The sequence below is a fragment of the Oncorhynchus gorbuscha genome, linkage group LG14 (assembly GCF_021184085.1).
Source record: "Oncorhynchus gorbuscha isolate QuinsamMale2020 ecotype Even-year linkage group LG14, OgorEven_v1.0, whole genome shotgun sequence".
Classification (NCBI taxonomy): domain Eukaryota; kingdom Metazoa; phylum Chordata; class Actinopteri; order Salmoniformes; family Salmonidae; genus Oncorhynchus; species Oncorhynchus gorbuscha.
This window is the reverse complement of record NC_060186.1, coordinates 32,361,610-32,422,557: the sequence shown is the minus strand read 5'-3', so window position 1 is coordinate 32,422,557 and position 60,948 is coordinate 32,361,610. Positions and strand designations below refer to the sequence as shown.

The 60,948-nt window shown below is 45.6% G+C and overlaps 2 protein-coding genes across 2 annotated transcripts; both read right to left on the bottom strand.

The window, feature by feature from the left end:
• Positions 1-1,807: 1,807 nt before the first annotated feature.
• On the bottom strand, positions 1,808-22,351 carry LOC123995515 (protocadherin Fat 4). Its single transcript, XM_046299162.1, has 13 exons — positions 22,343-22,351; positions 13,875-17,991; positions 13,466-13,567; positions 12,963-13,112; positions 12,650-12,801; positions 12,419-12,504; positions 10,568-10,747; positions 10,198-10,325; positions 9,741-9,967; positions 4,655-4,714; positions 4,313-4,520; positions 3,524-3,667; positions 1,808-3,430 (listed from the first exon to the last, which is right to left on the bottom strand). The coding sequence occupies exons 1-13, from the start codon at positions 22,349-22,351 to the stop codon at positions 2,094-2,096; spliced, it is 6,900 nt and encodes a 2,299-aa protein (XP_046155118.1). The 3' UTR covers positions 1,808-2,093.
• Positions 17,876-48,072, bottom strand: LOC123994797 (protocadherin Fat 4-like). Its single transcript, XM_046297789.1, has 11 exons — positions 47,954-48,072; positions 47,356-47,608; positions 46,554-46,901; positions 30,141-30,568; positions 29,247-29,462; positions 27,327-27,596; positions 26,652-26,823; positions 26,100-26,280; positions 25,735-25,985; positions 25,348-25,574; positions 17,876-17,998 (listed from the first exon to the last, which is right to left on the bottom strand). The coding sequence occupies exons 1-10, from the start codon at positions 47,972-47,974 to the stop codon at positions 25,375-25,377; spliced, it is 2,340 nt and encodes a 779-aa protein (XP_046153745.1). The 5' UTR covers positions 47,975-48,072; the 3' UTR covers positions 17,876-17,998; positions 25,348-25,374.
• Positions 48,073-60,948: the final 12,876 nt, after the last annotated feature.

Here is a 60,948-nt window from a genome sequence, read left to right as displayed (position 1 = left end):
TCCAGTGCAGCTAATCAGTGGACGTTAGCTAGCTGGCTAGTGAAGACTAGTGAAGACTACGTTAGGACGGCGAAATACGATAATTACGCAATTATCTTTTGATACAAAGACGGCTATGTAGCTAGCTGAGAAGAAATTGCTAAGATAAGACAGATCAAACCGTTGTGATATAATGAAATATAATGAAAAAGTTATACTACCCATTGGAGCGACGTGCTCAGACTTGTTGATTACTTCAGAGCTCTCTACAGATTGGCGTACCTATAGCAAGTAGAGCTAGTCAGCTCTCTACAGATTGGCGTACCTATAGCAAGTAGAGCTAGTCGGCTCTACAGATTGGCGTACCTATAGCAAGTAGAGCTAGTCAGCTCTCTAAAGATTGGCGTACCTATAGAAAGTGGAGCTAGTCAGCTCTCTACAGATTGGCGTACCTATAGAAAGTAGAGCTAGTCAGCTCTCTACAGATTGGCGTACCTATAGAAAGTAGAGCTAGTCAGCTCTCTACAGATTGGCGTACCTATAGCAGCACAATAATCTCCTTTCCCCTTCTGAACCAGGTGGCGATTCTGATGTCTGGCAGACATATCAGTGTGATGACGGATCACCACCTCAAGCTGTAGAGCTCTACAGAATGGCGTACCTATAGAAAGTAGAGCTAGTCAGCTCTACAGATTGGTGTACCTATAGAAAGTGGAGCTAGTCATTTGACACTGGGGGGGGGGTTGTTTATCAGGCCCGGGTTACCCCGGTGGGAGGAGTTTGAATTGGGTGAAAAGTGACTGCCCCCCGGGCTTGAGCCAGGTACCCCGCTATGGCCAATGGCAAAGTCGGCTCAAAACAAAAGTGACGTAATTAAGTACATGGAGTGATGCGTAGGATTATGTGATTTGTTTTCTCACTGCTTTATCAAAATTAAAACTAGTTCATTTTCTGGCAAAGAGATGTATGTTTCTGGACGATGCACCATGCTGCCTTGTTGACAACATGACCGAGCTGCGCAGATTACTGTTAGATCTGAGAAGGGTGCTCTTCCCTCCCAGCTTTCGCCCGATGATGTAACGGGCCGTTGCCCGGTTCAACCCGGGCCAGCGTAATAAAACTCCCTCAATGTAAAGAACAGTAGCCCTGGTGCTGAACTGTTTCTGCGTTCAACTGCACTGTTTCCTATTAAAGTGAGACAAAAGTGATCTAAATCCAAAACACTAACTAACCAAATGGAAGGTAAACAACACAATGATGCACAGCTTTGAGTAACATGAGACTATTTCAATGCAACAGTCAGTGAAAATAAATGGGTGGGAAATGGGTGCTCCAGTTTCAACTGTTCTGCCTTACTATTATTCAACCATGCTGGTCATTTATGAACATTTGAACATCTTGGCCACGTTCTGTTATAATCTCCACCCGGCACAGCCAGAAGAGGACTGGCCACCCCACATATGCTCTCTCTAATTCTCTCTTTCTTTCTCTCTCTCGGAGGACCTGAGCCCTAGGACCGTGCCCCAGGACTACCTGACATGATGGCTCCTTGCTGTCCCCAGTCCACCTGACTGTGCTGCTGCTCCAGTTTCAACTGTTCTGCCTTATTATTATTTGACCATGCTGGTCATTTATGAACATTTGAACATCTTGGTCATGTTCTGTTATAATCTCTACCCGGCACAGCCAGAAGAGGACTGGCCACCCCACATAGCCCGGTTCCTCTCTAGGTTTCTTCCTAGGTTTTGGCCTTTCTAGGGAGTTTTTCCTAGCCACCGTGCTTTTACACCTGCATTGTTTGCTGTTTGGGGTTTTAGGCTGGGTTTCTGTACAGCACTTTGAGATATCAGCTGATGTACGAAGGGCTATATAAATAAATTTGATTTGATTTGATAGGATGTTTGAGAGCATTGCATTACAATATAAATATAGTCATTCTGCATACAGTACATTCTGCTGTCCTCAATACTGTCAACACACATTGCCAGGGATGTACTTTACCCTCAATTACGATGCAAACACCTGCATGAATAAAAGCAAACTCATTCCCTGGCAGAGCTCTTACAATGAAACAATCTTTACCATAGTTCTTGTACATTTCTTTTCATGATCTGTCATATGATCTCCTCCAGATCGCTTTGCCTGTCCCAGTCAGGTGGTTGTTCCATTGGCAGCCCTGCTATGTCCTCAAACACTGGGGCGTAGGTGTGGAAACACACACACATGTTCAGGAGCTGCTCCCAGTGTTGAGGGGAATCTCCAGAGTCGGCCGTCCTAGTCCTGTACTGGGCCTGAGAGGGGGGCACAGGCAGGCTCTCCACTGGTTCTCTGGGGGTAGTGATCAGTGTCCGCTCCTGTAACAAGCCCTGGGCGCTTAGTAGAGCGAAGTCCCTGTCAAAGTCGACCTCTGAGCAGGTAAAGGAGCTGTGGGTGTTGCCGTCCATCCCTCTGATTATCCCTCTGGTAGGTCTGCCAGGCCTGGGCCATTGAGCCAGTTGATGTAACTGAACACCCACAGGGCTGTTCAGCTTCCTCACCTCCTCCACAGAGAGACAGGGAGGAGGACCCCTCAGCCCTGGCACTACCAACCTCCCGGGGAAGCGCTGCTCTTCATCAGCTACCTGGCTCAGTGGCCCACTGGCCATACCACATCCTCCGTCTCTGGAGACTCTTTGGTCAGGGTGTGTCAGGGGCCTCTGCCACAGCTCCACTGGCCTCTCTCGGTCATCTGGATTTGGGGAATCTGGCGTTTTCTTCTGACATCCCCTCAATCCTCCCCTCACTCCAGTCTCTGTCATCTCCCAATCTGTGTTGTGGAGAGACCCAGTGAGCCTTAGAGAGCCAGTCTCAGATTGGAACACACTGTAGACACTGTCTATCTCGTAGTATTCCAGCTCCTCACTGTGTCCACCAGCCTCCACACCTGGCCTGGCTGTACTGTAGCCGTCCTGGACAGCCTCCCTCAGTTTGTCCGCCCGGATCCCGTCAGGTGGCTTCCCTCTCACCGCAGGTACAGAACTAGTGGTCCTCGGGCCTTCAAAACAAAACGCTCCATTGTCCGTCCCTTCCTCTCCACGTTGCGGTGAGCCACTTTCAGCCTGACGCTTCTGTGTCCGGTGGCAGCAGGCGTTAGCATTGCGTCTCCCCAGGCAGAGGAACACACCCAGGCCCAGGAGGAAGGAGGTGATGGGGAGAACCACGCCGATGACCCACAGAGGAGCGGAGGGGCCCCTGAGGGCCTCATCAGAACACACTCCTGCTCCTCCCTGGAAGTCCTCTGGTGGAGGGGAGGAGCAGAGCTCACAGGAGCCAGCCGTGAGGCAGATACAGGAGCTGTTCCTAGTGCCAGCCGAGCCACCGCAGGCTGGAGCAGTGGGACAGGGCAGAGAGAGGCAAGGTAGTCTGGCGTTGGTGGGGACATCCTCAGGGCAAGTGGTGGAAACACAGGAGCCTGGATGTACCAGAGGAAATGTGTGTTACAGTATGGACAGGTAAGAGGAGGAGCCTATCTGTTAGATTTAATGTGTGTGTGTCAGTGACTCACATGAGGGAAGACAGGAGCCTGGGGACTCACAGCTGGACTGAAGAAGGGTAGAACTGGGCCAAACCTCCACTATCAGACTGTAGCCGCTGACTGGCAGTAAATGGCCATTGTATCGGACATACTCCACACAACCAGAGAACCCTACTGAGGGGAGACAGAGGAAACATACTTGCCTGATCCTAAAACATGCCCCTAACTGCTAACCCCCTAAAACTGGATGTGAATCAATATGGTATGATTGCTCCACTTTGCCTTCAAAGAGGTCAAGTGTATTTCTGGGATGGGAGTTCATCACTTTATTTATTTTTGATAAGACAGATATAAGTAAAGATTGAGTGAAGCAGTGAAGGGCAGACAGTTGGCAGACCCGGGGCTTGAACCCCCATCGTTAAGGGGGAAACGAGTTCAGAGGCGGGAGCTTAGACTGCTACACCAGACACTCCAGCACAATAATGTACATTTTTGACCATATTGCAACACCTATCCAATCCACTCGGATCTATGAAACTACATAGGAGGTAGGATTTGGGATTGGCTGTACATCTTCACACTGCAGGTCATGACACATGAACACTTAATACCCTGAGAACACGATTACAGTAATACACTGTTAATGAATACACAGCTCAGCAGTATGTCATTGACTGACAAACTGAAAGGTATTCCGATCTGGGGTGAAGTCTAGGATTTCCCTTCCCATTTCTAACCATAACCATTAGTTGGGAAAATGCTAAACTGACCGAAGATCAGCATCTAAGGGCAACTTCATCCTACACCATTTCTTCCAACCTGGGCGCTTGATTCTCGTGTCTCGGGGTGGTGGTGGACTTGCTCCAAGGACGATCTTCTCCACATTGACAGCACTTAGGTCCAGAGCTCCGTTATTGCTGGTGTTCGTGACTGTCTGGCCGTCCATCAGAAGGACAGTGCTCTTTCCAACTGTGGAAAGATGGAGGACATGCCAGTCCCCGTCTGCCATGCTGGTCTCTGAGGCTACCTAGCATGATAAATAATGCTATTTAGGTTAAAGCACTGACCAGCTAACACATATATTGAGAAAGAGGCCCATGCAGGAATTGAACCCCAACTCTGGTGTTGTCAGCAGCACCATGCTCCAACGCTGGTGGTTACCTCTGAGAGGACGTCTGACCTTCTGTCTCTGGAGACGTACAGAAGGTTTCCATCCATCACCTGAACGTGTCAACGGAAACTTGGTTTAGAATACGGACAGCTAAGAATTAACACTTTACTCCGGAAATGCAGACTCCAACAGTACATTTGGAAAGTATTCAGACCCCTTGACTTTTTACACATTTTGTTATGTTACAGCCTTATTCTAAAATGGATTAAATAGTTTTTTCCCTCAATCTACACACAATACCCCACAATGACAAAGCAAAAAGTTTTTTTTATAAATGTTTGCAATTTTATTAAACATAAACACATTTATTTATTTATTTACCTATTTATTTACCTATTTAGACTATTTGCTATGAGACTCAAAATTTAGCTCAGGTGCATCCTGTTTCCATTGATCATCCTTGATGTTTCTACAACTTGATTGAAGTCCAGCTGTGGTCAATTAAATTGATTGTACATGATTTAGAAAGGCACACACCTGTCTATTATATAAGGCCCCCCATTTGACAGCGCATGTCAGAGCAAAAACCATAAGGTCAAAATAATTTTCTGTAGAGCTTCGAGACAGGAGGCACAGATCTGAGGAAGGGTACCAAAACATTTCTGCAGCATTGAAGGTCCCCAAGAACGCAGTGACCTCCATCATTCTTAAATGAAAGAAGTTTGGAAGCACCAAGGCTCTTCCTAGAGCTAGGCAAACTGAGCATTCGGGGGAGCAGAGCCTTTGTCAGGGAGGTGACCGATGGTAACTCTGGCAGAGCTCCAGAGTTCCTCTGTGGAGATGGTTGTTCTTCTGGAAGGTTCTCCCATCTCTGCAGCACTCCACTAATTAGGCCTTTATGGTAGAGTAGCCAGACGGAAGCCACTCCTCAGTAAAAGGCACATGACAGCCCGCTTGGTGTTTGCCAAAAGGCACCTAAAGGACTCTGACCATGAGAAACAAGATTCTCTGCTCTGATGAAGCATTTTGGTGGCAGCATCATGCTGTGGGTATGTATTTCAGTGGCAGCATCATGCTGTGGGTGTGTATTTCAGTGGCAGGGACTGGGAGACTAGTCACGATCGAGGGAAAGATAAATGTAGCAAAGTACAGAAAGATCCTTGATGAAAACCTGCTCTCTGACTGGGGAAAATAAAGTTGATGACCTACTATTAAGATTATCCTACCAACGGGACATTAAAAACTGTAACATCTTATGTTTCACTGAGACGTGGCTGAACGAAGAAACAGACAATATAGAGCTGATGGGATTTTTTATGCACTGGCAGAACCGAGATGCTACCTCTGGTAAGATGAGGGGTGGGGGTGTGTGTCTTTTTGTCAATAACAGCTGGTGCCCGATGTCTAATATTAAAGAAGTCTCAAGGTATTGCTCGTCTGAGGTAAAGTACCTTATGATAAGCTGTAGACAACATTATCTACCAAGAGAGTTCTCAACTGTATTATTCGTAACTGTCTTTTTACCACCACAAAGCGAAGCTGGCACTAAGACCACTCTCTCCCTCAATGTGAGCAAGACGAAGGAGCTGATCGTGGACTACAGGAAAAGGTGGGTGTAACAGGCCCTCGTTAATATCGACGGGGCTGTCGTGGAACGGGTCGAGAGTTTTAAGTTCCTTGATGTCTACATCACCAACGAACTATCATGGTCCAAACACACCAAGACAGTCATGAAGAGGACACTACAAAACATTTTCCCCCTCAGGAGACTGAAAAGATTTGGCATGGGTACCAAAATCCTCACAAGGTTCTACGGCTAGACCTCCCGGGTGGCACAGTGGTCTAGGGCACTGCATCGCAGTGCTAGCTGTGCCACTAGAGACTCTGGGTTCGAGCCCAGGCACTGTCTCAGCCGGCCGCGTCAGGGAGGTCCATGGGGTGACGCACAATTGGCCTAGTGTCGTCCGGGGTTAGGGAGGGTTTGGCCGGTAGGGATATCCTTGTCTCATCGAGCACTAGCGACCTGGTTAGCGCGCACTGCGCGCGGCCCGCCACAGGGCACGGTGTTTCCTCCGACACATTGGTGCGGCTGGCTTCCGGGTTGGATGCGCGTTGTGTTAAGAAGCAGTGCGGCTTGGTTGGGTTGTGTTTCGTAGGACGCATGGCTGTTTTCTCTGCTACCGCACGGCAAGCGGTACTGGAGTGCCAAGTCTAGGACCAAAAGGCTTCTCAACAGCCTCTACCCCCAAGCCATTAGACTGCCGAACAATTCATAAAAATCGCCACCGGACAATTTACATTGACACCCCCCCTGTTGCTACTCGCTGTTTGTACAGATTACCACAACTAGCCTGTACCCCTGCACATTGACTCAGTACCGGCGACTCGTTATTGTGTTACTTTTTATTATTACTTTTTATTTTAGTCTACTTGGTAAATATTTTCTTCTTCTTGAACTGCACTTGGTTAAGGGCTTGTAAGTCAGCATTTCACGGTAAAGTCTACACTTGTTGTATTCCGCGCATGTGGCAAATAAAGTTTGATTTGATTCGGGGCGAAGGTTAAGCTTCCAACAGGACAACGACCGTAAGCACACAGTCAAGACAACGCAGGAAAGGCTTCGGGACAAGTCTCTGAATGTCCTTGAGTGGTCTGACCAGGGCCCGTACTTGAACCAGATCTAACATCTCTGGAGAGATTTGAAAATAGCTGTGCAGCGACGCTCCCCATCCAACCTGACAGAGCTTGAGAGGATCTGTAGAGTAGAATGGGAGACACTCCCCAAATACAGGTGTTCCAAGCTTCTAGGGTTATACCAAAGAAGACTCGAGGTTGTAATCACTGCTTAAGGTGTTTCAACATAATACTGAGTAAAGGATCTGAATGCTTATGTAAATGTGATCTGTTTTTTTGTGTTTTTTTTACAAATTTTCAGAAGTTTCTAAACAGTTTTTGCTTTGTCATTATGGGTATTGTGTGTAGATTGATGAGGGAAAAAACTATCTAATCAATTTTAGAATAAGGCTGTAACATAAAATGTGGAAAAAGTGAAGGGGTCTGAATACTTTCCGAATAAAGTGTATAGGATTCATCCCAAATGGCACCCTATTGACTTTATAGTGCACTACTTTTGACCATGGCTCATAGTTTACTGTCAAAAATAGTGCACTACAGAATAGTGTGCCAATTGGAACCACAGATCACCCAAAGAATGTAATTTAAGAAGCTCTCTCCTCCCCTCCATTGCAAACTCAATTTTCCGTGTCCTATAACTAAACTGTCTACAGTGGCAAGAAAAAGTATGTGAACCCTTTGGATTTACCTGGATTTCTGCATAAATTGGTCATCAAATTTGATCACAACAATAGACAATGTGCTTAAACTAACAACACAGATATTGTATTTTTCTTGTCTATTTTGAATACATCATATAAACATTCACATACTTTGTAAAAAAGTATGTGAACCCCTAGGCTAATGACCTCCAAAAGCTTATTAGAGTCAGGAGTCAGCTAACCTGGAGTCCAACCAATGAGACGAGATTGGAGATGTTGGATAGCGCTGCCTTGCCCTATAAAAAAACACTCACAAAATTTGAGTTTGCTATTCACAAGAAGCATTGCCCGATGTGAACCATGCCTCGAACAAAAGAGATCTCAGAAGACTTAAGATGAAGACTTTTTGAGTTGCATAAAGCTGGAAAGGGTTACAAAAGTATCTCTAATAGCCTTGATATTCATCAGTTCATGGTAAGACAAATTGCCTATAAATTGAGAAAGTTCAGCACTGTTGCTACTTTCCCTAGGAGTGGCCATCCTGCAAAGATGACTGCAAGAGCACAACACAGAATGTTCAATGAACTTAAGAATCCTAGAGTGTCAGCTAAAGACTTACAGAAATCTCTGGAACACGCTAACATCTCTGTTGACGTGTCTACGATACGTAAAACACTAAACAAGAATGGTGTTCATGGGAGGACACTGTGGAAGAAGCCACTGCTGTCCAAAAAAACATTGCTGCAAGTCTGAAGTTTGCAAAAGAGCACCTGGATGTTCCACAGCGCTACTGGCAAAATATTCTGTAGACTACAGACACTACAGTTTAGTTGTTTGGAAGGAACATGCAACACTATGTGTGGAGGAAAAAAGGCACAGCACACCAACATCAAAACCTCATCCCAACTGGAAAGTATGGTGGAGGGAGCATCGTGGTTTGGGGCTGTTTTGCTGCTTCAGGGCCTGGACAGCTTGCTATCATTGAGGGAAAAATAAATTCCCAAGTTTATCAAGACATTTTGCAGGAGATGGTTAGGCTATCTGTCCGCCAATTGAAGCTCAACAGAAGTTGGGTGACGCAACAGGACAACGATCCAAAACACAGAAGTAAATCAACAACAGAATGGCTTCAACAGAAGAAAATATGCCTTCTGGAGTGGCCCAGTCAGAGTCCTGACCTCAACCCGATTGAGATACTGTGGCATGATCTCAAGAGAGCAGTTCTGAACTGAAACAGTTTTGTAAAGAGAAATGGCCCAAAATTCCTCCTGACCGTTGTGCAGGTCTGAGCCGCAACTACAGAAAACGTTTGGATCAGGTTATTACTGCCAAAGGAGGGTCAACCAGTTATTGAATCCAAGGGTTCACATACTTTTCCCACCCTGCACTGTGAATGTTTACACGGTGTGTTCAATAATGACATGAAAACATATAATTTTGTGTGTTTATTTATTTAAGTAGACTGTGTTTATCTATTGTTGTGACCTAGATGAAGATCGGATTAAATTAGATGAAATCCAGGTATTTCCAAAGGGTTCACATACTTTTTCTTGGCCCTGCACATTCAAATCCTCTGAACACATACCGGTGTTAACATTATCGGTATTTCACTGAGAAATATCTCTAATCTCACATGAAAGTATCTCATGTGAGGCAGGTAGCCTAGTGGTTAGACCATTGGACTAGTAACCGAACGGTTGCAAGATCGAATCCCCCAGCTGACAAGGTAAAAAAATCTGTTGTTCTGCCGCTGAAGAAGGCAGTTAATCCACTAGGCCGTCATTGAAAATAAGAATTTGTTCTTAACTGACTTGCCGTGTTAAATAAAGGTAAAAAATATAATAAGAAATGTGCAGCTCACCCTGAGCTCAAAGTGTCCTTTCCTTCCCAAAACGAACAGCAACACTGCGTCTCTCTCCACAGTCTTCACCTTGACTTCTATCTCAGAGAGATCTCTGCTGGTCTCTGTCTGTCCTCTGTCTTCGTTCAGCAGGTCTCTCAGCTGCTGCTCTCTCCTGTAGCTCTCTCTGACCACATATTCTATGTAGCCGCTACTGCCCAGCCGTAACACATGCTCCTCTGAAATTTCTGTCCGAAATAAAATACTTAGTCAGTGGAGCTGCGAGTCATTGAACAGGTTGGTCACCATGAACAGAAGCACAGTCAGGTTTAGTGGTACTGTCGTACCAGGAAGGCTGGGTTAATTTGGTTTTTAATTCAGTCAATTCAGGGAGTAAATTGTGTAAATTGCCCATTGTTTTTGATAAATGTTTTCTTGAATTGAAAGCGGCATTGTCCCCATGTGTGTAGGCCAGTACCTGTGTTACAGGTGGTTCCAGTGTAGTGGTGTGTACACTGACAGATGTAGTGAGACCAGAGGTCCTGGCACACTCCTCCGTTCAGACACGGACCACTGAGACACGGAGACACTGCTGCTCGAGGACACCTAGTGACCATACCATCCATTGGTTATACTGTATGTTAACTGTCAATAGGACTATACCATCTATCTGTTGTACTGTATGAATTCCCTCATCTGACTTAAGATTTTTACAACAACAGGTGGCTCCTCTACAGCTACGACAACTGTTACATCCCACCATTTTAGGCTAAATCCTGAATGGCACCCTTTTACCTATATAGTACACTTATTTTGGTCCCACAAAGGATGTAAATCTGAGCTCATACCTCTCCAAGAAGTTGTAGGCCGCCAGAGCTTTGGTAAGCCCTAAAGGTATACCATTTACTTTCATGTTTCTCACACAGCCAACAAAGTCATGAGTCTGGACTTGACCAGGACGCAGCAGAACAGACTCAATAGATCTGACTCCCCCAAACGTCATGTTACTGCCGCCAACGTCCAGGGTCCTGGGAGGGACAGCAGGGACCAAGAACACAATGTTGTAAATGAGAATGAATAAAACACATTGATATGACATTAAACACAACCCACATAAACTCTGCAAAAATAGAAACGTCCCTTTTTCAGGACCCTCTCTTTCAAAGATAATTCTTAAAAATCCAAATAACTTCACAGATCTTCATTGTAAAGGGTTTAAACACTGTTTCCCATGCTTGTTCAATGAAAATGCACCTGTGGAACGGTCGTTAAGACACTAACAGCTTACAGACAGTAGGCAATTAAGGTCACAGTTCTGAAAACTGAGGACACTAAAGAGGCCTTTCTACTGACTCTGAAAAACACCAAAAGAAAGATGCCCAGGAGTCCCTGCTCATCTGTGTGAATGTGCCTTAGGCATGCTGCAAGAAGGCATGAGGACTGCAGATGTGGCTAGGGCAATAAATTGAAATGTCCGTACTGTGAGACGCCTAAGACAGCTCTACAGGGAGACAGGACGGACAGCTGATCGTCCTCGCAGTGACAGACCACGTGTAACAACACCTGCACAGGATAGGTACATCCGAACATCACACCTGCCGGACAGGTACAGGATGGCAACAACAACTGCCCGAGTTACACCAGGAACGCACAATCCCTCCATCGGTGCTCAGACTGTCCGCAATAGGCTGAGAGAGGCTGGACTGAGGGCTTGTAGGCCTGTTGTAAGGCAGGTCCTCACCAGACATCACCGGCAACAACGTCGCCTATGGGCACAAACCCACCGTCGCTGGACCAGACAGGACTGGCAAAAAGTGCTCTTCACTGACGAGTTGTGGTTTTGTCTAATTTATTTTTATTTTAATTTTACCTTTATTTAACTAGGCAAGTCAGTTAAGAACAAATTCTTATTTTCAATGACGGCCTAGGAACAGTGTGTTAACTGCCTGTTCAGGGGCAGAACGACAAGCTAACCAGGGGTGATGATCAGATTTGCGTTTATCATCGAAGGAATGAGCATTACACGAGGCCTGTACTCTGGAGCGGGATCGATTTGGAGGTGGAGAGTCCGTCATGGTCTGGGGTGGTATGTTGACAACATCATCGGACTGAGCTTGTTGTCGTTGCAGGCAATCTCAACGCTGTGCGTTACCGGGAAGACATCCTCCTCCCTCATGTGGTACCCTTCCTACAGGCTCATCCTGACATGACCCTCCAGCATGACAATACCACCAGCCATAATGCTTGTTCTGTGTGTGATTTCCTGCAGGACAGGAATATCGTTGTTCTGCCATGGTCAGCGAAGAGCCCGGATCTGAATCCCATTGAGCATGTCTGGGACCTGTTGGATTAGAGGGTGAGGGCTAGGGAGGTGGGTTTAATATCTCACAGTAAGAACTGGCAAATCTGGTGCAGTCCATGAGGTGGAGATGCACTGCAGTACTTAATGCAGCTGGTGGCCACACCAGATACTGACCGTTACTTTTGATTTTGACCCCTTCTTTGTTCAGGGACACATTATTCAATTCCTGTTAGTCACATGTCTGTGGAACTTGTTCAGTGTATGTCTCAGTTGTTGAATCTTGTTATGTTCATACAAATATTTACACAATGTTAAGTTTGCTGAAAATAAACGCAGTTGACAGTGAGAGGACGTTTCTTTTTTAAAGTTTATAATGTAATAATGAGTAGACGAGTACCTTTTGGAGCCAATGCCATTACTTTGAGAGAGACAAAATCCAGTAGCCTTCACATCAGGACAGTGGTCCACTTGTAGAGAGCCTATCTGTAAGATGAAAACAAAAATAAGTGTGTGCGTGCATATGTATGTGTGTTTATGTCTGCATGTACCATATGTGTTTATGTCTGCATGTACTATTAACGTGTGTGTGCGTGTGTGGGCCACGCACACGCATGCCCTTGGGACTCACATTTCCTATCCTCCTGACGGTGATGCTGTGAAAGCGTCCATCAGCCACCTGCCTTTCCGTCTGCAGACGGACAGCTCCAGAGCCCAGGTCGTATGAGAGACGGACCCTCCCCTTCACAACCTCCAGTGCCAGGTACTCTACACTGCCCGAGCCTTATACCATGGTCAAGGACCATAAATGAACATTTATTTTTGTTGGTGTTATCCTCAAGAATTTTACAACAATACAACGTTATCAAACACAGAGTTTTTAAATGCAGTGTTTCACTGTGTAGTTTTTACATAGTGAAAATAAGTCAAACCAATCCATCTACCTGCAGGGTTATACAGCAGCAGGCTGTTCTGCTGCAACGTGGCCAGCTCCAGGGAGATGAAGTTACTCCTGGGATCTAGAGGAGGAAACTCCATATATGACAACTCCTCAAAGCCAAAGCTGTCCTCTTCGCAGTGGATGCCACTCACACCTGAGGGAGAAGACAAAGGCAAATCTAGAACTAACAAGAATTCTGAAAATTTTTGAGTGGAGGATCAGGACTGAAATTTTGTAGGGATTCAAAGAAATCCTTTCAGCATTCTGATGACACATTTTAAGGACTGAGCACCCATTCAGTAGCCTCGCAAAGCCGCCTGATCTCACGAGTTTACATTAATGGTTCGCTACACAGTGTAGCACAACAATTAAGTCAAGTGCATGTATGTTGGTGTGACAAGCGTTTACAGCTAGTTTAATGCCATACAATCATATGAGTGACTTAACCAATGTGCTGCCCAGCCTGGACAAGAAGTGTGTACGTTAATAGCTTGTATCATTTCTCACCAAAAGGGCAATGACATGTGTATCCTGTCAGACCATTGGTGCAGTTGCCTTGGAAACAAGGTGCTGAGGCGCAGTGGTTAACGGAATGCTCACAAAAGTCTCCTGAAAAGAACAATGGGTCAAAGAGTTAACACTCCAAATCCTCTCTCTATCTCTGTTTTCAGACAAATGTCAAAAATAATTCTGTATAGTATTTGGAATTGCTACAGTACTGTTTGTGTGTAAAGCCATTGTAGAATGCCGGTGTTCATCTGACATCTTAGTGTTGTGATAACAATTTGTCTATTAGTAAGTTGATCTGAGAATTGGAACCTCCAATTCTCAACCCTCAGTTTTAACATGAATTTGCCGTGACTGGATTACATGCATTATAGAGTCAATGTTGAGATTCAGGTTCAATATGACTTACCCTCATATCCAGGACTACAGTCACAGTGAACCCCATCCTCCGTGTTCAGGCACGTTCCTCCATGTTGACAGTGGACCCCAAGGCAAACATCCAGGTCAGCTGAGCAGTACAGGCCAGAGAAGCCCCTCCTACAGTGGCAACGGAACCCTCCTGGGTTATTAACACACACGCTCTGTTTCTCGCAGGGTCTCTCGTCACACTCATCCACATCTAATTCACACAGTGTGCCGGCGAAGCCCGCTGAACACAAACAATTAAAGATCTCATTCTGCGGCGACACAAAGATGACCGACGGGCTCTCCAGGACGAACACCTCTGGGCCGATGTGGACATTTTTGTTGCAGGTGGCGCCATTCAGACAGGGGTTGACGAGGCAGGGGTCGCTGGTGATGTAGGACAGAGTGATGTTGCTCTGAGCCTCCAGGAGTTTCTGGTGGGCAGCAGAGATACTGCTGGCGACCTCTCCATTCAGGTACTGACCGTTGTAACTCTTCACCGCAGCCAGGAGCAGGACTTTATCACCTGTAGGCTTAATCCCAAACATGTGAGTCTTGGAGGCCTGCAGGTTGAACAGGCTGTCTAGGGCTTTGACAAACTTCAAATAATTGAGAGACAAGAAGTCTTTGACCGAGGTGGACGCCACATAGAACAGTATACAGCTGTCCATGGAAGCGTTGGTGAAGCCTTTGTAGTTCACGTAGATACTGTTGTTAATGGGAGGGTGGAGGTGGTTGGTGGCCTCAATTGTGATGTTGTACGTAGCTTCTCCCTGGTATGGAGAAGACCAGATATCGCAGGTGCCTTCAGGGATTGTGAACATGTTAAGAGGTCCGTTTCTGATGCTGCAGTTAAACGTGTCCACCACATCCTGGTCCTCGGGTCTGACGTCGCCGATGAAGCCGCCGGGGAAGGCACTGCCATAGTACTTCACCTCGATGTAGACGTTCCTCGGGACCGATGGGTTATCGTTCTCATCCTCGACTCTGACATTAAACATCGTGGTGGAGGACAGCGGAGGAGTCCCTGCGTCACTGATTACCACCGACAGATGAAACACAGAGTTGACCTCCCGGTCCAGAGGTCTGGAGGTGGAAAGGACTCCATCAGAAGTTAGGGTGAAGCTCCTCCCTGAGGCAGGCTGGACGATCCAGTAGGAGAATGGCCCCTGGTTGGGAGGTAGATCAGCATCAGAGGTGTTGAGCCTGGCCACTATGGTACCAGCAGGCTGGTTCTCCTTCACCTGTCCATGTATGTTGACTAATGTGGGGGCGTTGTCATTAACGTCAGTAATGGTCACCACAATTTGAGCAGTCCCAGTGGCTGGCGGAGAACCCTGGTCTGTGGCTTTCACAGTCAGGTTGTATAGGGGCCACAGTTCTCTGTCCAGGGGGGCACTGACAGACACAAGTCCACTGACAGGGTCTACAAAGAAGGATGAGTTGACATTTCCATCCGGGATGCTGTAGGAGAAGCGGCTCCACTCTGGGACAGAGTCCTGGTCCAGGGCAACCACTCTGATAACAGGATTCCCCACAAGGCTGTCCTCCCTGATCTCCGCACTGTAGAGCCCCGAGGAGAACTCTGGTGGGTCGTTAGTGTCCACTATATTGATGTGGACCAAGGCTTCGTCCACGTCTAGCCCTGTGATGACGCCTCGGTTCTTAGCTAGGATTCTCAGGGTGACATGGCTGTAGCCCTGCTTCCTCAGATCAGCGGTGATGTAGATCTCTCCGCTCTGTTCATCTACGTCGAAGCCTGTCCATCGGCTTTGTCCAATGAGCAGGTAGAAGACCAGTCCGTCCAGGCCTTCGTCAGAGTCAGTGGCGGTTACCTTGCCAACTCTAGTTCCAATAGATACATTCTCGGAGACAGACAGGTTGAACTTGTGCTGCAGGAACGCTGGGCTGAACTCATTGACTCCTGAGACTTGGATATTAACGTGCGCGATGCTGAATGAATGGCGGTTTTCTGCGTCTGAGGCCTTGACAGTTATTTCGAAGGACCGCTTGAGCTCAAAGTCAAATATATCCAGAGTGGTGACAGTGCCGTTCCTGGAGTCGATGGCAAACTGGCCAGAGTGTCCACTGGCCATCAGTGAGTAGGTAATATCTGCATTGGCGGTTGAGTCTGCATCGGTAGCACCGACCTGGAGGACCGGTGTCCCAACCGCAGAGTTCTCCAGCACTGAGGCTGTGTACTGTGACAATGTGAAGACCGGAGGGTTGTCATTCACGTCACTGACATTCACGGTCATGATTACCGTCCCAGTCTTAGAGATCCAGCCTCCATCTTTGGCGGTGATCTGAATACGATAAACTCCTTGTTTCTCATAGTCCAGCCTTTCGACTAGGGTAATCAACCCTGACCTCTGTCCTAAAGAGAACGGTGAATATTTGTTTCCTGACGTTATAGAGTATGAGAGCACACCATTGACACCATCGTCTCCGTCTTCGGCCTGGACTTTCCCAATGACTGACCCCACTAGCAGATCCTCAGGGACGGAGAAGGTAACATACATCTCTGAAAACTGCGGAGAAAACTGATTCTCTCCTGTAACCTCAAATTGAACAACAGCCTGTGATGAGAGAGGAGGGAACCCCTGGTCCTTTGCTGTAACTATGAGCATCAACAGTGAGTTAATGCTTTGCCTCAATGTCCTATTAAGCATCAGTCTCCCATCGTCCATGTTTATTACAAAGAAATCTGATACGTTACCTCCGGCGAGACTGTATTCTATAGTAGTGTTGCTTTTGCTGCGATTGGAGTCCCGGTCCACGGCTGTTAGCCGCACCACCTCGGTTCCCATGGTGATGTTAAAGGGGATGGACAGGAGAGGCGGGAAAGGCAGGAAGCTGGGAGGGAAGTGGTTATACTGAACAACGGTTACAATGACCATGGAGTTACTGTATGAACGAACATTGCCACAGTCAGAGGCTACAACCGTAATACTAAAGCTCAGAGAGGCAGACTGATGTAGTAAAGATATGGGTTGCTTGGTGAGAATATCCCCAGTAGACGCATTGACCCAGAAGTGCTCACTGGGAGGGTCGATCAGATACACAATCTGACTGTTTTGTCCCAGGTCAGCATCCATAGCGAGAACTCGCATAACAAATACTTCCTGGGCCCTGGTCTCAGTGACAGTAGTGGTGTAGACCTGTTTAGTAAAGACAGGTTTGTTGTCATTAACATCGGTTACGTCTATTGTCACGTCTGTACTAATGGTCCAAGCTGAGTCGTTGGCATTGACTTTCATCACATAATGGTCCTGGGTCTCCCTGTCCAGGGACAGCAACACTGTTATACACCCACTAGTCTTATCAATACTGAAGGGAAGAACGTCATCCCTCTGGTCAATTATGGAATAAGTCATCACAGCATTGGCACCGATGTCGTCATCTGTTGAGACGATCTGTAAAATGGTGTGTCCGATAGGAGAATCCTCAGTTACCTCAGTGAAGAAGATCTGTGTAAACCGAGGTGCATGGTCGTTTGTGTCCACAACCACCACTAGCATGACTGCAATGTCTTTATAGAAACTGTTGTTTTTGTCTGCCGCTACGATGGTTAAATTGTACTCAGGTATTTCTTCGCGGTCTAAACTCGTTGTTGTGCTCAGCATGCCATTTTCTGAGTCGATAGTAAAAACATGGTCAATGTTGTTCCACTCTAAAATGCTGTACTGCACCTTTCCATAACTCCCAGAGTCCGCATCGATGGCGAGCACGTCACACACCCACGTCGCTGGAGAGTTCTCCAGTACCTCACACCTATATTCACGCTGAGTGAATTGCGGTGCGTTATCGTTCACATCAGTGACATTCACGTGAATCTCTGCATAAGAAGAGAACGGTGGGGAGCCTGCATCTCTGGCCTCCACCAGCAGTAGAAACTCTTTGTTGGTCTCATAGTCCAGAGGGTGGTGGATGGTCAACTGGCCAGTGGCTTGGTGGAGGCGGAACAGGTGGTCGGAGTCTCCAGACACCAGGTAGAAGGAGACTGGACCTGCTCTGGATGTCCCGGCTGAGACCAGAGCTACCAAGGTTCCCTCTGGGTCCTCTTCAGAGAGAGATGGTCTGAGAACATCTACACCAACTGTGGGGAACTCTGAGGCATTCTGAAATCTGGTATGGAGAGAAAAAGAAGAAGAGGAAAATGCAGTTGGTGATGTGCTGGCTGGCAGGTCATCACCACAGTTAAAGAGCAACCCCCCCTTTATTTTTGTTTCAAATATTTTTATTAAACACACACAAGAATGGTGTATAGGTATACATGACAGGTATACAATTCTTATCTAAACATAAAAGAGCATACAGGAACAACAAGACCCAGAGTTCTGGGTGCAGAACAAATAATACAGAACACGACATACAAAACAAGGACACGAAAGAAAGAGGGAAGATGTCCCCCTATCCCCATTCCCCCCTCCCAACTGCTCGGGTGGTAGGGCCAGCACACGCTGCCCAAAGGTAGATAAAAAATTTACCATTGAGAGTGCGTTAATAAGTACAAATTCACAGCGCCGACTCGTCCAAGTAGGAGAGGAAAGGCTGCCAGATTTTATCAAATGTTGATAATTTATTGTTCAGAATATATCTAATTCTTTCTAAGTGTACAGTGTTTGCCAATTCATTGAGCCATAATTTGGTAGAGGGCGCTTCCTCCTTTTCCAAAACAACAAGATTAGTTTTTTTGCCGAGATGAGACCATACGAGATTAGTTGTTTTTGGGGGTTGGTTAATCTGTTTAGGGACTCAGATACTCCCAGGATTATCAGAAGCGGGTCTGGATCTATTGAAGTCTCCAAAACTTCAGAGAGGATCCTAAAAATTCCACACCAATAACCATGCAAGCTAGAGCATAGGGCAAAGCAGTGGAGTAGTGTACCCTGCGTGGCCTGACATTTATCACATGTAGGGGATGTAGTATCAGGAAATATCCTATGCAGTTTAGTTTTGGAATAGTGTAATCTGTGTAATACCTTGAATTGTATGAGACGATGTCTGGAATTAATGGAGCATGTGTGGATATACTCCAAGCTCTCTTCCCAGTCTGCCACTGAGATGTCAGTCCCTAGTTCTTCCTCCCATTTTGCCTTGATGGCATCAGTAGAAGGTGTGCTAACAGATTGAAAAGCATCATATAGACGCGATATCAGTTTATCTGAGGTGGGGCATATTTTTATGCATCCGTCAAACATGGAAGGTTTAGCATTCTCAAATGTTGGGAGGTGTTTTCTAACGTAGTCTCTAATTTGTAGGTATCTGAAAAAATTACTTCTGGGAAGATGATAGGTTTCCCTCAGCAGCTCAAAGGAAGCAAAGGTCCCTTCTATGTATAAATCCCCTATGGTGCTTATCCCCAACTCTCCCCATCGCTCAAAGGTGTTATCAAGGTTAGAAGGGGCAAAGGAGGGATTCCTGGCGATAGGGAGCATGAATGACATTGGTCTGAGCTCAAAGTGGACTTTAATTTGCTTCCAGATTCGGACTGTGCTATGTATTATAGGATTGTTACAATAAAGTGACATCTCCAGATTGACAGGCGACAAAATCACAGCGCCAATAGAGAAGGGGTGACACTCCTCCCGCTCCATACTAAGCCAGCTGGATGCCGGGAGTACGTCATCCAACAGAAACGTAACAATGCGGAGGTTAGCGGCCCAGTAATAAAATATAAAATTTGGGAGAGACAATCCTCCTTCCATCTTGGATTTACAGAGATGTTTTTTACCTATCCTGTGTGTTTTATAATCCCAGATGAAAGGATTGATAATTGAGTCCAGTTGTTTATGAAAGGATTTAGGTATGAATACTGGGATGTTCTGATATAGGTAGAGCAGTTGTGGGAGGAAGACCATTTTAATGGCATTAATTCTTCCGAGCAGAGAAATTGGGAGAGTTCTCCAAAATAGTATGTTTGCTTTGAGTTTTTGTATCAGAGAGGGGAAATTCTCTTTAAATAGTAAGGAGTATTGTTTGGTAACTACAATTCCTAGGTAGGTAAATTTTTCTGAAGATAACTTAAATGGGAGATGTTCTAGCCAGGAGGTATTTTGCGACCGTATGGGCATTAATTCACTCTTGTTCCAATTTATTCTGTATCCCGAGAAGGTACCAAACAAATTGATCACATCAAGAATAGCTGGGATACTAGCCTGGGGTTCTGTTACATAGAGGAGGATGTCATCTGCGTATAGGGAGATCTTATTTAGAGTATCTTTAGTATTATAGCCGTGTATTGCTGCATGAGATCTAATCGTCTGAGCGAGCGGTTCGATAATTAGGCGAAGAGCAAAGGCGACAGCGCACAACCCTGCCTTGTCCCCCTGTTGAGGTTAAATCGGGGCGACAATGATTGGTTAGTGAGTATTCTGGCACAGGGGTTCCTATATAAAAGCTGGATCCAATTTATGAACCCATCTCCAATATTAAATTTCTGTAGGACCTTGAATAGATAGGGCCACTCAACTTGGTCAAAGGCCTTTTCGGCGTCAAGAGATATGACGGCAAGGTCCACGTTGGGTAACCTCTGAGAGTACATAATATTGAAGAGGCGCCTGAGATTGAAGAATGAGTTTCTGTTAGGGATAAAGCCGGTCTGATCCGAATGGACCAATTTGCCAATTAAAGTGCTAAGCCTGTTAGCCAGAGTTTTTGCTAAAATCTTTTGGTCTGTATTAAGGAGAGATATTGGTCTGTATGACCCTACCTCTTCTGGATCTTTACCCTTCTTATGTATAACTGTAATGAACGCTTCATCCAAAGTAGAAGGGAGAGCTCCATCCTCATTGGCCTGAATCAACATTTTGTGCAGATAGGGGGAGAGCGTGTTGCTGAATGTTTTATAGAATTCACCAGGGTATCCATCTGGGCCCGGGTCTTGCCACTCTTTAGAGATTTAATTGTTTCTCGGATTTCATCAAGAGATATTTCCTTATTCAGGAAGTTGGAATCTTCCTGGTTCAGGGCAGGAAGATTACAGTCCTCCAAAAATGTTTGCATAATTAAGGGGTTAGGATCCGCTTTAGATGTATATAGAGTCTCATAAAACTGCCGGAATCTGTCATTGATGTCTTTGGGGGAAGAGAGTAATTCCCCAGATGCAGATTTAACCCTGTGAATCATTCGGTCACTCACATTTTTTCGAAGTTGTCTGGCGAGTAATTTGTGTGGTTTGTCACCAAACTCAAAATATTTTTGCTTGGCATAGAGAAAAGATTTAGCGATTTTAGCTGAGAGAATCTGATTATATTCAAATTTTAAAGAGGTAATTTTTTTATGTTTCTCCATAGATGGGTGGCTAGCATTCTCCCTATCCAGTAAGTGAATTTGTCCCTCTAGTTCTTCCAGTTTTCCTCTGTTTTGCCTACTCCTGGCAGCCTGAAAGGAGATGATACAGCCTCTCAGATAAGCCTTCAGTGTTTCCCACAATAATGCTGGGGAGGTCTCTGTGTTGTCGTTGGTATCAAAGAAAAATTTAATTTGGTCTTTAAGATATTCACAGAATGTTGGTTCTGTGAGGAGCTGAGGATTCAACCTCCAGACCCTCTCGTTTGGTACAATGTCACCCAATCTCAGGGAGAAGGTGAGTGGACTGTGGTCCGAGATTATAATATCATGATACCTCACATTACAGGTATAGGGAGTAGTCTAGCATCCAACAAAAAGTAGTCAATTCGAGTGTAAACCTTGTGAACATGAGAGTAAAAGGAGTATTCCCTACCCGTAGGGTTGGCGATCCTCCATATATCAAATAAGTTTGAATTTTTTATGTAGGTATTCAAGAATTCGCTTGAATAGGAGGTAGGGGTTCGCCGGGTAGAGGATCTATCCAAATATTGGTCTAGCACACAGTTAAGGTCCCCTCCAATGACCAGGTTAGTATGGGAGATATCTGGAATCAGGGCAAGGACTCTTTTGAAAAAAGAGGGGTTGTCAATGTTTGGCCCATAGATATTTAGTAGAGTTACTGAGGTAGAGTGGATTTCTCCTATTGCGATCACATACCGACCCTCTTTATCCGCAATAGTGGTTTTATGTAGAAAGGGAATTCCTTTCCGTACCAGAATCGCTGTGCCTCTCGTTTTGGCAGAGAAGTTAGAGTGATACACTTGCCCCACCCACCTACACCTAAGTCTGCTATGAGAGTTATTCTTCAGATGGGTTTCTTGCAAAAATATAATATCAGACGAGAGTGCTTTCAAGTGGGCTAGGACCTTGCCCCTCTTAATTGGTTCGTTTAAACCCTTGACATTCCAGGAAGTGAATGTAAGCCCCACCCTCCTCTCGTTTGTAGTTCCTATGGTGGCCTGCATATCATGTAACTTGATAAAAAGGTAAGAAAGCGCACCAAACCATCACGATCAGCATATGTAGCACCCACACCCGAGCAGTATCCAACCCACCCCTCCCCCCTGCAAGCACCTTTACTTCCCCCCCTGTTCCCCTAATTTCCACAACACTTACCCCCCCCATCAACCCACCTTTAACAGGAATGTACAAACAGGAGAGAAAAAAAAGGAAAAATAAAAATAATAAACACATTGTCTGGCCGATGCCAAAAAGCACGGCGCGACCTCGAACCAGAGGTAAAACAAAAATAAAATACCAACTATACGTTCACCTCTCACTATCCTAGAACTTCTACTAACATATGAACTGAGGAGGCTCCCGCGAGTTAAGTGTTCAGTTAGCATCTAATAAACCTAAACCGAATAAGTTGCAACTTAAACATATTGCGCCTTTAAGCGTTATCCTGGGTCAATCCCAGAAATAAGCAAGATATAGCCTCAAGATAATATTGCTAAGCACTGCCGGTCAAAAAATAAACCATCCGCAACCGACCTAGTCAGCCGTACCTTTACATACTGTGGGTCAGGAGATCGGAACAAGGATTTGTTAAATTAAACGTTCCCCCCATAAAAAAATATGTTTAATAAAAAATAAGTAAAAATATATACCTTATATATATATATATATATATATATATATATATATATATATATATATATATATATACATACACACATACACATGCATACACACACACACACACATATATACATACATACATACATACACACACCCATATGTATCCACACACACACACACACACACATATATATATATATACATACATACACACACCCATATATATATATACATACATACATACACACATACACACACATATACATATATATATATACACACACATACATACATACATACATACACACACATACACATACATACATACATACACACACACACATACATACATACATACATACATACATACATACATACATACATACATACATACATACATACATACATACATACATACATACATACATACATACATACATACATACATACATACATACATACATACACCCATATATATCTACATACACACATATATATCTACATACACACATATATACACACACCCATATATATCTACATACACACATATACACACATATACACACATACACACACACACACACACACACACACACACACACACACACACACACACACATATATACACACACCCATATATATATATATATATATATACACATACATATACATACATACATACATGCATACACACACACACACATATATACACACACACATATACACACACACACACCCATATATATATATATACATACACACACACATCCATACATATACATGTATGTATACATACCCACACAAAAAAAAATCATATATAAAAATATATATTTAAAGAATATGTATATACATCCATATGCACACATACACATACAAACATTCATACCCCAGAATAACAATCTACACTGATTTAAAATATACACATACATAATACTAAAATGCTAAGAGAAAATAGTAATAAAGTACAAATATTAATTATATTTACGCACACCTACACATACATAAGCACTACAGAGGGCTGGTGGGACTCTAGTCGGGAGAGAGGCCCACGGCCAGACAAAGGCAGAACGGCACAAAACATCAACTTGCTAACCAGGCGTCTGCCCCCTCCCAACCATCACCCCCAGTCCCCCGCAAGCAATAAATAAATGGTATGGTAGTAAGAGTGATGTAAGGATTGTAAAATAAATAACGAAACAAAACAAAAGTGGGGGAATATAAGTATATCCGTCCGAAGGTGTCAGTGATCAAACCTGGAAGTAAAAAATATGCATCGCTGAGCACAGCCGGGATGAAAGTGAATTAAACGTTAAATGAGAGCTCTGACCGCCATCCATTGGTCTGCTCAGCGTCTTACATGCTCGGTAGCCCTTGTTGAGCCCGTTTAATACGTTTTCACCCAATATGGTATAATATGGATTCGAGTCCATGAGCAGACCCTAACACGCACTAACAAGGCACTCTAACCTGTACGGGGGATTGGTGTATATCCCTGGATAAACTTCTCTGCGTCCAAAACCGAGGAGAGCCAAATCTTCTCACCGGAAGGCGGGGTAATTCTTAGTCTTGCAGGGAAAAGTAAGGCTGGGCGAAGATGGAGTTTGTAGAGTTTAGTCATGACATCTCTGTAGTCGGCGCGATGCTTTGCCACATCGGGCGCATAATCCTCATAGACACGGAATGGATGCCCTTTATGTGACAGGTTGCCCCTCATTCGAGCTTCACGCAGGATAAGATCCTTGGTCTTGAAGCTGTGACAACAGATTATTACTGGGCGAGGACGTTGGCCCGGTCCAGGCACTGGGACAAGGGAGCGATGTGCGCGGTCCAGCTGGGGATCCGAATCCAAAACATCCGATCCCATTGCATCCTTCAGTAGCTTGGCGAAGAAGTCGGTAGGGCGAGAGCCCGCCTCTATCCCCTCTGCCAGACCAACAACGCGAAGGTTATTACGTCTGGATCGGCCCTCCAGGTCCACCACTTTCACAGAAAGCCTCTGCACAGTATCCTGCAATGACGAGCATAGCTTCTCTAACTCGTCGATCCTACCAGCGTTGAATTCAGAAGCTTTCTCAAGGTCCACAATACTCTGGCCATGCGAAGCGACCGTTCGAATGACGCTCTCGATTTTGGTGTCCAGCTCAGCAATAGTGGCCTTAAGATCCTCAGCTATAGCAACACGTAGCTCCCCCAAAGCCCGGGTAAGTTCTGTAAGTGTCACGTTGTTGCATGTGCCTCCCGTCATGTCTGTCTCGTTGTTTAGTGGGGAGTAGGCCTCCGCTGTGGATTTATTGTCCTTTGGTCGCTTATTACTCGGCATTTTCATATAAAAAGTTACAATCTTGTATTAGAAAGAAACGTTTGTTGTAAAAAGTGCAATAAAGTAGGTTAAATTAGATTATTTTGCAAAAAAGTTGCAGGAGCCTCTCACGCACAGCCGTTCACTCCAACATGCTAGCTCCGCCCTCCGCAACCCCCCCCTTTATACAGACCTTCCCCACAACTCCCAAAGCAGACAGATACAGATTAGAACTTTGAACCTGATGGTAACAGTTGTTGTGTCAAATTTAGGATGGTCTCCCCCCGTCTTCCACGTGCACATTGATAGTGAAGTCGTTTGTCCCTGCGAGGGCACCAGTGGTGAAAATGGTTCCCCTGTGTGGGCTGATGAAGAACTGGCCAGTGTTCTGCCCGTATAAGAAGAAGTGAAGCTGTGCATTGATCCCTGAGTCCCCATCCACTGCTCTCACCGCACACACAACAGACCCTGCCGAACACGGGCACAAACAGCATTGAAACAAATCATAAACACATTGTACACCTATCATAATCGCATTAATAAAGGGCATTTGTAATAATATGATTTATTTCGTTTTCCTTGTTTATCTATGATATCTAAAATGGCTGCTGTTACTAAACCCCCTCACCCGGAGCAGATCCAGCCGGCATGTTAGCCACATAGGGGCTGTGGAGAAACTGAGGCCAGTGGTCGTTGACATCCGCAACCAGGACAGACACCTGTACAGAGCTGGACAGCTGCTGTGTGGGGTGTGTGTCCCTGGCCACCACAGTCAGTCTGTAGATTGCCACCGCCTCCCTGTCCAGCACGCCAGTGGTCAACAGCTCCCCAGACGTGTCCTCAATAGAGAAGGGTCCATCGGCACTCTCTATGGAGTACCTGGAATATAGGTAACCATCACATTACAGCAGTGAATCAAACAGGATCTGACCATATATTCTTTCTCAACTCCAGTGATGAGGATCCACAGGACTTCAGTCAAGGGAACTGTACCTTATTTGTCCATTGACACCTTCATCCGCATCATAGGCTGTGACCATGGCAAACACTGTGCCTGCAGGGCTATCCTCATAGACAATGGTGGTGTAGACCTCCTCACTAAACACTGGCTGGTTGTCATTCATATCGTCCACTACAACATGGACTGTCACAGTCCCTGTCAGAGGCGGCAAACCTGAAGAGAACAAACAAAAGAACAATATCAACGGCAACAAAAAGATAAATAGCCTGCAGGTATTATGCTTTATTACTTGCTATAAGCATGTATGATTTTTTATTTGATTATTATTTGATTATTTTGTGATGTCTCGACAAACATAAAATAACATCTTATTCCATATTCATTACTGCTCAGAGATAGCTTAGCTAAATCCTACATCACACACAAATCACTGCAGCCGGATTTCACAATGTGATATACAGTGTACAATTTAGGTACAGCTCTCATGTGTATACATTATACTTGTAAAGCAGAAAAAACTGAGTTCTGATATTTCTTAAAGGAACAACATGTTTTTGTCATACGGAAGCAGAGATCCTGATCACCTGAGTCGACAGCCATGATGTCTAACTTGTAGAGAGATGTCACCTCCCTGTCCAGGCTCTGTAGTATGTGAAAGGTGCCGTTTGGCGACAGAGAGAAGAGACCCTCCCAGTCTCTATCTATGAAGTACCTCATCTGGCTGTTCACCCCTAGATCATCATCCCTAGCTGACACCTGGTCACATTTGGGGAGGGAGGGGGGGGGTTAAGATTACTGAAAGGCAACAGGTATAATATATTACTAATGTATTACTTGTATTGTATTCAACTCATGATACTACTGTATGTCATGTCCTACTGTATGTCATGTGGCAATTGTTTAACAGACTCAAAATGGCTAATAATAACTCAATCATCATTATGAGATTACACTAAATGACAAATCTTACAATGCATTATGGCCGCATCAAAATTATATTGGTAACATTATGTGATTGATGTTATGACAGGAGACAATCATAGCCTCTCGTGACAGACATATCGAGGAGCTGGCCAATGCATGATGGAAGATTTGGTTCTGTGTTCTGAGATGAGCTGCCACATCATCTGTTTGTTCATATGAAGCTGGAGGGTAGTTCAGTCAGATTACTCCAGGTCCTAACCAAGTCCTTATTATAATGACTTACCTAACTAAATAAGGGTTTAATAATAAACCAATAACCCTACCACAGCAGTTACCTGGTGGGTGAGCTGAGACGGGTCTCTGCCGTTCTCCAACACATGGAGCGTCAGTGTGTCTGGAGAGAACAGCGGGCTGCAGTCATTGACATCTAGGACAGTGATGTTGACCACAGCAGTGGCTGACCTGGGCATGCTGCCCTGGTCCATGGCTGTGATGGCTAGCAGGTGAAAGGAGTCTCTCTCTCTGTCCAGCCTGTCTATCAGGGAGATGACACCTCGGACTGAGTCCACCAGGAACGGACTCCCCTGAGACAGCTGATAGCGCACCTGTCCATTTAGAGTTTAGAGTTCTTATTGGTCATGTTTGCAAAAACAGACAGACCTTTCAGAACATTAAAAACAAATACATGACCAGAAGTATGTGGACACCTGCTGGTCGAGCATCTCATTCCAAAATCATAGGCATTAATATGGAGTTGATCCGCCCCCTATACAATAGCCTCCACTCTTCTGGGAAGGCTTTCCACTAGAAGTTGGAACATTGTTGCGGGGACTTGCTTCTGTTCAGCCACAAGAGCATTAGTAAGGTCAGGAACTGATGACGGGTGATTAGTCCTGGCTCGCAGTCAGCGTTCCAATTCATCCCAAAGGTGTTCAATGTGGTTGAGGTCAGGGCTCTGTGCAGGCCAGTCAAGTTATTCCACACCGATCTCGACAAAGCATTTCTGTACGGACCTCGCGTTGTGCATGGGGGCATTGGCATGCTGAAACTGGAAAGGGCCTTCCCAAACTGTTTCCACAAAGTTGGAAGCACAGAATCTCCCTTCACTGGAGCCAAGAGGCCTAGACTGGAACCATGAAAAACAGCCCCAGACCATTATTCCTCCTCCACCAAACTTTACAGTTGGCACTATGCATTCGGGCAGGTAGTGTACTACTGGCATCCGCCAAACACAGATTCATCTGTCGGACTGCAAGATGGTGAAGCTTGATTCATCAATCCAGAGAATGTGTTTCCACTGCTAGAGTCTAATAGTGGTGAGCTTTACACCGCTACAGGTTGGCTTTGCACATGGTGATCTTAGGCTTGTGTGCGGCTGCTCGACCATGGAAACCCATTTCATGAAGCTCCCGACGAACAGTTCCTGTGCTGACGTTGCTTCCAGAGACAGTTTGGAACTGAAGACAGACGATTTTCAGGCTCTACGCGCTTCAGCACTCTGCGGTCCCGTTCTGTGAGCTTGTGTGGCCTACTACTTTGCGGCTTCCACTTGCCAATAGCAGCACTTACGAATTGACTTGTTGGAAAGGTGGTATCCTATGACGGTGTCATGGTGATAGTCTCTGAGGCCATTCGTTATTTTCAAAAACAATTATACCCCCTTTCTCTCCCCAATTTCATGATTACAATCTTGTCTCACCTCTGCAACATGACCCACCAAGCAGCGCTTCTAAACACCCGCTTTCTTAATTTAGAAGCACCAATGTGTCAATGGAAACACTGTTCAACTGATGACCAAAGTCAGCCTGCAGGCGCCCGGCCTGCCACAAGGAGTCGATCGAGCACGATGAGCCAAGTAAAGCCCTCCCGGCCAAACCCCTATGGGACTCCTGGTCACGGTCGGCAATGAGACAGCCTGGGATCGAACCCCAGGCTGTAGTGACGCCGCAACACTTCAATGCAGTGCCTTAGTCCACTGCGCCACTCGGGAGGCTTCAGTGAGGCCATTCTACTGCCAATGTTTGTCTATGGAGATTGCAGGGCTGTGTGCTTGATTTCATACACTTGTCAGCAACAGGTGTTGCTGAAAGAGCCAAATCCACTAATTTGAAGGGGTGTCCACATACTTTTGTATATATAGTGTACATTAAATGTAATCCCAATATCTCGTCTGACCCTGGGACAGCTCGTTGCTGCACCTGTCCATTAGACCTATTGTCTTTCTTGTGACCCTGAGACAGCTCATTGTACCACACCTGTCCATTATAGCCAATGTCCCCATCCAGAGCACGGAGCTGCAACAGGCTGCTTCCTCTGGGGGTATCCTCTCGGACTGCCAGGCTGTAGTAGTTGTGTGGGAACTCTGGGTTGTGATCGTTGATGTCCTCTACATGCACTGCTAGGTTCATAGAGGAGGCCAGCGGAGGAGAGCCTCTGTCTGTGGCTGTCACAGTGACAGTCAGCGTATCCAACTGAATTTACATGACATTTACATTTCAGTCATTTAGCAGATCATTACGTTAAAGGGGAAGTTTACTATTTTACTATATAATGTCAGATGGTTGGTTTACTTTAAATAGCCAGTTTAACCACAGCTAACTTTAACTAGCAAAACATCTGTGGGAGTGATAGGGGCATGGGGCACACAGGTGACAAGTAACATCAAACCAAGTAATTGCGTTGATTTTAGTAGGTTTCAGTGGCTGACCCTATCACTTCCATAGATTTTTAGCTAGTGATGGCTAAAGTTAACTGAAGTTTGTAATGCATTTTTAAAGAACCATGGATTACGGTTTCTCCTGACCCATAAACAATTTTCGGGGTGAGGAAAATATAAAGTGAGTTCAGTTTATTAGCAGATATTCTAAAAGAGGTAAGGTACTGGGGTCTAGTCTAGTGGTCGTGTTGACAACCCTGTACTATGCATGGCCTCTAGCAGTGGGGATTTGATCCCCAGGTCTACCACTTGTATGTCCTCTATCTGTCTCAGATGTATCACATCCCCTATCCCAATAAATAGATTCTAAATAGAAAGAAACCTACTTAAGTAGGTAACACTACCACATAATAATGATCAATGAAAGTGAAACCATGCCACTATCAGCAAAATCAGTGCTAGAAAGAAAAAAATGTAAAAGTAGTCAATTTACCTGCTCTCTGTCCAGAGGCTGCTGCAGGTACAGACGACCATTAGTACTGTTGATACTGAACACGCTGACTGACGTGTCCTCCAGGGTGTAGACGACGTCCCCGTTGGATCCTGAGTCCACATCCACTGCCTGTATCACCATGACAACAGCCTGGAGAGCAGTGTCTTCTGGGATGGTGACACTACCGGCTGACGTGAAAGACGGCATGTTGTCGTTTATATCGTCTACATTGACGACAACACGTGCTGTGGCAGTCAGGCGTCTAGAAATGGACAGAGCACGATCGCTAGCCTGGACTGTCAGACGGTAGTCTGAGCTGCTCTCTCTGTCTAACTCTATGTTTAGGCAGAGAGCACCGTCTGGATTGACCGAGAATGTAGTGTCGCCATCTTCGCCTGTCACTTCTATGTCCACCTCTCCGTTCATACCTGACAGACAACATCAAGGAGGATTATTCAATACTAAGGATAGGATATCTGAAAGAAACATCATCTATAATATCAGGTAGTCTACCAATAAAATGGATGGATGGATAACTATCATAATTTGAATACAAATGTGTAAAGTACAGTGTATTCGCAAAGTATTCAGACCCCATCTTCAGACTTTTTTTCCCACATTTTGTTACATTAGACTTATTCTAAAATATATATATTTTTAAATAATCTTCATCAATCTACACACAATAATCCATAATGACAAAGCCAAAACAGGTTTTTAGAAATTTTTGCAAAGGTATTAAAAAACAACATAACATTTACACAAGTATTCAGACCCTTCACTCAGTACTTTGTTGAAGCACCTTTGGCAGCGAGTACAGCCTCAAGGCTTCTAGGGTATGACACTTCAAGCTTGACACACCGATATTTGGGGAGTTTATCCCATTTTTCTCTGCAGATCTTCTCAAGCTCTGTCAGGTTGGATGGGGAGCGTCACAGCACAGCTATTTTCAGGTCTCTCCAGAGATGTTTGATCGGGTTCAAGTCCGGGCTCTGGCTGGGGATAATTTGTCCCAAATCCACTCCTGCGTTGTCTTTGCTGTGTGCCTAGGGTCGTTGCCCTGTTTGAAGGGTCACCGTCCAACAGGACGTTCATAGTTCTATCGATCTTGACTAGTTTCCCAGTCCCTGCCCCTGAAAAACATCCCCACAGCATGATGCTGCAACCACCATGCTTCACCGTAGGTATGGTGCCAGGTTTCCTCCAGACGTGACGATTGGCATTCAGGCCAAAGAGTTCAATCTCGGTTTCATCAGACCAGAGAATCTTGTTTCTCATGGTCGGAGAGTCCTTTAGGTGCCTTTTGCCAAACTCCAAACGTCAGATTTAGGAAGATTCTTGATGGGTTCCAAACTTCTTCTATTTAGAATGACGGAGGCCACTGTGTTCTTGGGGACCTTCAATGCTACAGAAATGTAGCATTGAAGGGACCTTATATAGACCGGTGTGTGCCTTTCCAAAATATGTCAAATCAATTGAATTTTCCACAGGTGGAGTCCAAGGATGATCAATGGAAACAGGATGCACCTGAGCTCAAATGAGTCTCAGCAAAGTGTCTGAATACTTATGGAAATAAGTTTTTTTAATTTTTTTTTATACATTTACAAAAATTTCTAAAATCTTGTTTTTTCTTTTGTCATTATTGTGTGTAGATTGAGGATTTATTTGTATTTAATCCATTTTAGAATAAGGCTGTAACGTAACAAAATGTGGAAAAAGTCAAGGGGTCTGAATACTTTCCAAATGCACTGTATGTTGTGTGTGATCTGCCTTTAGACTATGATTGTCTGGCATCTTTGTATTGCATATAGACACTGCAAACCACTTACTCTCACATAGAGGCTAAGAGGAAGTGAAGAAGAGTTCAAATAAAATGAACCTAAAGTGTCTTGTTAAAACGTCCTTCTGTAGCTCAGTTGGTAGAGCATGGCGCTTGTAACGCCAGGATAGTGGGTTCGATCCCCGGGACCACCCATACGTAGAATGTATGCACACATGACTGTAAGTCGCTTTGGATAAAAGCGTCTGCTAAATGGCATATATTATTATTATATTATATAAGGGAATAGCCCCATGAAATGGACAAAAATTAAAGGGAACTTATTGGCACTGTACGAAACATATACACGATGTACAATACCACTCAAATGGACGTTGTTTAACCTCTTCAACCTATGGGGGCGCTATGTCATTATTGGATTAAAAAACGTGCCTGTTTTAAGCGCAATATTTTGTCACGAAAAGATGCTCGACTATGCATATAATTGGCAGCTTTGGAAAGAAAACACTCTGACGTTGTCAAAACTGCAAAGATATTATCAGTGAGTGCCACAGAACTCATGCTACAGGCAAAACCAAGATGAAACCTCAAACAGGAAATTAGCAGAATTTTTGAGGCTCTGTTTCCCATCGTCTCCTTATATGGCTGTGAATGTGCCATGAATGAACCTAAGCTCTCTGCCGTTCGTCCAAGATGTCTGCAGCATTGTGACATATTTGTAGGCATATCATTGGAAGATTGACCATAAGAGACTACATTTACCAGGGGTCCGCCCGGTGTCCTGTGTCGAAATTATTGCGTAATCTCTAGGTCCATGTGCGTTCCATTTCTTCAGAAGAGAAAGTCAACTGCCACGATGGATTTATCGTCGATAGATATGTGAAAAACACCTTGAGGATTGATTCTAAACATTGGTTTGCCATGCTTCTGTCGATATTATGGAGTTAATTTGGAAAAAAGTAATGACTTCATTTTCTTTTTTTTTCTTACCCAAACTTGATGGAGAAAACGGAGCGATTTGGCAACACAAATAATATTTTTGTAAAAACTGAACATTTGCAATCTAACTGAGAGTCTCCTCATTGAATAATAATAATAATAATATATGCCATTTAGCAGACGCTTTTATCCAAAGCGACTTACAGTCATGTGTGCATACATTCTACGTATGGGTTGAAAACATCTGAAGTTCTTCAAAGGTAAATGATTTTATTTGAATGTTTTTCCGGTTTTTGTGAAAATGTTGCTTGCTGAATGTCAGGCATAATACTATGCTAGGCTATCAATAGTGTTACACAAATGCTTGTTTTGCAATGGTTGAGAAGCATATTTTTGAAAATCTGAGATGACAGTGTTGTTAACAAAAGGCTAAGCTTGAGATCAAATAGATTTATTTCATTTCATTTGCGATTTTCATGAATAGTTAACGTTGCGTTATGCTAATGAGCTTGCGGATAGATTTACACAATCCTGGATACAGGTTTCTTTCGTAGCTAAACGTGACGCAGAAAACGGAGCGATTTGTCAACACAAATAATATTTTTGTAAAAACTGAACATTTGCAATCTAACTGAGTCTCCTCATTTAAAACATCTGAAGTTCTTCAAAGGTAAATGATTTTATTTGAATGTTTTTCCGGTTTTTGTGAAAATGTTGCTTGCTGAATGTCAGGCATAATACTATGCTAGGCTATCAATAGTGTTACACAAATGCTTGTTTTGCAATGGTTGAGAAGCATATTTTTGAAAATCTGAGATGACAGTGTTGTTAACAAAAATCGAAGCTTGAGAGCTAGCATATTGATTTCATTTCATTTGAGATTTTCATGAACAGTTAACGTTGCGTTATGGTAATGAGCTTGAGGCTGTATTCATGATCCCGGATCCGGGATGGCTCGTCGCAACAGGTTAATTCAAAACTTATTGCAAATGACATATGGCAAATGCCAAGTGTCACACAGCAAAAATCAAATAGATGGCGAGCACACTCCACAGTAAATTTTCATATTGTAAATGCACATCAAGTCAAGACCCAAGGGTCAAATTTTGAAAATTTGAAATTGTTTTCAAAAACATATCACCCCCTTAAAGAAGTGCTTTCTGGACCGTTTTTTGAAATTCTTTCAATTTTTGGGGGGTCAATTATACATGTATTAGAACTGTATGAACATACTTCTGTCATATTTTGTCATTAAATTTTTTAAACATTTTATTGTCATCGGACAGAAACGTTGGGGTCCGTCTCTGTGGGCCGAGGCGGTTTCAATGCACCGAGTCTTGCGACTCTGGGACATTTCTAAATGTCGTCATTTTCGTGATGGTCAAAATGAATTGAAGCTATTGCAAATGTACGAGGCCGTTTCTCGGTCTGAGAACCTTTTAGAGCCACATAACTCACCGTGCACTATTGACTTGAACTCTAGAACAGGTTTCTAAAGTTTCAGAGCTCTAGGTCTGACGGTTCTTTGATAGTTCAAACTATTGCAGGTACTGTGTAGCTGTAAGCCCCACACTGTGTCACTCCATCCTTGCTGTGTGTGTGAGTTTGTCTTCAAAATCTGATGGGAGAAATGACTGATTTACAGTTCATGAGGGTTGCCTAATCACACACATGAAGTTTTGGAAAGATCTGAACTTTTTAACTCTTCGAAACAGCCCCTATGACCCCAATTTAAGGCACTTCCTGAAAGTGAATAAATATCCTCCTTGGCATAGCCTCTTATAGAATATTGAGTTTTAAGTCTTTACATTAAGAACTGACTGATTTACAGAGGGTTGAATGAGTGTGTGTGATTTTTTTTAAATCACAGAAATCTCGCAGAGCTCCGACACCCACCTTAACAGATTCGTCTGAACATGCTGCAACTGGATCTGTAACTTTTTTGGGGGGAAAACACATTTCTTTGAGCATAACCAATTGTACATTTTACGATTTCTCATAAATTACAATAGATAAATGGCTGGTACTTTTTTCCTGACACTGTAGGTTCAAGTACTTTAATGTGAAGTGGTCAAATTAGTGCTCTATTTTCATTCTTGACCTTTAATCCCAGAAAAATGGCCTTAACTCAAAAAGCGTTGAGACCTTGACGCCATCTTTTTCGGGGCTGACAGCCCATTAGTCCAAACCTATGCTCACTAAGTTTCGTCTTCGAAGTCTTTTCTGTTTAGGAGAAATGGCCATGTCGTGATTGGTGATGTTTTGTACATTTGCAATAAGATTCCATTCGCCATCTGGTGGAATTTACCAGGACAGCGGAAAAATGACCAAAATTTGAACATTTTATAAAATGGAAACCGAATGTCAGAGAGACTTTGTTCGATGACTTCCCGGAAGATCTGGCCCCGGTGCACGGCCAGCCGCCATTGGCTTATTTTACAAACATTCGGACATCTAGTAATGGACCGTACATTTGCAATATAGCGTTTCTCATTGATCATTCAGCAAATGCCAAAATGTGCCCTTCATGTATGGAAGGGATTACACATATAGTAAAATATGTAACCATACTAAAAGAAGCTGTACACAGACAACACAGGTCACAGAGAAAGCAGTGGAACTACACCAGGAATTCAATCCACTGGACAAGTAATCCCACCAACATCTTGGATAGTGCATCATTCTGCTTCTCAATCATTTATCTCATTGGATCAATTAACGTTCACTGGATAAAACAGAACTCAACTGGACAAGACTGAACATAATTCTCTTGGACAAACTCCAGGACCAGCATCACCATTTCCTTCTAACTGGTCAGTGTCTCTATTTCACAATAAAAATGAGGCTGGTCTTTGTTCAATTGGGACTATTCACGTTTTGTTTGGATCTTTGGATCCTGGGGTTGGTTGAATAAAAATGCATCCTCTAGGATCAGTCCATCCGGTACTGGAAGCGCATTCCTCAAACTCAACTACTCTATTGTTCCCTCAAATTCTGTCTCGAGATTAGGAATGGATCTAAAATTATATCAATTTGTATTTGTCACATGATGTGAATACAACAGGTGTAGACCAGAACGGCTTACTTACAAGTCCTTAATTAACCAACAATGCAGTTAAGATATTTTTTGGGAAATAGCAAATAATTAAGGAGCAACAATAAAATAACAGTAGCGAGGCTATAAACAGGGGGTACCAGTACAGAGGGAATGTGTGGGGACACCGGTTAGTTGAGGTAATTGAGGTAATATGTACATGTAGGTAGAGGTAAATTGACAATGCATGGGTACTAAACAGAGAGTGGCAGCAGTGTAAAAATGGGGTGGTGGGGACAATGCAAATAGCCTGAGTAGCCATTTGATTAACTGTTCAGGGGGTAGAAGCTGTTAAGAAGCCTTTTGGACCTAGACTTGGCGCTCCGGGACCGCTTGCCGTGCGGGACCAAGGATAACAGTCTATGGCTAGGGTGGCTGGAGTCCTTGGAAATGTTTAGGGTCTTCCTCTGACACCGCCTGGTATAGATGTCCTGGATGGCTGGAAGCTTGGCATCTGATGTACTGAACAGTACACACTACCCTCTGTAGTGTATTGCGGTCGGAGGCCGAGAATGTACCATACCAGGCAGTGATGTAACCAGTGCTCTCGATGATGCAGCTGTAGAACTTTTGGAGGATCTGAGGACCCATGCCAAATCTTTTCAGTCCCCTGAGGGGGAATAGGCATTGTCGTTCCCTCTTCACAACTGTCTTGGTGTGCTTGGACCATGATAGGTAGTTGATGATGTGGACACCAAGGAACTTGAAGCTCTCAACCTGCTCCACTACAGCCTCGTCGATGAGAATAGGGGCGTGCTCGGTTCTCCTTTTCCTGTAGTCCACAATCATCTCCTTTGTCTTGATCACATTGAGGAAAGGTTGTTGTCCTGGCACCACACTGCCAGGTCTCTGACCTCATCCCTACAGACTGTCTCATCATTGTCAGTGATCAGGCTTACCATTGCTGTGTCGTCTGTAAATTTAATGATGGTGTTGGAGTCGTGCTTGGCCTTGCAGTCATGGGTGAATAGGGAGTACAGGAGGGGTCTGAGCACGCACCCCTTAGGGGCCCCTGAGTTGAGGATCAGCGTGGCAGATGTGTTGTTACCTACCAATCCGGTTGCAAAGTCGGAAGTTTACATACACCTTGGCCAAATACATTTAAAATCAGTTTTCACAATTCCTGACATTTAATCCTAATAAAAACTCACTGTCTTAGGTCAGTTAGGATCACCACTTTATTTTAAGAATGTGAAATGTCAGAATAATAGTTTCCTATTATGTAGGTCACGTTTCCTGTGTGGGTCTGACTTTGCCACCAAGATATTCTCCTCGCCGGAGTATTTTGACTTCCAGTCATGGTTCTCAGCAGAGTTGTGGATATGACTGACCTGAACAGTGCAGCTGAGGCATGTATATATTGTTTGATCTGTTTGTTAAAACATGAATAACAGAACAATTACTTACCTAATACTTTCCTAGTAAATACCAGCTATCAATGGGTACTTACCAATGTCGAAGGACCAGAAAGTAACTACTATCTGTTAACAGTACAGATACATAATTCCTAGACTTTTATTGTATAATTACCATTGCCAGGGCCCTGACCAACATATACAGTGTATTCCAGACACCTGGACATTCTCCACATTTTGTTACATTAGATATGTTATTTATGTAATCCATTTGAGAATAAGACTGAGTCTACACACAATAACCCATAATGACAAAGTGAAAACAGGTTTAATTTATTTGAGCTAATTTAAAAAAAATACAAAACATATATACCTTTATTACATAAGTATTCAGACCCTTTGCTATGAGACTTGAAATTGACCACAGGTGTCACGTTCGCTGGAATAATTACCAGACCAAGCTGCAGCGCGATATGGTTTCCACATATTATTTATTAGAAACATACAAAGAACAAAACGTAACTAAGAGGTGTAACTTACACTAGCTCAAAACAATATCCCATAAAACACAGGTGGGAAAAAATGCTACTTAAATATGATCCCCAATCAGAGACAATGATAGCCAGCTGCCTCCAATTGGGAATCATACCAAACACCAACATAGAAAAACTCAACTAGAACCCCACATAGAAAATAATAACTAGAAAACCCCCCAGTCACTCCCTGACCTACTCTACCATAGAAAATAAGGGCTCTCTATGGTCAGGACGTGACAGTACCCCCCCCCTCCCCCCAAAGGTGCGGACTCTGGCCGCAAAACCTGAAACCAAAAGGGAGGGTTGGTGGGGGGGGGGGGTGTCTAGTGTCGGCTCTGGTGTGGGGCAAATTACCCACTCATCCCGCCAGCATCGGGGTCGGCTCTGGTGCGGGCCGAAGAACCCGCTTATCCAGCCATGGACCCAGGCTGAACATTGTGCTTGGACCTAGATGCAGAGGAAGGGTCCTGCCTTGGAGCTGGACTGGACGCCGTGCTCGGGCTGGGCATCGGCGCAGAAGAAGGCTCCTGCCCTGGAGCCGGAGGTGCCAGACCGGGGAGCGTCGCCGGAAGCGCCGGACCGGGGAGCATCGCCGGAAACGCCGGACCAGGGACCGTCGTCGGACCGGGGAGGCGCACTGGAGGCCTAGTGCGTGGAGCCGGCACAGGACGTACCGGACTGAAGAGGTGCACTGGAGGCCTGATGCGTTGAACCGGCACAGGTGGTACCGGCCTGCTGTTGGACTTCAGGGCGAGTGCGTGGAGCAGGCACAGGACGTACCGGACTGGTGAGGTGCCCTGGAGGCCTGGTGTGTGGGGCTGGCACAGGTCGTACTGGGCTGTGGAGGTATACTGGAGACCTGGTGCATATAGCCGGCATCAATGGTACCGGTTAGATGACACACCTCGCCCGGCAAGTGTGAGGAGCTGGCACAGGTCGTACTGGGCAGTGAAGACGCACTGGAGACCTACTGCGTATAGCCGGCATCAATTGTACCGGACCTTTTACACACTGGGCTGTGAAGGTGTACTGGAGACTTGGTGCGTAGAGCTGGCACAGATGGTGCTTTTCAACGCGCCTGCACTGCAGCATACTCCTTTCCACAACCTCTCTCCGGTATCTCTCATTACCTTCTTCTATCGACTCCCACACAGGCTCTGGCTCACTTCCCGGTTCCGCTGAACCAGCCCATGTGCCTCCCCCACAAAAATTGGGCTGTCTTTTGGGCTTTCTCTTTGGCCGTGAACCCCGGCGTCGTCGCTGTCCTCCCTTCTCTCCCGTCGTCTGTTTCCACAGCAGGCTTTCGTGTCTTGCCAAGGCTTCCTACCAAGTCCAGGATATTCTCTCCTCGATCTTTTCCAAAGATCAGGATGCCATCTCCTCCCGGGCATGCTGCTTGGTCCTGTTGTGATGGGATATTTTGTCACGTTCGCTGGAATAATTATCGGAACAAGCTGTAGCGCGATATGGTTTCCACATATTATTTATTAGGAACGCACAAAACAACAAAAAAAGAACGAAACAAACAAAATACATTAACTCAAAACAATATCCCATATAACACAGGTGGAAACAATGCTACTTAAAAATGATCCCCGATTAGAGACAACGATAGCCAGCTGCCTCCAATTGGGAATCATACCAAACACCAACATAGAAAATAATAACTAGAAAACCCCCCCAGTCATGCCCTGACCTACTCTACCATATAAAATAAGGGCTCTCTATGGTCAGGACGTAACATTAGGTGCATCCTGTTTCCATTGATCATCCTTGAGATGTTTCTGCAACTTGGAGTCCACCTGCGGTAAATTCAATTGATTGAACATATTTTGGAAGATCTGGTGAAGGGTACCAAAACATTTCTGCAGCATTGAAGGTCCCCAAGAACACAGTGGCCTCCATCATTCTTAAACTTGGAAGTTTGGAACAACCAAGAATCTTCCTAGAACAGGCCCCCAGGCCAAACGGGGCAATTGGGGGAGAAAGGCCTTAGTGAGAGAGGTGACCAAGTATCTGAAGGTCACTCTGATAGAGCTCCAGTGTTGCTCTGTGGAGATGGGAGAACCTCCCAGAAGGACAACCATCTCTGCAACACTCCACTAATCAGGCCTTTATGTTAGAGTGGCCAGACGGAAGCCACTCCTCAGTAAAAGGCACTTGACAGCCCACTTTGAGTTCGCCGAAAGGCACCTAAAGGACTCTCAGACCATGAGAAACAAGATTTGCTGGTCTGATGAAACCAAGATTGACCTCTTTTTGGCCTGAATACCAAGCATCACGTCTGGAGGAAACCTGGTAGCATCATGCTGTGGGGATGTATTTCAGCGGCAGGGACTGGGAGACTAGTCAGTGTCGAAGGAAAGATGAACGGAGCAAAGTACAGAGAGATCCTTGATGAAAACCTGCTCCGGAGTGCTCAGGACCTCAGACTGGGGTGAAGGTTCACCTTGCACCAGGACAACAACCCCAAGCACACAGCCAAGACAATGCAGGAGTGGCTTCTGGACAACTCTCTGAATGTCCTTGAGTGGCCCAGCCAGAGCCCGGACTTGAACGCGATTGAACATCTCTGGAGAGACCTGAAAATAGCTGTGCAGCAACACTCCCCATCCAACCTTGAGAGGAATGGGAGAAATTCTCCAAATACAGATGTACCAAGCTTGCATACCCAAGAAGACTCGAGGATGTAATCGATGCCAAAGGTGTTTCAATAAAGTACTGGGAAAAGGGTCTGAATACTTATGTAAATGTGATATTTTTAGCAAATGTATTAAAAATACAAAACTATATATTTTTATTTAACCAGGTAGGCCAGTTGAGGACAAGGTCTTATTTACAACTGCTACCTGGCCAAGATAAAGCCAAGCAGTGCGACAAAAACAACAGAGTTACAAACAAACGTACAGTCAAGAACACAATAGAAAATTTAAAAAAATACTTTGTACAGTGTGTGCAAATGAAAAGGAGTAGGGAGGTAGGTAATAAATATGCCATAGAGGCAAAAAAAATACAATTTAGCATTAACACTGGAGTGATAGATGTGCAGATGATGTGCAAGTAGAGATACTGAGGTGCAAAATAGCAATAGGGTAAGTAATAATATGGGGATGAGGTAGTTGGGTGTGCTATTTACAGATGGGCTGTGTACAGGTACAGTGATTGGTAAGCTGCTCTGACAGCTGAAGCTTAAAGTTAGAGGGAGAAAAGACTCCAGCTTCAGTGATTTTTGCAATTTGTTCCGGTCATTGGCAGCAGAGAACTGGAAGGAAAGGCGGCCAAAGTAAGTGTCAGCTTTGGGGATGACGAGTGAAATATACCTGCTGGAGCAGTTGCTACGGGTGGGTATTGCTATGGTGACCAGTGAGCTGAGATAAGGTGGGACTTTACCTCGCAAAGACTTATACTACATGACCTGGAGCCAGTGGGTTTGGCGACGAATACGTTGTGAGGGCCAGCCAATGAGAGCATACAGGATGCAGTGGTGGGTAGTGTATGGGGCTTTGGTAACAAAAGAATTGGCACTGTGATCGACTACATCCAATTTGCTGAGTAGAGTGTTGAGGCTGTTGCGAAATAGGAAGCCAATTATAGATTTAATTTTGGATTGGAGATGCTTAATGTGAGTCTGGAAGGAGAGTTTACAGTCTAACCAGACACCTAGATATTTGTAGTTGTCCACATATTCTAGGTCAGAACCGTCCAGAGGAGTGATGCTAGTTGGGCGGGAAGATGCGGGCAGCAATCGGTTGAAGAGCAAGTACTTACTTTTACTAGCATTGAAAAGCAGTTGGAGGCCAAGGAAGGAGTGTTGTATGGCGTTGAAGCTCGTCTGGCGGTTTGTTAGCACAGTGTCCAAAGAAGGGCCAGAAGTATAAAGAATGGTGTCATCTGCGTAGAGGTGGATCAGAGAATCAACAGCAGCAAGAGCGAGCGACATCATTGATATATACAGAGAAAAGAAATCGGCCCGAGAAGTGAACCGTGTGGCACCCATATAGAGACTGCCAGAGGTCCGGACAAAAGGCACTCCGATTTGACACACTGAACGCTGTCTGAGAGTAGTTGGTGAACCAGGCGAGGCAGTCATTTGAGAAGCCAATGCTATTTAGTCTGCCGATGATTGCGAATGCTGTGATTGACAGAGTCGAAAGCCTCGGCCAGGTCGATGAAGACGGCTGCATAGTATGGTCTTTTATCGATGGCGGTTATGATATCTTTAAGGACCTTGAGCGTGGCTGAGGTGCACCCATGACCAGCTCGGAAACAAGATTGCATAGTGGAGAAGGTACGGTGTGATTCTAAATGGTCAGTGATCTGTTTGTTAACTTTGCTTTTGAAGATTTTAGAAAGGCAGGGCAGGATGGATATAGGTCTATAACAATTTGGGTCTAGAGTGTCTCCCCCTTTGAAGAGGGGGATGACCTCGGCAGCTTTTCAATTTTTGGGGATCTCAGACGATACGAAAGAGAGGTTGAATAGGTTAGCAATAAGGGTTGCAACATTTTCGGCTGATCATTTTAGAAAGAGAGGGTCCAGATTGTCTAGCTCAGCTGATTTGTAGGGATCCAGATTTTGCAGCTCTTTCAGAACATCAGCTGTCTGGATTTGGGTGAAGGAGAAGTGGGGGCCTTGGACAAGCTGCTGCAGGGGGTGCTGAGATGTTGGCCGGGTTAGAGGTAGCCAAGTGGAAAGCTTGGTCAGCAGTAGAAAAATGCTTATTGAAATGATCGATTATCGTAGATTTATCGGTGGTGACAGTGTCTCCTATCCTCAGTGCAGTGGGCAGCTGGGAGGTGGTGCTCTTATTCTCCATGGACTTTACAGTGTCCCAAAACTTTTTGTTATTAGTGCTACACAATGCAAATTTCTGCTTGAAAAAGCTAGCCTTAGCTTTCCTGACTGACTTGGTATATTGGTTCTTGACTTCCCTGAAAAGTTGCATATCGCGGGGGCTATTCAATGCTAATGCAGAACGCCACATGATGTTTTTGTGCTGGTCAAGGGCAGTCAGTTTTTTTTAATGGGGCGTGCTTATTTAAGGTGGTGAGGAAAACACTTTTGAAGAGCAACCAGGCATCCTCTACTGACGGGATGAGATCAATATCCTTCCAGGATACCCGGGCCAGGTTGATTAGGCCTGCTCGCTGAAGTGTTTTAGCGGAGCGTTTGACAGTGATGAGGGGTGGTCGTTTGACCATTATGCACGCAGGAAATGAGGCAGTGATCACTGAGATCCTGGTTGAAGACAGCAGAGGTGTATTTAGAGAGCAAGTTGGTCAGGATGATATCTAAGAGGGTGCCCACGGTTACGGATTTAGGGTTGTACCTGGTAGGTTCCTTGATAATTTGTGTGTGATTGAGGGCGTCTAGCTTAGATTGTAGGACGGACGGGTTGACAAGCATGTCCAAGTTTAGACAAGGGTATGGTTGGATGGGAGTACAGTGGAGGTAAACCTAGGCATTGAGTGACGATGAGAGAGGTTTTGTCTCTAGAGGCACCATTTAAGCCAGGTGAGGTCACTGCATGTGTGTGTGTGTGTGTGTGTGTGGGGGGGGGGGCTAAGGCATATTGAGCAGGGCTGGAGGCTCTTCAGTGAAATAAGACAAATCACTAACCAAAAAGGCAATAGACAAGGTATATTGACATTAGGGAGAGGCATGTGTAGCTGAGTGATCATAGGGTCCAGTGAGTAGCTAGGCGAGCTGGAGACACAGCGATTCAGACAGCTAGCAGGTCGGGGCTAGCAGATAGGCCTCGGGTATGTCGCAACGGAAGAGCCTGTTGAAACCCCCTCGGACGGTTACGTCGGCAGACCAGTTGTTGATCGATCGACGGGAATTGACCTGGCTGAGGCTGGCTGATGTCAGAGTTAACGGTAATGATCGCTAGCAGTGGCTAACTGACTAGTAGCTAGTTAGCTTCTGATGGGGGTTCTGGTTCTAAAGTATAAAAAAGCAGATCCATACCACATTGGGTGAGGCGGGTTGCAGGGGAGTATATTCAGTCCGTAGATGTAAAATGAGATTCAAAATATAAAAAATGTATACAATATATACACGGGACAGGACAAGACAAAAAGAAGACTACTATGCCATCTTGGACTAAATTGAGATCCATACCACATTGGGTATTCCCACCGAGGGTGTAACGTAACAAAATGTGTTAAAAGTCAAGGGGTCCCAATGCACTGTATATACAAAAGTATGTGGACACCCCTTCAAATGAGTAGATTCGGCTATTTCAGTCACATCCGTTGCTTACAGGTGTATCAAATTGAGCACACAGCCATGCAATCTCTATAGACAAACATTGGCAGTAGAACAACCTTACTGAAGAGCTCAATGACTCAATGTGGCACCATTATAAGATGCCACCTTTCCAAGTCAGTTCATCAAATTTCTGCCCTGCTAAAGCTCCCCTGGTCAACTGTAAGTGCTGTTATTGTGAAGTGGAATTGTCTAGGAACAACAACAGCTCAGCTGAGAAGTGGTAGGCCACACAAGCTCACAGAATGTGACCGCTGAAGCGTGTAGCGTGTAAAAATTGCCTGTCCTGCAAAACTCACTACTGAGTTCCAAACTGCCTCTGGAAGCAATGTCAGCATAAGAACTGTTCATCAGGAGCTTCACAAAATGGGTTTCCATGGCTGAGCAGCCACACACAAGCCTAAGATCACCATCCGCCATTGGATTCTAGATCAGTGGAGACACGTTCTCTGGATTGATGAATCACGCTTCACCATCTGGCAGTCCGACGTACAACTCTGGAAATGCTACCTGCCCGAATCCAGTGCCAACTTTAAAGTTCGAGGGAGGAGGAATAATGGTCTGGGGCTGTTTTTCATGGTTTGGGCTAGGCCCCTTAGTTCCAAGTGAAGGAAAATCTTAACGCTACAGCATACACTGACATTCTAGATGATTCTGTGCTTCCAACTTTGTGGGAGGCCCTTTCCTGTTTCAGCATGACAATGCCCAGTCTATGAAGTGAGGTCCATGCAGAAATGGTTTGTTGAGGTCGTTGTGTGGAAGAACTTGACTGGCCTGCACAGAGCCCTAACCTCAACCCCATTAAACACCTTTGGTATGAATTGGAACACCGACTGCGAGCCAGGCTTAACCGTCCAACATCAGTGCCCGACCTCACTAATGCTCTTGCGGTTGAATGGAAGCAAGTCCCCGCAGCCATGATCCAACATCTGGTGGAAAGCCTTCCCAGAAGAGTGGAGGCTATTATAGCAGCAAAGGGGGGACCAACTCCATATTAATGGCCATGATTTTGGAGATGTTCGACAAGCAGGATCCAAATGATTTTGGTCATAAATTGAACCATTATTTTACTAGGCAAGTCAGTTAAGAACAAATTCTTATTTACAATGTCCGGCCAAAACACCAGACGACGCTGGGCCAATTGTGCGCCGCTCTATGGGACTCTCAATCATGGCTGGTTGTGATACAGCCTGGAATCGAACCAGGGTGTCTGTAGTGACGCCTCTAACACTGAGATGCAGTGCCTTAGACCACTGCGCCACTTGGGAGACCAAAGCCTGGCTGAACAACTAGGTCAGAGGACAGAGACATGTCCAGGTCTTTTTATGGAATGATGGAGAACCGGAGATTACATGTAAAAATTTAAATGGCATCCCCATGTACTTGGAGACCAACTGTTCCCTGGACGTGGGCTTTGTCCTGTTCCTCTGCTTATCCCTGGGCCTGCTCCTCTTCATGCTGTTGGTGCTGCTCCATCAGCTGGCCGGGGACTACCTGCTGGCCTTCTGCCATATCATCCATGGCTAGCTGGAGGAGGTTGTGTGGAGGCTGTGAGGAGTGGCAACCCCAGGGGGTGCTACCGCTACGATGGCTTTGCGTTGTACAGTGGGAGAAACAAGCACTTGGTGAAGGAGCAGCTGCTGCCGGGCCTCCATTCATGTGTCTCTGTCTGCGGCACCCACCAAACCCTGTGTGTGCGGAGTCGTCACTACCTGCACAGTAACTGGTGTTCCCTGGAGCTGCGACTGGCCATCCTCCGTCTGCAGGTGGAGCACAGGGACATTCTCATCCTGGTCTTCCTGGAGGACATCCCATTTTGCCAGATGTCTGCCTACTACTGGCTGACCAGGCTAGTTAAGACCTACCTGGACTGGTCCCAGGACCCAGGCCTGCAGCCTGCCTTCTGAGACTGCCTGAACCAGACCCCAGACAGTGACAGAACACACCCATATACTGATGCACTACCTGCAGGCCTACTGTATCCTAACAGGGGCTATTTAGAATTTACAGACATGTTGCTTTTTACATTCTGTTCAGCATTACCTGTATCGTGTACTTTCTTTTTAAATCAACATTGTGTATACAGTATAGTAATGGATTTTTAAAATGTTGTGTTGTTTTTGTTCTCTCTCACTCAAGAGATAGTTGTTTAATTAGTCATTTGCAATGAGCTCAACCACCGTTGAAATGATCATAGATCCGTGATCAACTGCCCAGGTTAATAATAATTGTGATTGATTTAATGTATAGAGTAGCGCCTGTTTTCAGCAGACAAGCCTTGATGTGGCTTTGATCATGTGATGGGGCTGACTAGTAAATAAATAAATAGGACTGAAACTGGTAATGCCTTGTCTGTTTGATACCTAATAAACACAACCTTGGTCTATACAGCACCGGTCTGTGTCAGGTGGTATGTTAAACATGTTGTTCCACACTCACCGTCATCCGCATCAGAGACATTGAGATCAAGGAAACAGGTTCCAACAGGGCTGTCCTCTGGTACAGAGACGGAGTAAGAGTCCAGTCTGAACACTGGAAGGTTATCGTTGACATCCAGCACATTAAAATAGACCCGGACTCTGCTGGCCCCTAAGTCCCTGTGCTTCACTACCACTGTCAGGATGTAGAGTCTCTGGGTTTCGTAGTCCAGGGAGCGTGACAACAGAAAGTCACCGGAGAGACGGCTGAGCAGGAACAGGCCCTCCCCGTCGTCCTCCAACACAGAGAAGATGGTGTTTGTCGATCCTTTGCTAGGCTCTCCTACTTCCACGTTCCCCACTATCGTTCCTGTCAACACATGGAATTAGACAGTACAGTCAGGATGACATTCTCTGAATGGTCTGATGGTTTGGTAACTTACTATTACCAATGCTGGTTCCAATGGCTCAGTGGGGTTAAAGTATGGCGCTGGCAACACCAGTGTTGTGCGTTCATTCCCCACAATGTTTCATCACAATTCTCTTACATGAGGAAGGTGGAGCACCCCAGGAGGTATTTAATCCTCGAACTGAAATAGGCAGGGGAGTTGGTGGAATTTAATTTAGAGCCATGAGGTTTAAAAGAAATACTGAGCATTAACATCTACCAATAACTTCCTAAGCCAATCAGTCAGTCTGAATCAGCCTGAAGACTTCGTAACTGAGGCATGTGACTCTGGATTTAAGAACAAACATGTATGAACAAGCTTAACTAATCAACATTTAAATATCTGACAGAAGGAAAGGTGTAAACACTGCTCTACCTGGTTGTGTGTCCTCTTTCACTTGAAAAGAATAGACAAGTTTGGAGAAGGACAGTGGTGTGAGACGTCTTTGTGGAAAATGTGTAGCGCCTGGCTTGCTGTTGCCATGCCAATGAGATCTCTGATACCAGGAGGACAGAGGGTGCCGCTGCACCAAGGTCATATTGGACCACTTCTCCTGGTTGCTGGCAGCTTGGCTAGCATTGGCCATATTGGAAAATGGCACTCCATATAAAAACATGAAGTTGACAACCTGTTAAAACAGACAAAGCACACCCCAATGGAGGCATTAGAGCGGTAACATTTGTGGCAATACAAAAAAAGTTCATTGCAAACAGTGTGTGACTTTATCAAAATAAATAAAAAATCTTACAAAACATATTATATTAATGTCCAATATGTGTGGTTCAGTATTTTATATAGAAGCAAAAGAATAACTACTCCAGTGTGGATACCACTATATAATTAATGTTGTATATTGAGTAACATTTTGAAGCACAAAACATCTATGGTAAACTGAAACCTTCATCAACCGGAACAGACACTTCTTAGTCCCTCAGTCTGACACAAAGAGGTGAAAACAGCCTTTGTGGCATACCTTTTCTGAAGGTAGTAACATTATACTTTGAATTGGAGGCGCTGCACTTTAGCTGCTCCACTTCTTTCTCGATTTCTCATTCACAGCACCAGAGACCAGTCTTGAATGTTTCATTCGTCCCCTCCCCCGGGATCCTGCCTTTTGACAATCCCTATAATGCCAACTTGTTCTATTACTTCAGATAGAGTGAGAGGACTCTATAACTGTTTCTGTCTGCTGCTTTCTCAGTATTTCAATTGGAAAACTTTTCTGTTTGAACAGGAGTTCATAGCCAGCCAACCTTTAAAAAGTCCAACACAGCAGTTTTTATCTCAATATCAAATGACTTCTGGGTAACAATGAAGTACCTTACTGTAATTGTTTTCAATTCAAATGGTAAAAAATAAAAATGTGGAAATATATAAAGTACAGGAAATCACATTTTAGACTGCACTGCCCCTTTAGGGTACATGGTTTCTTTGGAATTTGGAACCGACTCCAAAGCTACAGTGGACTACAACTAGGCAATACAAGACTAGACTTTCAGGACCTCAGGTGAATAATAGAGATCATATGAAAGCAGGTTGAATAAAACAGAAAATGTTATAGAATGCAAAATAACATGTAGGGCTATGGAGCTCTTGAAAGTCCTGAATGATTATCGTAATTCGAGGAAACTTACCATTAGATAAAAAATAAAAGTTTTCCATTTGATTAATGATCCAGCAGTGTCCATTTTCGTGATCAAAGACACAATCTTAACCATTTGAGCGCAGTTACCTCTCCATTGGTGTTTTCACACAAGTGATGATAGTGAGAAAACCGCATGCATTTAGATCACATAAATGTTTCCAGGGGGTACGGTCCGTGCTGGCGGCATTCATGTAGCCTAGTCAAATCGCAGCACAGGCAAGGGGAAACTTGTTGGAGCCTATCGCGGGTGAAAAGAGCTAACAATGAGCCGAATGAGCTACTGTCACCTACAATTGAACGTCTGCCTGAACATGCTGACCACACCTCTCGCGTTACGTGCAAAGCCATGCAAAATCAATTTACACATACATGTTAAGCTTCGAACACACCGACAGCTTTATTGCATTTTGGTACAACAGAATTACATTAATTTCCAATGAAACGCTGCGTTTCAAATCATACCAAATCAAATTGTATTAGTCACATGCACCTAATACAACAGATATTCACCAAACAGTGAAATGCCTACTTCGGAGCCCCTAACCGACAGTGCAGTTTCAAAAAATATATGTATAAGAATAAGAGATAAAAGTAACACGTAATTAAAGAGCAGCAGTAAAAAATAACAATATATACAGGGGGGTACCGGTACACAGTCAGTGTGCGGGGCATCGGTTAGTTGAGGTAGTATGTACATGTAGGTAGAGTTATTAAAGTGACTATGCATAGATGACTACAGACAGTGACAGTGGTGTGGGGAGGGGGGCAATGCAAATAGTCTGGGTAGCCATTTGATTAGATGTTCAGGAGTCTTATGGATTGGGGTAGAAGCTATTAAGAAGCCTCTTAGACCTAGACTTGTGACGCTCAGGTACCGCTTGTCATGCGGTTGCAGAGAGAACAGTCTATGACTAGGGTGGCTGGAGTCTTTGACCATTTTTAGGGCCTTCCACTGACACCACCTGGTATAGAGGTCTTGGATGGCAGGAAGCTTGGCCCCAGTGATGTACTGGGCCGTTCATACTACCCTCTGTAGTGCCTTGTCGTCGGAGGCTGAGCAGTTGCCATACCAGGCAGTGATGTAACCAGTCAGGATGCTCTCGATGGTGCAGCTGTAGAACCTTTTGAGGATCTGAGGACCCATGCCAAATCTTTTCAGTCTCCTGGGGGGGAATAGGTTTTGTCGTGCCCGCTTCACGAATGTCTTGGTGTGCTTGGACCATGTTAGTTTGTTGGTAATGTGGACACCAAGGAACTTGAAGTTGTCAACCTGCTCCACTGCAGCCCAGTCGATGAGAATGGGGCGTGCTCGGTCCTCTTTTTCCTATAGTCCACAATCATCTCCTTTGTCTTGATCACGTTGAGGTAGAGGTTGTTGTCCTACCACCACACGGCCAGGTCTCAGAACTCCTCTCTATAGGCTGTCTCGTTGTTGCCGGTGATCAGGCCTCCCACTGTTGTGTCATCTGCAAATTTAATGATGGTGTTGGAGTCGTGCCTGGCCGTGCAGTCATGAGTGAACAGGGAGTACAGGAGCGGGCTGAGCACCCCTGAGGGGCCCCTGTGTTGAGGATCAGCGTGGCGGATGTGTTGTTACCTACCATTACGGGGCGGGCTATCAGGAAGTCCATAATCCAGTTGCAGAGGGAGGTGTTCAGTCCCAGGGTCCTTAGCTTATTAATGAGCTTTGAGGGCACTATGGTGTTGAACGCTGAGCTGTAGTCAATGAACAGCATTCTCACATAGGTATTCCTTTTGTCCAGGTAGGAAAGGGCAGTGTGGAGTGCAATAGAGATTCCATCATCTATGTATCTGTTGGGGTGGTATGCAAATTGGAGTGGGTCAAGGGTTTCTGGTATAATGGTGCTGATATGAGCCATGACCAGCCTTTCAAAGCACTTCATGGTGTGAGTGCTATGGGTCGGTAGTCATTTAGGCAGGTTACCTTTGTGTTCTTGGGCACAGGGACTATGGTAATATGCTTGAAACATTTTGGTATTACAGATTCAGTCAGGGACAGGTTGAAAATGTCAGTGAAGACACTTGCAAGTTGGTCAGCGCATGCTCTGAGTACATGTCCTGGTAATCCGTCTGGCCCTGCGGCCTTGTGAATGTTGACCTGTTTAAAAGGTCTTACTCACATCAGCTACGGAGAACGTGATCACACAGTTGTCCGGAACAGCTGATGCTCTGCTCTCATGCATGCTTCAGTGTTGTTTGCCTCGAAACGAGTTTAGAAGTAATTTAGCTCGTCTGGTAGGCTCGTGTCACTGGGCAGCTCTCGGCTGTGCTTCCCTTTGAAGTCTGTAATAGTTTGCAAGCCCTGCCACATCTGACAAGCGTCGGAGCCGGTGGAGCACAATTCAATCTTACTCCTGTATTGACGCTTTGCCTGTTTGATGGTTCGTCGGAGGGCATAGCAGGATTTCTTATAAGCGTCCGGATAAGAGTGCCACTCCTTGAAAGCAGCAACTCTACCCTTTAGCTCAGTGCGGATGTTGCTTGTAATCCATGGTTTCTGGTTGGGGTATGTACGTACAGACACTGTGGGGACGACATCATCTATGCACTTATTGATGAAGCAAGTGACTGATGTGGTGTACTCCTTAATGTGGTGTACTCCTGTGCTTCAACCTGAGGAAAAGAGCAGAGAGTGGGAAGAAATGAACCTCACTGCTCAAATTTCAGAGCTGGTTCAAGATGCTGAGTCTTGTCACAACTTCCGGACTTGTCTCCCTGCGCTGCGGTGCAGTTTGTTGCTAATTGGCTACCTCCCAACTTTACGTTTTTTACTTTTCCATTTTTAATAACCGTTGAATTTAAAAAAAATCCCCTTGCTCAACTTTTTTTCATTCAACTTTTTCACTCCGGATGCTTTATCTGGACATGGTTCTACAGGACCTCCACCAGCCGAAGGTAAGTAGTAACATTAACATGATGCCATCTAATTGCAGTCACTGTACTCATAATACACAGGAAAACTATTACCTTATGGTGAGGATAGCCGTGCTGCAAGCCCAGCTTCATATGCAATCATTAGACAATGGTAATTTAAGTTTAGGAAAGGATGAAACTGTGTCTGTGCCACCAGTAAGTACAGATAGTAGTATAAATCCCCTCGTACAGTCCCCGCAGCTGGACATTTACATTACATTACATTTAAGTCATTTAGCAGACGCTCTTATCCAGAGCGACTTACAAATTGGACAATTTTCTCAAGGCTTCCAGAAAGAAATGTTGTCGGAAATGCTCAACCGGTGTCGCTCATTCAGCTGACAGAAACGTTCAATTGGTTCTCCCCATTAAGTATCGAGTCGGAGTCAGAAGCCGAGCCTTCTCTGGTCTCTGGCCACCGAAGCCTCCCACCATTACCTCTGACAAATTGAAAACCCTAGTCATTGGCGACTCCTTTATTAGACTTAAAACGAATCATCCAGCGCTCATACACTGTTTACCAGGGGGCATGGCTACCAACATAAAGGATAATCTGAAGAGGGTGCTAGGTAAGGCTAAACCTGGCGAGTGTAGAGAGTATTTTGTGCGATTTTGTTATCTAAGTCGGCACCAACGTTAGGATGAAACAGTCAGAGGTCACCAAGTACAACATAACTTCAGCACGTAAATCAGCTAGAAAGATGTGTCGGCATTGAGTAATTGTCTCTGGCCCCCTCCCAGTTATGGGGAGTGATGAGTTCTACAGCAGTCTCACAACTCAATCGCTGGTTGAAAGTCGCTGGTTGTCCTTCCCAAAAGATAGAATTTGTAGATAACTGGCCTCTTTCTGGGACTCATCCACCAACAGGATCAAGTCTGGCCTGCTGAGGAGGGATGGGACTCCATCCTAGCTGGAGGGGTGCTCTCATCTTAACTATCAACATAGACAGGGCTCTAACTCCCCTAGCTTCACAATGAGATAGGGTGCAGGTCAGGCAGCAGGTTGTAAGCCAGCTTTCTGGTTTCTGACACTAGCATAGTCGGTGTAGTCAGCTCAGCTATCCCCATTGAGATCGTGTCTGTGCCTCGACCTGGGTTAAGCAAAACTAAACATGGTGGTGTTTGCTTTAGCAATCTCACTGGAATAAAGACCTCCATTCCTATCATTGTTGAAAGTGATTGTGATACGAGGTGTTGCTAACATTTACGATAGCAAATTTGAATTTACAAAAGAAAGACTGTGTTTTCGTCTTTTGAGCTTCTAGTCATTAAATCTATGCAGCCTACTCAATCCCTTTGTATAGCTACTGTTTACAGGCCTCCTGGGCCATATACAGCGTTCCTCACTGAGTTCCCTGAATTCCTATCGGACCTTGCAGTCATTGCAGATAATATTCTAAGTTTTGGTGACTTTAATATTGTCACGAATCGGCTCGAAGTCCGTAACAAAAAGGGAGACAACGTAGAGATAAGGAATAACTCAAATATATTTATTAACTAAAATAACCTAAATACAATTTACAATGGTGTGTGTAATCAGTAGTGTAAGTGAGTGGTTGTGTGCATAGATGTGATAATGAGGGGTGTTGAAAGGTGCCAAAGCAAACAAACAAAGCAGCCACAAAAATGGCTCAACCAAAATCTAACATTGTCTCTGCATGGAGAGAGTCTCCTCAATGAATGGGGAAGATGTGTATTTATCCCGGGACACACCCGGGCCCAGGGTCCCCAGCTCCACCCACCGACATCCTAACAAGGAAAACAAGAGCAAAGAGAAAGAATACTGCAGACAGAGTGGGAGGTTCGTCACAATCTTCACATTTAAAAGTCCACAGACCCACTCAAACAAGTCTCCGAACCTACTCACTGCTACAGTCATACCCTGGACCTAGTTTTGTCCTGTGGAATAAATATTGTGGATCTAAATGTTTTTCCTCATAATCCTGGACTATCGGACCATCATCTTATTATGTTTGCAATCGCAACAAATCATCTGTTTAGACCCCAACCACGGATCATCAAAATCCGTGCTATAAATTCTCAGACAACCCAAAGATTCCTAGATGCCCTTCCAGACTCCATCCGCCTACCAAGGATGTCAGAGTACAAAAATCAGTTAATACCTAACCGAGAAACTAAATTTAACCTTGATTCATACCCTAGATGCAGTTGCACCCCTAAAAACAAAAAACATTTGTCACAAGAAACTAGCTCCCTGGTGTACAGAAAATACCAGAGCCCTGAAGCAAGCTTCCAGAAAATTGGAACGAAAATGGTGCTCCACCAAACTGGAAGTCTTCCGACTAGCTTGGAAAGACATTACTGTGCAGTATCGAAGAGCCCTCACTGCTGCTCGATCATCCTATTTTTCCAACCTAATTGAGGAGAATGAAAACAATCCAAAATTGATTTTCGATCCTGTCGCAAAGCTAACTAAAAAGCAGCATTCCCCAGGAGAGGATGGCTTTCACTTCAGCAGTGATGAATTCATGAACTTCTTTGACGAAAATATCAAAACACTGCCAGGACCTAGGATCAATGGAGACATTCAAGTTTTTTAATCCTATATCCCTTGACGCTTTCATGAAATTATTCATCACCTCTAAACCTTCAAGCTGCATACTGGACCCTATTCCAATCAAACTACTGAAAGAGCTGCTTCCTGTGCTTGGTCCTCCTGTTGAACATAATAAACGGCTCTCTATCCACCGAATTTGTACCAAACTCCCTAAAAGTGGCAGTAATAAAGCATCTTGAAAAACCAAACCTTGACCCATAAAATATAAAAAACTATCGGCCTATATCGAATCTCCCATTCCTCTCAAATGTTTTTGAAAAAGCTGTTGCGCAGTAACTCACTGCCTTCCTGAAGACAAATACTGTATCCGAAACGCTTCAGTCTGGTCTTAGACCCAATCATAGCGCTGAGACTGCACTCGTGAAGGTGGTAAATGGCCTTTTAATGGAGTCAGACCCTAAGGCTCTGCATCTGTCCTTGTGCTAGACCTTAGTGCTGCTTTTCACACCATCGATCACCACATTCTTTGGAGAGATTGAAAACTCTAATTGGTGTACACGGACAAGTTCTGGCCTGGTTTAGATCTTATCTGTCGAAAATACATCACTTTGTCTCTGTGGATGGTTTGTCCATTGTAAGTTTCAGTGTTCCTCAAGGCTCAGTTTTAGGACCACTATTGTTTTCACTATATATTTTACCTCTTGGTGATGTAATTTGAAAACATAATATTAACTTTCACTGCTATGCAGACGATACACAGCTGTACATTTTGATGAAACATGGTAAAGCCCCAAAATTTCCCTCCCTGGAAGCCTGTGTCTCGAGCATAAGGAGGTGGATGGCGGCAAATGTTTTACTTTTAAACTCGGACCAGAGATGCTAGTTCTAGGTCCAAAGAAACAAAGAGATCTTCTGTTGGATCTGACAATTCATCTTCATGGTTGTAATGAATTTCCTCCTCTTCTTCCGAAGAGGAGAGGCGAAACGGATCAGAGGACCAATGCGCAGCGCGGTAAGTGTCCATGGTTCTTTTAATACGTTAAGGTACACATGAACAACTGACTACAAAAAAACAATAAATGTGAAAACTCAAAACAGTCCTATCTGGTGCAATCACAGAGACAGAAACAATCACCCACAAACACACAGTGAAACCCAGGCTACCTAAGTATGATTCTCAATCAGAGACAACTAATGACACCTGCCTCTGATTGAGAACCATACTAGGTTGAAACATAGAAAATCCCAAAACCTAGAAAAACAAACAGACTGCCCACCCAACTCACGCCCTGACCATACTAACTAAATACAAAACAGGAAATAAAGGTCAGAACGTGACAGTACCCCCCCCCCAAAGGTGCGGACTCCGGCTGCAAAACCTTGACCTATAGGGGAGGGTCTGGGTGGGCGTCTGTCCGCGGTGGCGGTTCTGGCGCGGGACGCGGACCCCACTTCACCATTGTCTTAGTCCGCCTTATTGTCCGCCTCCGTGGCTTTCTCACCATGGCAACCCCTCTCAATGACCCCACTGGACAGAGGGGCAGGGGCTCTGGCGCCTCTGGGCTGAGGGGCTCTGGCGCCTCTGGGCTGAGGGGCTCTGGCGCCTCTGGGCTGAGGGGCTCTGGGCTGAGGGGCTCCGGCAGCGGCGCCGGACAGGCGGGAGGCTCCGGCAGCGGCGCCGGACAGGCGGGAGGCTCCGGCAGCGGCGCCGGACAGGCGGGAGGCTCCGGCAGCGGCGCCGGACAGGCGGGAGCACCTGCAGGGAGGAGACAGAGAGACAGCCTGGTGCGTGGAGCTGCCACAGGAGGCAGCGGCGCCGGACAGGCGGGACGCTCCGGCAGCGGCGCCGGACAGGCGGGACGCTCCGGCAGCGGCGCCGGACAGGCGGGAGCACCTGCAGGGAGGAGACAGAGAGACAGCCTGGTGCGTGGAGCTGCCACAGGAGGCAGCGGCGCCGGACAGCGGCGGGGCGGGACGCTCCGGCAGCGCCGCGCCGGACAGGCGGGGGGCTCCGGCAGCGGCGCCGGACAGGCGGGAGGCTCCGGCAGCGGCGCCGGACGGGCGATGGGCTCCGGCAGCGGCGCCGGACAGGCGGGAGCACCTGCAGGGAGGAGACAGAGAGACAGCCTGGTGCGTGGGGCTGCCACAGGAACCACCAGGCTGGGGAGACCTTCAAGAGGCTTGGTGTTAGGAGGAGCCTGAAAGACCGGGCTGTGGGGGAGCACTGGAGCTCTGGTGCGCAACCTTGGCACCACTTCCCCAGGCTGGACAACTACTCTAGCCCGGACCCTCCAGGGTGCAGGCACAGGTTGAACCGGGCTGTGGGTAAGCACGGGAGATCTAGTGCTTACTACACGCACCTCTCCCTTAGGCTCCACTCCCACAGTTGCCCGGCACGAGCGGAGCGCAGGCAGAGGACGCACTGCACCCTCCCAGCGCACCGGAGACACAGCACACAGAGCCGGCGCAGGATAACCTGGACCAAAACTACGTACCGGCGACCAGACCCGCTGAGCAGGCACCATACGCCCTGGCTCAATGCCCACACTCGCATGGCACTTACGGGGGGCTGCCCTATAGTGCACTGGGCTATGGACACGCACTGGCGACACCATGCGCTTAACCGCATAACACGGTGCCTGACCAGTAATGCGCTGCTTATAATAAGCACGAGGCATGAGCTCAGGTCTGCTACCTGGCTTAGTACCACACCTCGTGTGCCCCCCCCAAAACATTTTTTGGGGCTGCCTCTCGTACCTGTCGCACTGCTGTGCTGGCTCCTCAGATTGCCGCCGCTCAGCTCTCGCTGCCTCCAGCTCTGCTTTGGGGCGGCGATTTTCCCCAGCCTGTGCCCAGGGTCCCTCTCCGTTCAGTATCTCCTCCCATGTCCAGGAGTCCTGTGATGCTGGCCTCTGTTGTTGATGCTGCTGCTGCTGTCGTCGCTGTCCTTTACCACGCCGCTTGGTCCGATTTGGGTGGGTGATTCTGTAATGAATTTCCTCCTCTTCTTCCGAAGAGGAGAGGCGAAACGGATCAGAGGACCAATGCGCGGCGTGGTAAGTGTCCATGGTTCTTTTAATACGTTAAGGTACACATGAACAACTGACTACAAAAAACCAATAAATGTGAAAACTCAAAACAGTCCTATCTGGTGCAATCACAGAGACAGAAACAATCACCCACAAACACACAGTGAAACCCAGGCTACCTAAGTATGATTCTCAATCAGAGACAACTAATGACACCTGCCTCTGATTGAGAACCATACTAGGCTGAAACATAGAAAATCCCAAAACTTAGAAAAACAAACATAGACTGCCCACCCAACTCACGCCCTGACCATACTAACTAAATACAAAACAGGAAATAAAGGTCAGAACGTGACAATGGTTGTACAATCGTCTCAAATAAAAAACTGTGAAGGACCTCAGCGTTACTCTGGACCTTGATCTCTCTTTTGACGAACATATCAAGAATATTTCAGCTTTTTCCCATCTTCGTAATGTTGCAAAAATGATGGAGAAAAGCTAATCCATGCTTTTGTCACATCTAGATTAGACTACTGCAATGCTCTACTTTCCGGCTACCTGGATAAAGCACTAAATAAACGTCATTTAGTGTTAAACACGGCTGCTAGAATCTTGACTAGAACCAAAACATTTGATCATATTACTCCAGTGCTAGCCTCTCTACACTGGCTTCCTGTTAAGGCTAGGGCTGATTTCAAGGTTTTACTGCTAACCTACAAAGCATTACATGGGCTTGCTCCTACCCATCTCTCCGATTACGTCCTGCCATACATACCTACATGTATGCGATGGTCACAAGATGCAGGCCTCCCTATTATCCCTAGAATGTCTAAGCAAGCAGCTGGAGGCAGGGCTTTGTCCTATAGAGCTACATTTTATGTAATGGTCTGCCTATCCATGTTAGATGCAGACTTAGTCTCAACTTTTAGGTCTATTGAAGACTCATCTCTTCAGTAGGCCCTATGCTTGAGTGTAGTCTGGCCCAAGGGTGTGAAGATCTTCATGGACTATACTCACCCTTGTCTCAGGGTAGTAAGTTGGTGGTTTGCGGATATCCCGCAAACCACCTCCTAGATCTGAATGAATGAAATATTCTTATTAAATACTTTTTTCTTTACATAGTTGAATGTGCTGACAACAAAATCACACAAAAATTATCAATGGAAATCAAATTTATCAACCCATGGAGGTCTGGATTTGGAGTCACACTCAAAATTGAAGTGGAAAACCACACTACAGGCTGATCCAACTTTGATGTAATGTCCTTAAAACAAGTCAAAATGAGGCTCAGTAGTGTGTGTGGCCTCCACGTGCCTGTATGACCTCTCTACAACGCCTGGGCATGCTTCTGATGAGGTGGTGGTTGGTCTCTTGAGGGATCTCCTCCCAGACCTGGACTAAAGCATCCGCCAACTCTTGGACAGTCTGTGGTGCAACGTGGCGTTGGTGGATGGAGCGAGACATGATGTCCCAGATGTGCTCAATTGGATTCAGGTCTGGGGAACGGGCGGGCCAGTCCATAGCATTAATGCCTTCCTCTTGCAGCACCTGCTGACACACTCCAGCCACATGAGGTCAAGCATTGTCTTGCATTAGGAGGTGCCCAGGGCCAATCACACCTGCATATGGTCTCACAATGGGTCTGAGGATCTCATCTCGGTACCTAATGGCAGTCAGGCTACCTCTGGCGAGCACATGGAGTGCTGTGCGGCCCCCCAAAGAAATGCCACCCCACACCATGACTGACCCACCGCCAAACCGGTCATGCTGGAGGATGTTGTAGGCAGCAGAACGTTCTCCACGGCGTCTCCAGACTGTCACGTCTGTCACATGTGCTCAGTGTGAACCTGCTTTCATCTGTAAAGAGCACAGGGCACCAGTGGCGAATTTGCCAATCTTGGTGTTCTCTGGCAAATGAAAAACACAACCCCCACCTGTGGACGTCGGGCCCTCATACCACCCTCATGGAGTCTGTTTCTGACCATTTGAGCAGACACATACACATTTGTGGCCTGCTGGAGGTCATTTTGCAGGGCTCTGGCAGTGCTCCTCCTGCTCCTCCTTGCACAAAGGCGGAGGTAGCGGTCCCTCTGCTGGGTTGTTGCCCTCCTACGGGCTCCTCCACGTCTTCTGATGTACTGGCCTGTCTCCTGGTAGCGCCTCCATGCTCTGGACACTACACTGACAGACACGGCAAACCTTCTTGCCACAGCTCGCATTGATGTGCCATTCTGGATGAGCTGCACTACCTGAGCCACTTGTGTGGGTTGTAGACTCCGTCTCATGCTACCACTAGAGTGAAAGCACCACCAGCATTCAAAAGTGACCAAAACATCAGCCAGGAAGCAAAGGAACTGAGAAGTCTGAAGACTGAAGGTCTGTGGTCCCCACCTGCAGAACCACTCCTTTATTTGGGGTGTCTTGCTTATTGCCTATAATTTCCAACTATTGTCTATTCCATTTGCACAATAGCATGTGAAATGTATTGTCAATCAGTGTTGCTTCCTAAGTGGACAGTTTGATTTCACAGAGGTGTGATTGACTTGGAGTTACATTGTGTTGTTTAAGTGTTCCCTATTTTTTGAGCAGTGTATAATGGTACACATCAGACAAACTCCAGACCAGCCATTGCATTGACAGCCGCTATTGCATTAGCAAGTTGGCCTCTTCTGGCTGTGCCGGGTGGAGTACATGGCCTTCTGGCTGTGCCGGGTGGAGTACACAGTACATGGCCAAGATGTTCAAACGTTCATTGATGACCAACAGGGTCAAATAATTATTTTATTTTATTTTTATTTTACCTTTATTTTACTAGGCAAGTCAGTTAAGAACAAATTCTTATTTTCAATGACGGCCTCGGAACAGTGGGTTAACTGCCTGTTCAGGGGCAGAACGACAGATTTTTACCTTGTCAGCTTGGGGATTCAAACTTGCAAACTTTCGGTTACTAGTCCAACGCTCTAACCACTAGGCTACCATGCCGCCCCAATAATAATCACAGTGGTTGTAGAGGGTGCAACAGGTCAGCACCTCAGGAGTAAATATCAGTTGGTTTTTCATAGACATGCAATCGGAGTTTGAGACAGCACGTGCGGTAGGGAGAGAGAGTCAAAAACAGCAGATCCGGGACAAGATAGCACGTCCGGTGTTCCACAGGTCAGGGTTCCATAGCCGCAGGCAGAACAGTTGAAACTGGAGCAGCAGCACGACCAGGTGGACTGGGGACAGCAAGGAGTCATCAGGCCAGGTAGTTCTGAGGCATGGTCTTAGGGCTCAGGTCTGAGGGGAGGGTAGAAGGATCTTAAATTCACACACGACACCGGATAAGAAAGGAGAACTACACCAGATATAACAGACTGACCCTAGCCCCCCGACACATAAACTACTGCAGCATAAATACTGGAGGCTGAGACAGGAGGGGTCAGGAGACACTGTGGCCCCATCTGAGGACACCCCCGGACAGGGCCAAACAGGAAGGATATAACCCCACCCACTTTGCCAAAGCACAGCCCCCACACCACTAGAGGGATATCTTCAACCACCAACTTACCATCCTGAGACAAGGCTTAGTATAGCCCACAAAGATCTCTGCCACGGCACAACCCAAGGGGGGGGCACCAACCCAGACAGGATGACCACATCAGTGAATCAACCCACTCAGGTGACGCACCCCCTCCAGGGACGGTATGAGAGAGCCCCAGTAAGCCAGTGACTCAGCCCCTGTAATAGGGTTAGAGGCAGAGAATCCCAGTGGAAAGAGGGGAACCGGCCAGGCAGAGACAGCAAGGGTGGTTTGTTGCTCCAGAGCCTTTCCGTTCACCTTCCCACTCCTGGGCCAGACT

Excerpts from the sequence above, each read along its gene's own strand:
- LOC123995515 (XM_046299162.1), bottom strand. Across the intron at positions 10,326-10,567 it reads GCCTACAACTTCTTGGAGAG|GTGTCCTCGAGCAGCAGTGT; the intron begins GTATGAGCTCAG and ends TATGGTCACTAG. Across the intron at positions 3,431-3,523 it reads AGGCTCCTGTCTTCCCTCAT|GCTCCTGTGTTTCCACCACT; the intron begins GTGAGTCACTGA and ends TGGTACATCCAG.
- LOC123994797 (XM_046297789.1), bottom strand. The coding sequence starts at position 47,974 with ATGTTACTACCTTCAGAAAAG. Across the intron at positions 26,281-26,651 it reads CATCATGGCTGTCGACTCAG|GTTTGCCGCCTCTGACAGGG; the intron begins GTGATCAGGATC and ends TGTTCTCTTCAG. Across the intron at positions 25,575-25,734 it reads GCCGGCTGGATCTGCTCCGG|GGTCTGTTGTGTGTGCGGTG; the intron begins GTGAGGGGGTTT and ends CGTGTTCGGCAG.